This window comes from Lygodium microphyllum, chromosome 28 (assembly GCF_053477565.2).
Source record: "Lygodium microphyllum isolate KBCC chromosome 28, Lygodium_microphyllum_v1.1.10, whole genome shotgun sequence".
Classification (NCBI taxonomy): Eukaryota; Viridiplantae; Streptophyta; class Polypodiopsida; order Schizaeales; family Lygodiaceae; genus Lygodium; species Lygodium microphyllum.
The window spans coordinates 95,985,238-96,057,326 of NC_141162.1; the positions used below are offsets into that span (position 1 = coordinate 95,985,238).

General features: G+C 40.0%; 1 protein-coding gene across 3 annotated transcripts; it reads left to right on the forward strand.

The window, feature by feature from the left end:
• Window positions 1–34,839: 34,839 nt before the first annotated feature.
• LOC148011777 (uncharacterized) lies at window positions 34,840–37,632 on the forward strand. 3 transcript variants are annotated; one of them, XM_087670313.1, is made up of 4 exons: window positions 34,840–35,195; window positions 35,272–35,539; window positions 36,015–36,144; window positions 36,618–37,632. In XM_087670313.1, exons 2-4 carry the CDS (start codon window positions 35,437–35,439, stop codon window positions 37,537–37,539), a joined length of 1,155 nt encoding a protein of 384 aa, XP_087526439.1. In that variant the 5' UTR covers window positions 34,840–35,195; window positions 35,272–35,436; the 3' UTR covers window positions 37,540–37,632. The 3 variants fall into 3 exon arrangements, 2 of the variants coding, with proteins under 2 accessions (XP_087526439.1, XP_087526440.1); XM_087670314.1 differs by having other exon boundaries at window positions 35,436–35,539; XR_015689330.1 differs by lacking the exon at window positions 36,015–36,144 and having other exon boundaries at window positions 34,840–35,539; window positions 36,618–36,746.
• Window positions 37,633–72,089: the final 34,457 nt, after the last annotated feature.

Sequence of the window (72,089 nt, forward strand, 5' to 3'; positions counted from 1 at the left end):
ACATTTGGACAGTTTCTGGGGAAGTGCTATCCACCACACCACTTACAACTGAATCTAGAGGGTCCACCCTCTTCAGGGCGTCGAATCCCTATCAAATTTTGTTGCTTCTTCAAGAAATTAACGTCGACGGCTATTTTTCGATATTGTTCGGAAATCATGTTGGTATAATGTTTCATCATGTCCTTAACTTCGACAAGGACATTAGATACACTCGACTCATAGCCTCGATCGTTGACCCATCGTTCCATTGGCCTAACAATCTGATTTGGCATTGGTTGTTGACCCACAGGAACAATGTTAGAATTCAAAACTTGGCGTCCAACATTTGATGGAGCCAACTAACTTGCCATAGGCATAGTCACACTAGGAGGAGCTGGTAATAAAGGTACATTCGAAACCACACTCCCTCTTCCATTAGGGTTAGTCATAGGCATCCCTGGACTTCCATTCGTCAATGATGGATTGCCGCCAGGTACTAAACCCCCATTAATATTCATTCGAGAGGAGTAGGCCGTTTGTAATCGTTCTTCTACTCCCTCTGCCCGTGTAATAGCGGTGTCTATATCTGCCAAGGCCACACTGCTCAATTGTACTTGGATATTAAAGTCCAACCCATGCAAAAAGTATTGCAATTGGGCAGCCGGCAGAATGGGAATGTAAGTTTGTAACTTACGGAATACTTCCTTCAGCTTCTTGGCATAAGCTTTCACATTCTCATGAGGGTCTTGGCACGTTACATTCAAGACCCACAACCAATATTGGCCACCTCTTTCAGGGGCATATTCCGCTCGGAAAGCTGCATAGAATTGATCAATGGTGATTATGGTTCCAGACTCTATGCTGTGATACCATACCGCAGCCCTTCCTTTTAACGTCATATTGAAGAACATCATGAGATGTCCCTCATCTTGGATGCGATAGTTGAACATCAATCTTTGAAATTCACAAATGTGAAATTCTGCATCCTCTTCCGCTAACCCATTAAAAATGGGCAAGGGAACTCCTAAAGCTTGTAAATCCGGCGTCCCTGTAGGAATCGCAATAGGCTATGCCATGGCGACCATCAGATTAGCAATAGGAGCTTGAATGGGTGAATTCACCCCCCACTTGAAGTGGGTAGACTTGGTGGAGGAAAGGAAGAACTTACGCTTCCTCCTGCACCTAACGGACTATGTGGAGCAGTTGGGTGACTAAAACCACTGCTTCTTATACGTACTCGGCTACTCCTTTGAGGAGAATAACGGCTTACGATCTCTAACCGCCACCTAGCCCTCTCAGCACGTTCTATTTTTTGGATTTCGGCTTGACGGTCCTTATTAGAGGACATAAACCAACTTCCTTTTGGTCCCTAGAAACCCTAGATCCAAAAACCACCACTTATAAGCGGCTCCCGGCAGACGCACCACTGATGGGACCTAAAATGGGCCGGCACTGGCTATAGCACTAGCCGGACCTCATGCTCATGACACACAAACACCCTCACGACCTCGCGGACCAGGAGCGTCAATCTAATGCTAAAGGACAAGCTAATCTAAAGCTTAATTCATGCGTTTATAGTTTATAGTCCAACATTTTCCTAAAACTCCTCAAAGGGAGAATCCTTATACATTGGCAATGCCACGATCACACACATATAGAAGCACTCCATCGACTAATAGTCGGAGCCCCATTGTAGCTCTCCTACATCTCAGGGATTGGCCCTTTGATGCGATGCTAAACATATAACACAAACGAGCATAAACTCCTCTCAAGGTACCAATATTTTATGTTCCAGGATGTACCATTCCTCACTACAATTTTCTCTTAGGACCCAATGGCTAACCTATAGCTTAGGACATCCTCTCACGCTCATCGTTGGTCTCAACCTAAGAAAGACATGTGCCATGTATCTATGAGGTTTTTCTGATACCTTTTAATTCTTATGCTTAATGCAAATTGTCTATGGCTATGTGCTCAGACAAAAGAAAGATCAGCATTGTGAATGGTGCATAAAGCATTCTTTCCATGAATTTCACTAATGCGTGCTGCATTGAAAGGAGGCACCGAGCCATATGCTCATCCTACCATCCTCTTTATTTAAATTGGTTCCTATATGCCAAGTGCAATGCATAAATCAAATATTTTCTTTATCTTTTAGTGTTTCAGCCCCTCTTCATCCAACTCTTAGCATTTTGCATCATTGATCAGTTAGATAGGGTTTCTATACATTTTTCCCTTTTAAAAGAACGATAAATACGCACAAAACATAGAATCAGGGACAAATCGAGGCCAACCTCATGCTTTGCCATTTTTATACATTGCACAAACATAGATATAATTTTTCCTAATTTTTCTCAGCCCATTTTCCATTTTTTCCTAATTTTAAATCTATTTTTTCCATTTTTGGGTATTTTCTCTATTTTTTAATAAAAAATGACTGAAAATGAAAGTTGATTGTGGCCTGTGGCCCGTAGGTTCATTGACAGCAAAAACTCAGATTTAGTTGGTGTGCATTATCATACTTCTCATTTATATAGCAAAAAATCCAATTTTACCCTTAAAACACGTGTTTTCATGTATTTTAACACTAATTCCGTCCATGTAGCCTTATATTTTCTGATTTTCGGAGCATAAACTGATCAAACTCATGGCAAACAATATCATAATGAACTTTCATCCCATATGAACAAGGTTTCATAAAGCAAATATCATAAAAAGATCATTTTTCTTTACAAAAATAGCATTACCGCTTATTTACAGGTCTCGATTTCTTGGTCTTGATTTATGCTCAACATCTTCAAGAACAACACTCTTCATGTCTTCATCCATGCGGAAGCAATCCGGTCTCATCCGGACAAGCTTTCCTCCACCATTCTTCATTGTCTTCTTCCACACAAGAACAGCCCCTTAAGGGAGAGAGAGGGAGGAGAGAGAAAGACTAGAATTGGCTCTCTTCATTCAGGCCACCATTGGACGGGTGAAGACAAGCGATAAGATTGGCCAAGAAGGAGAAGATCAGCCCCAAGATCGGTTGTATGGGGTACTCACAGCTTATCATCTCCATCTCCATCCATGGAGGCGCCAAAAAAATGGTATGAAGATGGCGCCCTCTTCCTCCATTCTCTCTCCACGTTTTTTCATGCTTCTTGATAAAAAAATTGAAGGGGGGGGATGGGGGGTAAAATGTCCCAAAGGGCACCCCTTTTGGTCTTCTCCAATGTCCACCTTTTCATATCTTGCCCCATTTCTGGCCATTTCCCCGTCCAGGCTCCAAATCGAGTGCTGTAAATTTCTGCGCATCCGGCTTGATATCCCGCATCGGCTAGCAACTCCTAAAAATCTACACGGAGTCTAAAAAATTATAAAAAATCAACAAGTGTCGCTCAGGCGCCTTTAAAGCACTTGACGCTTAAAATCATCCTAGCTGGAGTCGCCGCCTTCGACGTTGAATATTTTTTCCTTGATATTCGTAATTTTTAGCTATTTTTAAGCACTTCTCAACATCAAAAATCCGCTCTCAAAGATGGAGAGCTTCTCCACCCCACGGTCCCTCACCCTCACACACTCACTCCCTCACACTCTCACACTCCCTCTCTCAAGCACAAGCTCAAGCAAGCAAGAAGAAGAAGAAGAAGAAGAAGAAGAAGAAGAAGAAGAAGAAGAGAGCCACTTTTTCACTTTTCAACTTTATATAAAAAACCCTAAATTCCTTTTGGGCGGTCATCCTCTTATCCCCTTTTTTACATGGCTGGCCGTGGCCTAGGCCCTTTTTCCCATTGCCCTTCTATCTTCCTAGCTTCCTTCCTACCGCCCATCTACCTTTACAAATTGCACGGGTGAGAGCTCGACGCTCCTTAAATTAAATCACAATGCGCTTGCGCTCTGACTTGCACTTTTCCTTGTTCGCCTTTTCCCTTATTTAGGACTTTTCTATGCTTCTCGTGTTTCTAGATTTTTCTTGGCACGCCTTCGTCTTCCGTTTCACTTTGCATTGGCCTTTGTCTTTTGCTTTAGCTTTTCCAGATTTTCCACCTTATTTGTTTGATGGTTAACATTTGTCTCTAGCATATCAAGGCACAAGCATTTTATTTGTTTCACCTCAATTTACATTAAAGAAAAATGTTGAATTGAAGTACCATATTGACTTTTGTTAAAAAGTAATTTAGGTTCGGGCCTCCCTTCCTCTCTTACCTTGGCATTTTATAAAGAAACACAATTAAATTAACATAGTCCCTGATATTGTTGCACTAGCATATATTAGAATATGCTTGTGAACACTCACCAATTATCTAGGTTTTTGGAAATATGAATACCAATTCATGACCAATATATGGTAACTAGTTTTTTGTAGATATGATTGGATGAAAATGCGAATGTGTGTGGATGGTCCATTAGGAATAGCTTGTCTTTGATTGAACAAGCAAACTATTAATATATAGATATGACAATTAGAATGTATCCACAACTAAATACTATGTGTTGAGGTAGGTGTATGTATATATATATATATATATATATATATAGAGAGAGAGAGAGAGAGAGAGAGAGGAGTTTTCAAGACATCCATTGAAGGGTTTTTTTGCTCATCATTAGTCATCTAGTGGAGTGGTTGATGCAACCAAAAGCCTCTATTCCTCCTCTCCTTTAGTCCTTCTTGATGGTTGCAATTATGGCTACATATATAGAAGCCTTCAATTTTTGCTCATGAGAAAGTAGTGAGAATGACGGTGTAGATACCACTATTTAGTCTCAAACCTTGGGTGAATAATTCTTCAAAGAATTCTTTGAAAAGCTCACCCATCCCATGCTGAGGACACTCCATGGTTTTTGGAAAAAGGAATGGAATTGTTAATTTGTGATTAAAGTCCAAAGGCATATCTACCATCTTATCCTAGGTCTCGACCCATTTTGCAACTTCTAGGACCACTTGCCATGCATATACAAGTATTTTAACTACTTTGAGACTTTGAATACTTATTCTTTGGCTCAAACATGAGAACATTTGCCTAGTAGAAGACATCTAAGTTAAGTTTCTTCATCTTCACTTTCAAAAGCCATGCTTTAATGAATTGCCCATGCATGTGAGGACTCTATTCTCTTTGAACATGCAAAAAAAAAAAACGCATGTGCTTTTCGTGCAAGTGTAGGAACATCAATTCCCCCCCCTCCCCCCCTTCTTTTCTATGGAAAGTTGCAAACTCTCTTTGAAATCTTGCCCAACTACTTGCACTAAATTTTGGCACTATTGTTAAAAAAATTATCATAGAAGTGAGAATCACCCCAATGGGCATCCCAAATACCTAAATCCTTGCTCCAATTCCACTACTTTGAAGATTGGCTCCCTTAGCCACTTTGCTAACTCTTTCAATCCTAGGAAAATAAACTTGTTTTTTCTCACACTAGTCACCACCCTAGAGAGTTCTGAAAAACTTTCATACATTTTCATCAATACATCTACTACTGATTGCTTCTCTACTTGCACAATGTTGGAGTTATTGCTGCCAAATAATTGGGAGACCAAGTGTTTTCTTTTTGGTATAGGAAGTCTGTTGGTTACTCCATGTTGCACTTTCAAATCCAAATTCCTAAGCAACAGGTCGGTGATTATGGAAAAGAGTAGTGGGGCAATGGGACACCCTTTCCCATCAATCTCTTTACCTCAGATGGAGTTAAGCATAGACCATTTACAAATACATCCTAAAGAGATTGAAATATCTCTACAAAAATACCATGATTCCTCTTCCATCATCTATGGTAGTGATGAGCTTTTGCTGCTTCTTTTGCTCCATCAATTTATAAAATTAATTACTTGGAGCCTCACCCATAAGATACCATTGCCCTTCAACTAAATTTTTGCAACTTCAACTTTATGTTTTTGCAGATCCTCAATTGAATGCTCCACTTCTTTGAGAAGCTAATAAAACATCCCATCATCAAAACACTTAGTAAGAGACATAATAATATACTCCCTACATTCTACTAACATACAACCCTCTTTGAAGTCTATCTTGATCTTTGTCATACATCTTGGCAATGTCAATGATGATAGCTATGGATCTCATCTAGTTCTAGATTAGGTTAGCCATTGGATTATTGGTTTGTTTCCAAGAATCCTTCAATTATTGTTTGAATCCTTCCCTTTCTAGAGAGGAGGTTCTGAACCTAAATAGAGACTGGCTTCCATCTCTTTCTCCAACTAAATTGATCCTTCTTAGATGGACTTCCTAGGCACCTCACATTCCAAGAGATCATAGAGAGCCAACTTATCAACATTGTATCTTTGTTTGAGCCTCCATAATCCTGAATAGAAAAATATTCTTGTCAACGAAACATTTGCAAGTAAGCTGTTAAAGGGAAAGACTTTCCTTCTCACCTCCATTAAATGCCAAAGACTTTGGTGGTTGACTTTCTTTATTTCCATCTTGCTTTAACTTTGGCATCTCTAGGGTTGACTGATAATTGGGTTCCTCCTTTTGAGGGTTGTTTGCTTTCATAGATTTAGCCTTCTCAATCTATGAGGTTTTTACTTTTTTCTTCTTTTGTGACTATGTTGCATGAAGTTCTTCCTTATCTTCAATCTTTTCTCCTTGGGTTCTTCTTAGCTCCATGCCTTTTTGGGCATTCCTTTGCAAAGCACCCACGTTCTTTGCATATGAATCATGTAACCAAGAAGAGAGAGAATTCTACATTGACTAGTGACTCAATCCCATTAGAATCATAAAGCTAGAGCATCTCAAGGATCTTCTTCTTTGTATCCCAAATTATGAAAGGCCGCTTGCTCCACTAGCTAATGTTGTTTGTAAGAACATAGAGCTCTCTACCTAAAGCTTCTACTAGCACATTAACTTCTCCATCTAGCAAGGGAGGAAGTCCATGAAAACTAGCCCATATGGGGCATTCAATTTGCAATACCTCCTCAGGAATAAAATCGGCATTCCGTGAGACCAAGTAAAAAAGGTTCCCTTTCAGCCAAAAAACTGAACCCAAAACCCAATTTATTTTTTCTTTAGATGAAAGCAAGACCAAAAAGAAACCTATTGACAAGCACAACAATGTCAGCACTAGTTTGACCCAAAGGTGAACCAAAACCATCTAGCAAACTCATCCTCAAGGGGGACCTTCCCTTAAAATACATGTACATGTCACATAGAGAATACTTAGCATAGCTTTACCGAATGCACGGCAACAAGAATACTACTCATGCACACATCACTTGCTTTCCAAATTCCATGGTGACTCTCTTATTCTCACTGAAAGATTTCTAGTCATCCCACACCTTATTCTCTAGCTCTTCCATGTTCCTGCTAGCAATGACAATATTAGCATAATCCATCTCCATCCTATCATATTTCTTCTATTGCTTTATGTTTGTGCTCTATGTTACATAATCTCTTACTCCTCAAGCACCCCCTTAAACATGCTACATGCATGAAAGAGGGATTGTATAAGTCACATGTCAGTAGGAAATGTTGCTTTTAGTGCACTTATTATAGCCACCCTAGTTAATAGACTATGTGCCATGATCATCTACTAAGAACTCCCCTTTTCAAGTTTCCACATACTCATGAGGTTTGATGCCATTCATTTAAGGAAAAAGCTATTACAATTTCATGAGTTTCTATTTTGCTAATGGATGGGTGTGCTTCTAGTTTGTAAGGGGCTCAAATAACTTTTGATAACTGTTTGTGATGTATTGATGCTAGGTATATTCCACACTTGGAGGGGAATTTTAGGGTAATTTCAAGATTTAGAGCCATGTCATTGAGTTGAATTGAATGAGACTCTTCTTTGTTTTAATGTGACAATGAAATATTCTGGATACATACAAACGTATACATAATAAGTGTGTATCCACATTGTCTTATTTGAGATTGTCTACATGGTTTATGGTTAAGCCTATTGATTGTGGTGTGTATTACTTAGCATGAATACGTTGGATATTATATACAAAAAAAATGTAGTTTAATGTGCATAAACATTATACTATTCATAGCTTCATAAATTTTTCGAGTAAACATGGCTATATTAGGCACTATATACAAATTCATCTCACTTTACCATATAGAGACTTATTTTACAAGGTATAGCTTCACATTTATCTAGTAAAATGAAAAACCTAGTTCCAATTTTAAAAACCCTAGTTACCAACTAGAAAAATTTCAGCATTTACTAGATACAAGTCTATTTACCATCTAGTTCAGTGTCTAAAGTTCCTTGTGCTTAGTCATGGCCGGAAGAGACTTATAACAGCCCATACTATTGGCTTTACATACATAAAAATTTGCTAGAGACACAGTTTCTGTAGCATAAGGAGGTTCAATCTTTTTACATGACGCACTACCATAGCCTCCTTTTATAGTAGTGTAGCTCGAAAACCCTTGAATTCTCGGGCATTAGGAGGCACAAGATAATCACGCAGTGGATCTCTGTTTCGATGATGGTTAACACACACAGTAAGAAATTGGATAGCTCATTAATTATCCTTGCTTCAGATTCGAGCATAGGAAGAACCATCATCAAGAGATTTTGTTTCCAAGCGGGCTTCATAAATGTAAGGTTATCCAAGAATGATAGGGTAGCTACAAGAGTCTTGAACAAAAAAGTGAAAATTGTATTTTATGTCTCCAATAGTTACTTGCACATTAGGACATGCAGCATATAACTCTCCAGAAGAGTTGTTTCTAGCTCTCATTCACCATCCTGGATCAATATCTATGGGCCATTCGCCACTTTCATAGAGACTCCTTGCCATGACGTTTATCTCCGAGCCATGGTCTAAGAGTGCAATACATGGTGTTTCTTTTTCTCCAATTTTGACGATTGTATCTGTTGTTGCTCTTGCCCAATGCGTATGGGAGTAGTGACTGCTTGGAATGAATCGAGCCTCTTCCTCCTCATGCATGTGCTGTAGACAGCCTTCTTTTTGAGAGGTGGGCTGCCTAACTGGTTTGGACCAGTCGACCATTACATTTTCAGCTTTCACTTCTTTAATTTTTGCATTCATGTTTTCTTTATCTTCAGCTTCAATTGCTATAATTAATTCTTGAGCTGCTTCAAGATGAATTCCTTGTGAAGTCAGCTTCTTTTCATCTTGCACAAAAACTCGAAGAACTTGCAAAAAAGCATGCACTATTTTTTCAGCTTCATCACCAACATATTGTCTTTTCCTTTTGATTACATTAATAATTACATCATGGAATTCACCTTAGGCGACCAATGTCGTAGGACATAGGGTTGAAGGTCACCACAGGGGTTTGGCAAAATAACGGCTCCATGCATGTTGCGGTACACAAAAGAAGAGCATTTTCTCAACATACAAATGAAAAAAAACAGAGACATTTTGACCATTAAATTGTTTTAATTCACACCCAACTTCTTTTAGGGCCTTAATAGCTGTGGAATCAATATTCTCTTCTTCTTGCCTTTGTTGTTGTTGTTGAGTCTACACACCAATGGCTGTAGAGTATCTCCTGAAGAATCCCCCATCTTGGAGTTCTCTTACATCGACCTTCACGTCGGGTTCACCAATGTCGCAGCGCGTAGGGTTGAAGGTCACCACAGGGGTTTGTCAAGAGAAGAATGTATGGGGGTTTAAGAGCTTAGACTCTAGAGATGGTAGAGATAAGAGAAGGGTTGAAGGTTTCAAGCCAAGTTCTTGAAGATAAGTGACAGCAGGGTGAAGGTAGATTGAAGGAGAGGAGTAGACAGATGAGAAGGGGTTCGAAGAGATTGAAGATGTAGAAGAATACTTCCAAAAAGAATTAGAAAATATAGAAGAATACTAACAGAGATGAAGGATGTCAGTTTCTTTTAGCATTATGAGAAAATATAACTCTAATAGACAAAAACGTGTACAAAATAATACCTTCCTCTATGCTACTCAGATTGCCAATCTGATCCTTCCAATGGCTCCAAAAGGGGGTTAAATGCCAGGACACCTAGCTAGAATCCTGCCAGATCACTCCTTCTTTATCTTCCACTTTCGGAGTGCTGTTCATTGCCTGAAAACAACGATCGCGTTGTCGTATTGCTGCGCATTCGAGGTGTGAAAACCACCCAAAAATTATGTGTGTGATTTGATACTTTGTATATACTCAGTTGTTGTGTTTACATTTATTTTCTGCGCATGAGTGAACATGATGAGATGCTTTCAGCCTATGTTGATACATGTTGCTGCAAAAAGGTTTGGAATCATTGCTTGCCAAAATCCATCAGCACTATTGCTCGTAGACTCAGCAAAAAGAGGAGCCATTGACTGTTGGACGGATTCACGGTTTAAGCTTAATGACTGAGGCTGCTTCATCATGTGGTTTTGGGTTTTCTACAGAGCGAAAGAGGATGGCCCTGTCCTTCTGGGTTTGTGGCATCCATGGGAGCACGGTGGCCATGGCCATGAGCACACACAGGTGCATGCATATGTGACTACACACGCATTGGAGGAGAAGGAAGAAGCTAAGGCTTATCATTGAATTTGAAGAACAGATGAGATGCGGACCATTGAAGGTGAAGAACTGATGAGTTGTGGTTTAATGCTGATCCTTGAATGTAAAAAAAAAAAGGTGATTTTCAAACTACAATTGTTAGAGATATGCAGTATAGCCAAGAGCTTTTGTATAAGCTAAAACTTCTACAAGCTCTAGAATAGATAATTTGAATTTGAACCAACAATAATGATATGTGAGCTACGAAGGCTAAAGAGGGGATTTTTGAAAGGCTAAAGAAGGAGGGAAAAGGAGAGACGTGCTTTGAGGGGAAAAAGGAGAAGCTTTTGGAGCTATTTTGAGAAGGAGGTATTTTGGGGGGAAGGGAGGCTCCTCAATCGAATGGGGTGTAAGGGCCATATTACTGGATGGGGATCGGAAAGCAAAGGGGGGAACCAGACCAGAAAAAGTGGCAGAGGGAAAAAGCTAAAAAACTATACGACATGAAAGAGAAAGGACTCAGAGATGGCCAGGCAGGTTCTGCAGATGGTCCAATTCATCTAACAAGAAACTCAAGGAGGAAGGAGTGCCGATAAATTTATAATAGCAAAGCTGACGATGAGGGTAATGTGAGGAGAACCGACAAGCTTGCTTTGACTGAGAAGCGCCAAAGTTGATGAAGGAGGGATGAAGCCAAACGGACAAAGAAGATGACGGAAAGTGACACAGGAATATCGAGAACTGAAGATAAGAAGACTCCAGAGTGACGGGAAAAGACGAAGACTTGCAGAAAAAGGGGCAGATGCAGCTGCATATGAAGGACGCGTGACATACAAAACGGAGAGAGAAGCTGAAGAAGGACAAAGAAAAAAAACAACGACGACGAAGAGCTGGGTCTCCTACGTAGACACCCTTTTTTACAGCGGTTGATTGCGTCTCCATCGGTGCCGTATTGATACATGTTATCTATCATCCACATGCCACATATGAAGATTTCTAACTGTTCAGTCAGCCTCATAACGCAACTATGCTTCCCTTTTTTATGTCATGCCACGAGTTGTGGAATCCGTGTAAGGTGATGATGGACTGAGATCGTCGAGACGAAGGAGACGATGAAAGTGACATAAGACGAAGATGCAGAACAAAGAAGAAGTCAAGACAGAAGGTGGTGAGCTCTCTTGAAGCAACGGCAGAAAGATGACACCGAGGAACAAGTGAGGAAAGGGAGAGGAAAAACGTCTACCACCGAGTTCAATGAAGACACCACCGCCCCTTTCTTCGGCTTCCTGGGAGCTGCATTAGCTCTCGTTTTCTCGTTTTCTCCTAGCAACAGCACAACAGCCCAAGCTCTTTATGGGTATGATATTGATACTTATTTTGCGAAGGCTCTTGCTTTGTACGGATTGACAGTGGGCATTATCCTTTTATCTTGTGCGGGCCAATCAAGAGAATAAGTGAACATCCATCTGTTTGTAGATGTATTCACAGGACTGGGTCGGTTAGTTCACATAGTTCCTTTTTGTAATAATAGTGGCAAATTTTCATGTTGACGACTACACTTTCTCATTCTTATCTTCAAGAGGCTAATTAACATAATTGGCTTGTTAGTTGCATGTTTTAAGCTTCAGTGCTGTGAAGCCAAGATGTGAAGCAGTGTATCATCTGAATGACAGATTATGGACATGGTTATGGAAGATTTTCTATTTAAAAGATTTAGATAAAAGGAGAATATCAGAAATATCTTAGAGGAGCAGGCATATAGAAACAAAACATCTATAAAGGACCAGCAGATTGACATATTATATAATTCTTCAAATGAACATGAAGAAATGGACGTTTTTGTCAAGATGTTTACTGGAGATGCTCTCAATCAGATGTAGCTGATTATATGTCTCATATTATCTGAAATTGAGTTTTCAAATTGAATCTGATCTCGCTAGATTGATCTTCTATCTTGAAATTTGTCAAGGTCTTCTGTAGACACGACTTTGCTTTCGAAAACCCTTCGACATCTTTGGTGAACCCGACGTGAAAGCGTCGCAGAAATTTCAGGATGGGAGACACTTCAGCCTCTATTTCAGCTTCCTCTACAACTCGAGCTGCCTCTACTTCAGCTCCATCAATGACTGCTGCGTCAAGTACTTCAACGGAGGATCTAAAACAGATTTTGCAGAATATGTCCATGTATATGCAGCTCCAAAATCAGCAAACACAAATGTATATGCAGCAGCAACAACAATTGCATCAACAACAGTTGTCTCAGCAAAGGCAACTCTATTCGGAGCAGGAGAATGCAAACAACGCAACTAAGGCTATTGAAGCAGTTGAGAGTGAGAAGAAGCTATTTGACGGGCGTAATGTTTCAGCATATTTAAAGACATATGAGATCAAGATGGGGTTTTTTGGAGTTCCTGCTGGACTTATGAGTAAGTACTTCCTTCGTCTTGTCACACCTGCTTTGAGGACAAAGGTGACTGATTTATTTATTCAAAATACACATTGGCAAGATTTTAAGAAGGCTCTTAAAGAAGAATATTTCCTTGAGGACTTTGGTATGGCTACTCGATGGTCATTCTGAGAGTGGGTCTACATGCCAAACAAAGGTCTTGCTGCTTCGGAGTTGATTCGAGAATTTGAAGAAAGGTATAGTCAGCTTGATGCCATTGAACAAAGAGCATTGGATGTTGAAAAAGTTGAGCTTTTCTTGCAAGCTGCAGATCCTGCTCTTCAAGAAGAATTGGGTGAGCTTCTTGAAGATCGCACGAAGCCTATGGGTCTTAAAACTGATTGGCAGGATGCTCAGGATGCAGTCTCGACATTGACCAAGAGGAGGATATGGAAGACTCGCCTACAGAATAGTTCCATGACACCTACATCATCAACTGCTCCTATGCCTACTTCTATCCCTGTTATTTCTTCTCCTCCTCAGCCAGTTTCTTGGCCTATGCCAGTGCCTACTATTTCTACTCCACCTCTTCCTCCTGTTCCACGACCGATGCCTACACCTTCTGCTCCAAAACCATCTGCTCCATCGGTGCCTACTTCTCTTGATGACATAATCAAAGGTATCACAGATTTGACACTTGAGTCAGTTAAAGCGGAGTTGGTGGGTAAGTTGAAGGAGCAGTTTACTTCGACTATGCCTACTACTTCTTCAGTGCTCCTACTGCACCTAGGAGTGCTCCTAGTGCTCTTAGGAGAGATCGGAGATGTATTTGGTGTGATAGTACGGAGCATCAGCATTGCAGGGATTGTGACTCTTTCCAGGATGCAAGGAGGCAAAATTTGGTATATTGGGGGTAAGATGGTAAGATTTGGTTGACTGAGACAGGAGCTCCACTTGCTACCAACTTTGGTAAAGGTGGAATGAAGAAGTTAGTGGAGGACATGGCTGCGCGTACTTCTTATGTGGCAGTTAGAGGTGATGCTTCTGCATATGGAGTACAGATTGAGAAGGGATCGGAGACTCAGTCCGCACTATGGACTTATGCTATGGAGACTGCAAACAAGGGAAAAATTCAGCAAACTGTTTTGACTAGCGCAGGCTCTAGCATCAGATCAGAGACAGGATGGGACTCGCCTGTTGACAGGTATTCTATTTATGCTTATTTGGCTAAATCTCATGGTGCAGATGTATTTGTTGAGGAGAAGCGCAAGAGGGATGAAGAAAATCCAAGTGCAGCTAAGAAGACTAGAGGGGGTGAGTTTGTTACTCCACCTACTACAGGACCGTCTTCAAGACCAGGGCCAGATCGACAGATGGAGGATGCTCAAAAGAGGGAAAAGAGGCAAGAGCCTAGAGAGAGAAAGCAGCCAGGATTCAGATTGATGTCCGATATTGAGACATCTACAGACATGAAGAAAATCTTTAATGATAAGATACTTGGCAGTGAGGTGACTTTCACTATTTCCGAGATTTTGGGCATCTCAAAAAGAGAGTTTCAGGATCAGTTTCAGGAGGTCCTGAAGAGGAAAAGACATGCATTGGCTACCACTGATACACAGGGAGTTTTGATTGGAGAGTTGGATGATGATGATGATGAGGTTATGGTTGATAATGCTTCTGTTTTGCCGCAGGTAGAGAAGAGGGTTCAGCCTATGCATTATGCTGAAATTGATGAGCCTGTTTTGATACCGCGTAGTCACTTTTCGCGGAGCCATTGGGCTAGGGCAACTACAGAGACGATGGTAAAGGTTGGAGAAAAACAAGTGCCATATGTTGCATTGGTTGATCATGGTTCAGAGATTAATCTCATAGTACGTGGAGTTTATGAGAGTAATAGATGGCCTATGGATGTAGAGCATGGGTGGCGTATGAGAGCCGCCAATAACACTGCAGGTGATTTATATGCTGCTTGCCCTAGTGTCAGGGTTTCTATTGGTGATGTAGAGGAGGATTTTCATTTCTTTGTGCAGGATTCATGCTCTTATCCCATAATTCTTGGACAGCCATTCATTACAGAGATGCGCATGGAAACAAAGGTCATGGATGATGGATCTGCTTATGCACGGATTCGCAGTAAAGATGGTATGAGAGCAGTTCAGTTTATGACTGTATGTGTGAACCATGTTAGAAACAGGGATACTCTCAGAGATGCACCCTTACCCACAGTGAGGGATTCGGGTTTTCATTAGGTACCGCTGTTTCGCGAGACGACGGTGGTACAGAGGAGAGGAGATTGGAGTTCTCGCCTCCTGGCAGTAGTGTTTTCTCCTCCGGTTATGTTGGGATTTCAGCAAACAGTTCAATGAGCTATCAGAAGACTTCTAGATTGTCTAGAGCTGCCAGGCAGTATATATGCAGGAAGGAGAAAAATTTGAAAAATGCAGGAATTTTGGAGGATGATGAGCACATAGATGGTATGTATGACAGTGTGATTTGTGCAGATACAATGACAGAGATGGGAGATATGCTGAAAACTGATATGCTGAATTGTCATGGTAATGTATTAGTGCAGTCCCTGGACATGTTTCATGAAATTGCAGATTTTATGTCACAGATTGAGTCAGAGGCTGAGGAAACTCAGCAAAGAGTGTTGAGTGCTGAAGAAATTCAGCAAAAAGAGTTTCTAGCTGGTTATGATCAGCTTTCAGAGAGACAGAGGGCTGAAAATTTTCAGCCAACAGAGTTTACTGCTGAAATATTTCAGCATTCAGAGTTTGGGGCTGTTCCTATGCAGTCCATAGAGCAGAGGGCTGAGAATATTCAGCCATTGGAGTGCAGAATTGCTGATTTACAGCAAGATTTATGTAATGCAGAAGGGCATAATGAAGCCAGGGTTGACACGAAATACAAGACTGTGGATAAGAAGGTGGATTTTATAGGCAAGATTATGGAGTATTGTTCTACCACTTCAGAGATACAGAGATTCATTGAAGCTTGTGTGTTTTATATGATTTGGATACCTCATTTTGCACACATAGCAGATTGTTTTTATCAACTGTTTCGAAAGGGGCAGAAACTATTTTGGGATGAGAGCCACACTAGAACCATGCGGAAAATGAGGAAGTTATTGCAGATTTTTTGGAAGATGATGAAAAGATGGTTTGGGCCGTACATAGTCAAACATGTCTTTGATAATGCAACATATGAGCTGACTGAATTGGATGGGACAGTGCTTAGAGTGCCTATTGCTGGAAAAAGAATCAAGATTTTCAAGAAGAGAGATGATGAGGATTATGCATTGGAAGAATTTTCAAGAGAAGAGCAATGACAAGAAACTCCAATGGAAGAGACAGATGATATGGCTGGATATCTTGTTGATCTACCGGAAATGCATAACGAAGAGATTGATTTGTTTGTGGATCTTGATGATAATGATCATGGGTAGTTGGCCCATCCGGAGGATGCGCAGGATTAGAGGGGGTGGATGTCGTATTGCTGCGCATTCGAGGTGTGAAAACCACCCAAAAATTGTGTGTGTGATTTGATACTTTGTATATACTCAGTTGTTGTGTTTACATTTATTTTCTGCGCATGAGTGAACATGATGAGATGCTTTCAGCCTATGTTGATACATGTTGCTGCAAAAAGGTTTGGAATCATTGCTTGCCAAAATCCATCAGCACTATTGCTTGTAGACTCAGCAAAAAGAGGAGCCATTGACTGTTGGACGGATTCACGGTTTAAGCTTAATGACTGAGGCTGCTTCATCATGTGGTTTTGGGTTTTCTACAGAGCGAAAGAGGATGGCCCTATCCTTCTGGGTTTGTGGCATCCATGGGAGCACGGTGGCCATGGCCATGAGCACACACAGGTGCATGCATATGTGACTACACACGCATTGGAGGAGAAGGAAGAAGCTAAGGCTTATCATTGAATTTGAAGAACAGATGAGATGCAGACCATTGAAGGTGAAGAACTGATGAGTTGTGGTTTAATGCTGATCCTTGAATGTAAAAAAAAAAAGGTGATTTTCAAACTACAATTGTTAGAGATATGCAGTATAGCCAAGAGCTTTTGTATAAGCTAAAACTTCTACAAGCTCTAGAATAGATAATTTGAATTTGAACCAACAATAATGATATGTGAGCTACGAAGGCTAAAGAGGGGATTTTTGAAAGGCTAAAGAAGGAGGGAAAAGGAGAGACGTGCTTTGAGGGGAAAAAGGAGAAGCTTTTGGAGCTATTTTGAGAAGGAGGTATTTTGGGGGGAAGGGAGGCTCCTCAATCGAATGGGGTGTAAGGGCCATATTACTGGATGGGGATCGGAAAGCAAAGGGGGGAACCAGACCAGAAAAAGTGGCAGAGGGAAAAAGCTAAAAAACTATATGACATGAAAGAGAAAGGACTCAGAGATGGCCAGGCAGGTTCTGCAGATGGTCCAATTCATCTAACAAGAAACTCAAGGAGGAAGGAGTGCCGATAAATTTATAATAGCAAAGCTGACGATGAGGGTAATGTGAGGAGAACCGACAAGCTTGCTTTGACTGAGAAGCGCCAAAGTTGATGAAGGAGGGATGAAGCCAAACGGACAAAGAAGATGACGGAAAGTGACACAGGAATATCGAGAACTGAAGATAAGAAGACTCCAGAGTAACGGGAAAAGACGAAGACTTGCAGAAAAAGGGGCAGATGCAGTTGCATATGAAGGACGCGTGACATACAAAACGGAGAGAGAAGCTGAAGAAGGACAAAGAAAAAAAACAACGACGACGAAGAGCTGGGTCTCCTACGTAGACACCCTTTTTTACAGCGGTTGATTGCGTCTCCATCGGTGCCGTATTGATACATGTTATCTATCATCCACATGCCACATATGAAGATTTCTAAATGTTCAGTCAGCCTCATAACGCAACTATGCTTCCCTTTTTTATGTCATGCCACGAGTTGTGGAATCCGTGTAAGGTGATGATGGACTGAGATCGTCGAGACGAAGGAGACGATGAAAGTGACATAAGACGAAGATGCAGAACAAAGAAGAAGTCAAGACAGAAGGTGGTGAGCTCTCTTGAAGCAACGACAGAAAGATGACACCGAGGAACAAGTGAGGAAAGGGAGAGGAAAAACGTCTACCACCGAGTTCAATGAAGACACCACCGCCCCTTTCTTCGGCTTCCTGGGAGCTGCATTAGCTCTCGTTTTCTCGTTTTCTCCTAGCAACAGCACAACAGCCCAAGCTCTTTATGGGTATGATATTGATACTTATTTTGCGAAGGCTCTTGCTTTGTACGGATTGACAGTGGGCATTATCCTTTTATCTTGTGCGGGCCAATCAAGAGAATAAGTGAACATCCATCTATTTGTAGATGTATTCACAGGACTGGGTCGGTTAGTTCACATAGTTCCTTTTTGTAATAATAGCGGCAAATTTTCATGTTGACGACTACACTTTCTCATTCTTATCTTCAAGAGGCTAATTAACATAATTGGCTTGTTAGTTGCATGTTTTAAGCTTCAGTGCTGTGAAGCCAAGATGTGAAGCAGTGTATCATCTGAATGACAGATTATGGACATGGTTATGGAAGATTTTCTATTTAAAAGTTTTAGATAAAAGGAGAATATCAGAAAGATCTTAGAGGAGCAGGCATATAGAAACAAAACATCTATAAAGGACCAGCAGATTGACATATTATATAATGCTTCAACTGAACATGAAGAAATGGACGTTTTTGTCAAGATGTTTACTGGAGATGCTCTCAATCAGATGTAGCTGATTGTATGTCTCATATTATCTGAAATTGAGTTTTCAAATTGAATCTAATCTCGCTAGATTGATCTTCTATCTTGAAATTTGTCAAGGTCTTCTGTAGACGCGACTTTGCTTTCGAAAACCCTTCGACAGCGTGTCATGCCATTTCGATAATCTCTCTTTTTACATAAAATCCTCTCAAATTAGTTGAAAGCTACATGCTTTCTTTTACATGTCATCCTTATCTAGAATACTAAAAATTTATTAAAATCTAATATTTTTGAACCATAGACACTAACACTAATGTCTAAAATGGCATTGGCTATCTAAATCTAAAAGAAAGCCACACTCTAGATTGTTTTACACGGTGTGCGCGTAGTGGCGTGATAGCACTTTAACAGGTCCAAGAGCTTTAATAATTCTCTAAATATTTGATGCATAGTCACTAATAGATAAATTGCAACACTTGACATTGTTTAACTTAGACTTTAACCATAACTTTCTAGCCTTAGTATTTGTAACAAATAGTTTGACCATGTTATTCCATGCTTCTACAAGACTGTTTGCATCATGTATATACCCAATAATATTGTCTTAAAAATTGATGGAAAGCCAATATATAAATTTCCAAGCACCCTGGTTCCATTCCTTAAATGCCTTGGTCCCCTTAGGTGTTGCATTTTCCTCTAGTAACTCTAGAGCCTTAGCATTATCTCCTTCAATGTAGTCCTTATAACCTTTACCCATAAGAATTTTGAACTTCCAAGAATGAAAGTTATGCTTGTCAAGCTTGTCACTATTCCTCTGATTAAATCCCATAGAGATTATGCATCAGATCTTACAAATCTACTTTTATCAACAACGTACTATTTCAAGTAAACCATTACCCGTACTATATTCAGTAGTACACAAGCTTACCCTCAGTGATACCTATGATGTTTGACTATATCAAAATACTATTTATCATATCCAATACCTGCAACGTATTTTTGAAATGACGAGGTTTGTAGAGTTTGTGTACCTTATCAAATTTGCAAACAAATAACCTCCTACCTAAAACCTATTTGTGAAATGACGAGGTTTATAGAGTTTGTGTACCTTATCATATTCACACACGAATAGTCATTTACTCTCAAAACAAGGTCGAAATGCACTCGAAATGTACTATTATCCATATGATATTCAATACACAAGCATACCTTAAGCAACATCTATAATAACTTATAGTATCTAAATACTATCTTCCACATACAATACTTACAAGCTATTTGTGAAATGACAAGGTTTGGAGAGTCTGCATACCTTATCAGATTTGTAGATGAACAAACTCTTACTTACAACCCTTTTGTGAAATGATAAGGTTTGTAGAGTTCGTGTACCTTACTAGATTCACACACTAATACCCTTTTACTCCCAAAAAAAGGCTGAAACACACTTGAAATATGAATTCATCCACATATGCTCAAATTGGATCAGAGGTCTATAGTACTCCCTCAAGCACTCCAAGCTCACAAAGATGGTTTGTCAATCAAAGATCATATAAAGAAAGATCTCCATAGGTCTACTCCATTAGTAGAGTTTTATTGTAGAATCTTGTGCTTATAGTTCACAGTTCCTTGCTTGAATGCCACTCTAATACCATGAAAAGATGGGGGGAGAGAAAGGGAGGATGAGCTCTTGTAAGACACAAAGCACATAGAGAGAATGCACACAAGATAGGAAGTTGAAACCCTTGTCTTTCTTCTTCTTCACTATATGAGTCTACCAAGAATAAGATAAAAAGAATTGAAATATCTTTCATTGTCAACAATTTACACATAAAGTATCTCACTGAAGTGATAGGTTCCTTTTTCCCTTTAAGTATCTTCACACACACAAAGTATTCTACTAAAGTGAGATACATTTTGATCTTTAAGTCTCTTTGCACAAATCCTCTACTTTATTTATGCATACATAGGATATGACATAGCCTATTTCTCAACACTCTGCCCTTAAGCTCAAAATGAGCTTGCAGATATAATACCCAAGTGCACTTCTAAAATACTCAAACTTATCTTCACCTAATGCTTTGGTAAAGACATCCACAAGTTGGTTATTGGTTTTGACATGTACCAAGTCTTTCTCTCCATTCATGACATTCTCTTAGATGAAATGGTAATGCACTTCAATAGGCTTTGTCCTTGGAGCATGGTAGAATGTGTTCTTTGCCAAATAATGCATTAGGATCGAAAACACTTTTAAAAAGATAGTTTTGTTAATCATGAGATTAAGAAAATTACCAAAGAGAGTTTTCCACGTGTGCAAGAATATGATATTCTTATCTCCTCTTTCTTATAGATATTAGAGTCCATTTTGTGATTCTCTCCTTCTATTTACCCAAAATTTCCAAAGTCTGACATGTTTTGGTAGTCCCAAAGTCTTTATTTACTTACAAAATCTCACAAGAGACATGATAAAAACGGGATGAAGTTAGTAATGGATTTTTTGAAAGTCAAGAGATCTTTCAATATTCTTTTTGGCACCCAATAATTGTCATTAGTATTCTTGATGTTCCTTTTTAGTTTATTCAACTCTCTCTTTGTGCTACTTTCTTTGCAAGTTGATTCTTTTTATGGCATCCATAAGGTGCTCTTTTGATTTAATAAACTCTTGCATAGGGAGAGTAGACTAAAGTTGGGAGACCAAAACCTTTAGTATAAATGATTGGGTGACCATGCTATTCTCTTATAAGGGCTCTCAGAAGATGAAAAGAAGAAAACAAGAAAATATAAAAAATCACTGGAAGGGATGTATCATTGCCTTCAAAATTATGCTTGAAGGGTGGTTTGTCAAAGTCCAATATGTTTACATGGCCAAGGATATGCACTTGCCTCCAAATGAACATGTTTTCTAGCAAACACATTGTGAATCTTTAGTTAAACAATGTATGTAATATTTCTTTTGTTTAAGCAAATAGTGGTAATGAATTCTTGGTTGTAGACATATTTCTATCAACAAGTATTGAATGGCAACTTAGAAAAAGCCTAAGTGAAACTTTTCATGTGATTCATAAGGTAATCACAAACATTATCTACACTGATCAAACCATGGGTTTTTAAAGTGAGGGCAAGGGAATATATCACAATATATTAAGAGGAGTCACAGTGGGTCTTTTTGGAATCAACCAATCACACTATTTCGTTAGAAGCCAAAGGTGCTTCATGTCAGAGAGAGGAAAAGAATCATGATACAATGCGAGTGAAGACTAGTAATATTTTTGAGGTGCTATCATTGCACTGTTTCATGATAAACTCAATGGAAGAGGGAATTGAGAGGAAGATACAACCCGATCACAAGAATTTGAATCCAAAAATGTCATTTACACCATTGTGTGATAGCAAAAATAGTCCATGTAAGCTAGGCCCCATCTTATATGGTTGGGATAATCCATGACATGTAGCAACATGAGGGTTTTTAACAGTTCTCCATGTGTGATCCATGTGTCAGACATACAAGCCTTCTTTTGGCCACATATCAAGTCGGTCCAATGGTGTATAAAAGTCCATGGCAAGTTTCTCGTACACTTTTTATTGAAAATTTCATCTTTATTATCTTACTCTCTTAGTATCATTTTCATGTTTTTCTAACTTTTATCTCTTTGCATCTTGATCTCAAGCCCTTCAATCACTTCTTTCCAAAATATGGAGTGAGAAGGGTCATTTGTCAGGTTTGAATTCTTATTTTCGTGCCATACCTTGATTGCACTATGCATTTCCCTGCATTTGCCTTATTGTTGTATTATTTTGTGTTTTCTCTACCTCTTCGCTAAGATACAACATAAAGATGAACTTCTGATGTGGTCAGGTACTATTATTCATGCTATATCTTGGATCTTGAGATGTCTAATCCCAGAAGTGTTCAAGGCTCCCCAAATGTGGACACATATATGAGGAAAAGAAAAATTTTGTCTATAGGGTTAAGGGCTTGGAAAGTCTACTTGTAAGAAATCGTATATATAGCGTGCATTCAAAGGATATTAAGAAATAACATTTTTTTACATGCTACGAGGCCTTAAAATGACCACTTTTACTTTTTACTTTGTGTTGCATCATCTCTTGCTCCTAAAATTCCATTAGCTTCTTCTCCATGCTTAGTAGCAAGTGTGGGAATGCCTAAGAAATCCCTAGGTAAAGGTAAGTCACCATTGAGGGTTCTTGGACTGTCTCAAATCACAGGGGTTACTCCTTAAAAAAGGCTCCTAAACTTTCTTCTTCAAAATGGTATGGAGTTATCTTATTATGTGACTGCAAAGGATATTTTCAACCTTGATTGGGATCTTGATCATGTGTTGCACTCTTGCAAAAAGTTTTGTGTGGAGGACCGTGTTGAGTTTGAAAGTTTAGCATTGCTTGTGGTTGAAAAGGATACAAAGGAATATACCTATTTGTTGGGACCTCACCTTTATAGAAGTCCCTATTCACATGAAAGTGTGGAACTCATTCTCTTGACAGGTTTTGTACAATAGATGTGGTTTGTTATGCTCATTCTAGGAAATGCAAGCTTATGCCAAATTCAAGTGCATTTATTGTGTATATTCTTATTAAATATCCTATTAAATTGAATGAACAATGATTGGAGGCAGTAAAGTCTTCTAGCTTTTTCTTACAAGATGAGAAGGGTACGAAGACATGTATGGATCCTCAACACAAAGCATCTATTCATGTTGCTCAATTCAAAGGTGAGACTAGCAGAAAGCCATCCAAATGTAGATACTCTCTCTAACTCTGCTTCTTGCTATATTGTTCCTTCTCTTTCAACTTTTCCTATCAAAGATAAGGAATACATACTACTATTAGACATCCAAAGACTCTTTAATCTCATAGAGGATTATTGTTTAGCAATTATTGTAGAGGCTTTTGATACTCCAAATTGCAAGGTTGATGGCAAGAACGAATCCAATGAAGGGTTACTTAAACTGGACATAGAAATTGCAGATGATAAGTTTATTAATGTAGGGGATACCCTTTCTCTTTGTTTCAATAAGGTAAGAGATGCTAAGAAAGAGTTGAGGATTACTAATGAGAAGTTTAATTGCCTTCAAGATTGAGTTGGAATTTTCAATTTTAGAAGAGAATATTCACAGTATATTAAAGAATTGCAAGACACCAATGAGACATCATCCTCAATTAATCTATGGAATTAAACTAAACTAGAGCACGATGAACACCAAGTGGTAATATTATCTCTAATTTGTAAGATATATTGATAGATTTGAGTTTGAGTTTCATTTGATATTTTTCTTTTTCACAATTGGAGATTGCAGATTTTGATCATTTCTTAGGACATGACAAAGGGTCGAGAGTTGGTTATAGTTCATTAAAAGACATTGCACTTGGGAATTATTTGGATAGGATTGATCCTCATGATTTTCGAGTATTCCATAACACCTCAAAGGAAGCAACATGGCCTACATTGTGTACTAAGACACTTACAAGGATACTTAGTTTCTCTGGGTTACAATATAATGCCCACAAGGTGATGTTTCTAGAGAAGACAGTAGCAATTAGGCTCGGGGGGTTCACTATAGATGTTGTATGGTATCATGTGAGTGTAAGGGAGAGGGGTTTTTGGAAGGGGACACTTAAGCATATACATTAGAGGTAGACCCTCTTAATTTGCTATATGGAACTTAAATTTAAGGAGGGGATAGAGGGAAAGAAGAAGGGGGGGATGCATTTGATCACCTCTCTCCATAGATTGGTTTCTCCATGGCATACAAGAGACCTTGACAAGTAAGGTTAAAACCCTAAACCCTCACAGAGTAGGGTTATTGAATTAATCATAGTGTGGGAGGGGGGATGAGTTGGTACTCTCCCATGGTTTTGGTAGAGAGATTCAACTCCACTTCTTCCAAAGAGAGCTTGGTCTCCACTTGGTGTAGTCATTTTAAGTATACAAGGGTTCAATTCCCCTACTCTCTCTCCTCATGTGGTAAGGTGGAACCGGCAGTCAAAAACATTGCGACACATACTTTGATGGTATCCAAGTGCCACTACATAAATCACTTTGTGATATGACCATTTTGATACTTTTAATTTCTTGGGATAATTCCAACTTTTAAAAAGAAAGTTAGTATATGTTCTATGAAGACTTACATTTAAGAAAGGGGATACATAAAAAGTCATACATGTATATATCTTATAAGCTGAAATAGGGGGATATATTAGTCTTATAAGCTTCATAAATAGGGGTTTTTTTAGAAGTCCTTGCATGTAGGTGACATGTCTTCTTTATTATGAGTGAACCCCCTGTGCAATTAGGATATTTGGTTACAATCTTGGCTACTCTACTTCTAGAGTAGAATACTTCTTGGTCCTCTTGTCTTATGCTTTTTTTTGTAGCAAATCAAATAGATATAAATTTCATAGTTGGCGTAGTCTCATTATGTTTAATCTTCACAAGCTACTTATTGGTACTCTCTACTTGTCCATTAGCTTGGGGGTTGTAAGGCATGGTCTTATTATGTTTAATTTTCAGAGATTCCATCAAAGTCTCAATTACTTATTTTAAAAATGCATCCCATAGTTAGATGCAAGCTCCTTAGGTGGACCAAAATGGCAAAAAAATTACTCCAAAATAAAACTAGTCGTTTCCTTGGCATTATCATTCATCGTAGCACACACATCAGACCACTTCATGAAATAGTACATTGCTATAATGATATAATGCTTTCGTGTAGTTGACAAAGGATGTATGGGTCTAACAAAATCAATGTCCCACTTCTCAAATGGTAGTGTAGCCATGATAGGAGTTAGTGGGCACTTCTTATTCTGTCTATTATCATATCTCTGACATGTATCACATCTCTTGACATACATAAATGCATCTCGAAAAATGGATGGGCACCAATATCGAGCTCTCAAAACTTTTTGTGTAGTTAATCATCCAGCAAAGTGCCCTCCACAAGTAGAGTCATGACACTCTTCCAAGATAAATGAAACCTCATCACGCATAACACATCGGTGATAAACATCATTGATCCCCTGCTGATATAGTATTCCTAAAATCAAGAAAATTTTCAAGGTTTGCTACGTAATTTTTCTCTTTTTAGCCTTCAATAAAGCAGCTTCATCCTCTCCTATGGATATATAGTGCATTATAACAACATACCAAGATGGAATAGAGGCCGTATCAATTTTAAATAGACCCTTGATGTCACTACATGTAGCCAAGACTTTCTTTGACTCCCCAAAATCCACAATACATTCAATGTTGTCCTCTAACTTTGGTGGCTTACTCCTAATTTCATAGTCAAATTCTTGCAAAAGTGATCTGTCACTTCACTAGGCAGTTAGGCAGTTGTAACTTATTCAACAATAGCCTCGATCTTTTTGCCTTTATATAAAATACTAAAAGACCATTCCAAGGCATGGTTTCTCCATGTAGGTATAATTAATCTCAAACACTCCCAATTTGCAACTAGCAAATGCAATCAGATAGTACCACTTTTTCTCCTGAATTTGGGCTAAACAATAATTGATACTATAGATTGTTGTATCCATTGAAAATATATAGAATATCTCATCACTTTTAGGTACTTTTAGGACTAGTGTTTTTTTCAATTCTTGATTCATATCCTCAAAGGATACTTGACACAGATCACTCCAAACAAATAGATAGTTAAAGGGCAATAGATTTGTCAATAGCAATGTCCTCTCAGGCAGTGCATTAATAATTTGTTGATAATATTTGACTGATGATAGAAAACTATGTACTTCTTTAGAAGTATGTGGCAGACTCATAAGAATGATAACCTTTATCTTTTCAGGATTTTTGATCACAATACTAGCCGAGCTAACTACATGGCCCAACAGTAATCCACGGGCCACCCCAAAGACACATTTCCTTGGGTTAATAGCAATGCAAAACTACCTATACCACCCAAAACATTTTATTAAAATAGTCATCCATTTCTCCCTTATGGTGGCTAGCCCCAGATCATTAATAAAGACTTTCAGCTCTACTGGCGAAATATCACAGAAAGTTTTATTAGCCATATGTTAGTGAGAACCTGACGCATTGCATAGTCTAAAAGCCATAACATGATACACAAAGATACCAAATATAGTTATAAATGTTGTTTTCAACTCATCTTTCTCTATGATAGTCATTTGATTATAACAAGCAAAGCAATCCATAAATGAATAGATATCCCTATCGGCTAACTGATATAGAATCTAATCAATGAATGGCAATGGATAGTAATCCTTAACATACTGGTTGTTTATTGAGCTCTCTAAAATTTAGGTAAAGAAAAATTCAATTATTTTTCTTTTTCTTGATTATTACTAGTGAACACCACTCCGGGTGTTGTATATGAAACATCAAGCCAGCCTTATACAATTTTTGTAGCTCCTCAACTATCCCTTAGCTAAAAAGGCATACGTCTCACTTTTTGTCAAACAAGACAGCTACCTTCCTTTAGGGAAATTAGTATGCACAACTAGACTAGGAGGAATACCTCTCAGCTTATCATAGCACTAGGCAAAAATATCACAAAATTCTTGGATCAAGGACTTGTGGTCCTTCATCTCTTCCAAACTAAGCACAGATCCTAATTTAATCACTCATGGCTTATCCAACGTACCGAGATCTAGCTCAATCACATCCACATCTTTGATTCTATCTTGAGCTTCTATTGCTAATTCAGAGTCACTTAGTAGACATATTTTGTAGTGGAATCCTCTCTTGATTCATCGATTGATGAAGTGTCATTGCCAGTAGGATCCTCTAATGCATCTAATTCTATGAAAGATAAAGGTATTCTCTCGTTTTGAGGAGATTGAGATATGCATCCACTATTACGCATCTAGCACCTCTACCAAAAATCAGAGGACTAGTGGGTATATCGACTTGATAGTTGGATTGCAAGATCCATGGCCTTCCTAATAGTACTTGATAGCTTGGCTGCCTTGCAAAGCTAATAACCCTAAAGTACAAAATGCATTCCACAATAGCAATAGTTATGTGGAATTTGGTAATGCAACCTTTCAGTTGTCTTAAACTATCATTAGTCATCCAAAGAATTATGGAGGTATCCTTTTGGAATTCTAGTCCCATCCAAAGAATTATGGAGGTATCCTTTTGGAATTCTAGTCCCATCATTTCCATCAATTTTGAACTCATAATATGACAAAGGATCCTGTATCCACAATGAGATGATCCATTAATATGCCCTTAATATTGCTACCACCCTTGGACAATGCTTTTTAGCATGTTCGAACCAGTCATCCCCCACATGGGCTATTCCCAAGGGCCCAATGATATACCGAGTGCAAAGAATCCTCTTAAACTCTTTATGAACTCCTAGAGATAGCTTCATTAGTTGTAGGAGGTTTACATTAGACTTTATCCTACCAAAGAGAAATGGCTAAATCAAATTCATGATAATTAGCAATGCTTCTCTTCTCCTACCAGACCATTCTTTCTCTTGGTCTACTGAGATGAATAGGCTTAGGTGTCTCTTTCTTGGCTTTTACATTATTCTTTGGCAGCTTCTTATTGGAGTTAACTTTGCCACCAGCATCTTTTTTAGAGGATTAGCTTCCACATCAGGATTAAGGACTTGTGTCCTCTTATCATCCTATTTAGGGTTTTCCTCAATAGGTTTTATATTAACTCTATCACCTTCTTTAACATTTTTTCCTCTTGTAATGCCTCATAAACTAGAAGCCTCAATGGTGTGGACATGCATGGCTTTGTGATAAGGCTAAACAACTATAATTGGGCATCCTTTCTATGATAGCTTTTCCTCTCTGCAATACTTTTTTTGATCTCTCATCGTGCAATAGTGGCTACTTACTCCCTTATTGAAGAGAGCTAATCTTACTCTAACAAGTACTAGCTAGATGGTTGGACTTTCCACATGTATCACATTTGACATTAGGAAAGTTTCTCAGAAAGTGTTGGCCACCACACCACTTATAGCTAAATCTTGATGGACAGAATACTATACTTAGAAGAATATCTCCTAATGATCTTGGCTCATCGTCTAGCCCTTTTAGCTCTTTTTTATTGTTGAATACTGGCTTGAGGTGTCTATCAATAAATAACAGATCTATCTCAATGCTCTTTGGCATACAATGAAAAATTGGCCCCTATTAACCATATTCAAAAACTACCATTTATTAGTGGCTCTCGACAAATGCACCACATGTTGTTGAGACCTAAAACACGCCCGACACTGGCTTTAGGGCAGTCGGGCCTCCCATGCTCACCAGAATACGCTCATGGCCTCATGGTGAGGAGTGTTGGGTGGCTATATACTACTCTAAATAAATAGTGCATTTGTATCGATTGTAGTCCAATGATTTTTCCCTTCCCAACTCCAACAAAGGGAGTATCCAAACACATAGGTGATCAACACCTTGATTCATATATAAAAAGAGCTTCCCACATCAAAATGTTGTGGCTCTTACAGCTCTCCTACACCTTGGAGATTGGCCCTAGGATCACCATCTTACACATAGAACATGAATGTAATAGATTCCTATCATAATATAAATGTAATGATTCAAGAGACTGTATATAATCCTCACTTAATCCCTTTCCCAAGTTATCGCACTATCCTACAATAAAGGGAAAATCTTACACTCTCAATGTAATTGGTCATCACCTAGACATACAATTGCAATGCATCTAGGAATTTGTCTCGTGATACCATATTTAGATTGCATATGCAAAGTGTATGGCACACTATGCTCAAACGACTTAACTAAACCTGACTAATGAGAAGTGCAAAAACATTCTTTTCATGATTTCTTTCTACTAGCATTGTGTGGCGTTGCTAAGGAACAGCACTGGACTAACTTGTGCTACTAAACCTCTTAAAATGTGTATGACCATGGTCTATATACTAAGATATGTAAAGAAATCAACAACTTAATCAAATATCTTTTCATTTTAGTCCTATACCCCCTACCATTCAAATTTAGATTGCTTGTATAGATGTATTGAGATTTTACGATAATTTTCCACAGAAACAAGTCCTATGATACATAATTTAACACATAGATAAAGATAGCCAAACTAAGAGGATAAACCAGACCATTGAAGATATTCTAAGGTCTTATTGCGGCAAAGAATTGAAATAGTGGATTGAACAATTACCTTTGGTGGAGTTTTCTTATAACACTGCCTTTCAACAAATAATTAAGATGTTGCCATTTCAAGCCTTGTATGGGCAAGAATGTCATACACCTCTAAACTTATCAGATCCCACTCTCAAGGTAGAGGCTTCTAAGGCTATGCTTGAAGAGATGGACCAATGAATCCAATTGATCCGACATGACATCCAAGCTACTCAAGATTGGCAAAAGTCCTATGCAGATCTTGAAAGCAATCAAACATAGGCTAATATGAAACCAACATCAATCAAGATCTTGCTATCATACATCCATTTGTAGCCTTCCATGGCTCCCAAAATGCATTCAAAGTAAGCACCAATGCTCAAAATCCGAGCTCAAATGGCTCTACAATTCAGCATACTTATTTCTGGTGGATTATATGAGGACTTGTACTTGGTTAAGCAAGCTTTCAGTTCAATTTAACCCTTAATTTGTTAAGCTCCTCAATCCAATCTTTTGCTCCTGCACTCCCACTCTAATATCATTTAAAAAAATCGAAATGGATGTGCAACAGAAGGGATAATGGCACAAGATATGAGGCTTAAGCTATCGTCTTCTTCTTCATCTTCATTTTTCTCTATCTTCCATTGTCAATTGTCTACACACAAAGTATCCCACTAAAGTGATAGATACCTTTTGACCTTTAGGTCTCTTCACAGTACACAATCTCTACTTTATTTATGCATGCATAAGATATGACTTAGTCTATGTATTATTTCTCAACACAAGAGAGAGTACAACATATATAATATACAAGCGGTCCATAGTGTGAACATGTTAAGTAGAAAGATGACTAGATAGATATCTTATCGATTGGTTAGGTTGACTAATTGATGTATAATTGTGAAGTATCACTAGAATGGTATCACGATGCAAGTACCAACCACGTCACTGATATGAATGCAAAAATGGTCATCCAAGTACATGAGTGTTAGCTCATGTTGAGCTTGACATCTCAGTAATTACAACAAGTTTTCAAAACCTTAAGCATCTCTTATATATATATATATATATATATATATATATATATATATATATATATATATATATATATATAAGGATAAGGATTTACCATTTAGAGAGACTAGCCATCATCGTTGGGATTTGAACACCACTTGATTCAAAGCTTCCAAAATAGCAATCAAAGTTAGCACTCTAATCATTTGATATGTGGACTAAAGATTAGGGTTCGTTCTTCCTTTACATCCTAACAATGCACCTTTCCAAGTAACCTTATCATGCAATGGCTACTAGAATAAACTAGTTTTGTAACTCTTTTGCACTTGTTTGGGTCTCTATATTCCTAGAACAAAGGTAGAACCATGATTTCTCTTTCAAATGAAACAAAGGATAGACAAATGGTACAATTTCCTAGGGTCTAAATCTATCTCTAGTCAGTAACTTCCTAAGAGCCACCTTCCACTACAAAAAATTAAGCTTGTTAAAAGGGGTTGCATTCCATAATTGGGCCACTATTAAATACATAGCTTCTTCAAAGATATGCTGATCAAATTCAAGCCAATTAATTATTGATTAAGTAGTGTTTTTAAGATTTAATTAGGTGCACTCGCTAACTCTTCCATTTAAACATTCATTTGTGTGCTATTGGTCAATGGGAAACAAATCAAGTTCTTATTGAAGAAGTCATAAAGCCTGATCAATGGTGTGGACATGCATGGCTTTGTGATAAGGCTAAACAACTATAATTGGGCATCTTTTCAATGATAGCTTTTCCTCTCTGCAATATTTGTTTTGATCTCTCATCTTGCAATCGTGGCTACTTACTCCCTTATTGAAGAGAGCTAATCTTACTCCAGCATGTACTAGCTAGATTTCCACATGTATCACATTTGACATTAGGAAAGTTTCTCAGAAAGTGTTGGCCACCACACCACTTATAGCTAAATCTTGATGGACAGACTACTATACTTAGAAGAATATCTCCTAATGATCTTGGCTCGCCATCTAGCCCTTTTAGCTCTTTTTTATTGTTGAATATTGGCTTGAGGTGTCTACCAATAAATAACAGATCTATCTCAATGCTCTTTGGCATACAATGAAAAATTGGCCCCTATTAACCATATTTAGAAACTACCATTTATTAGTGGCTCTTGACAAGTGCACCACATGTTGTTGAGACCTAAAATAGGCCTGACACTGGCTTTAGGGCAGTCGGTCCTCTTATCATGCAATGGCTACTAGAATAAACTAGTTTTGTAACTCTTTTGCACTTGTCTAGGTCTCTATATTCCAAAATAGCAATCAAAGTTAGCACTCTAATCATTTGATATGTGAACTAAAGATCAGGGTTCATCCTTCCTTTACATCCTAACAATGCACCTTTCCAAGTAACCTTATCATGCAATGGCTACTAGAATAAACTAGTTTTGTAACTCTTTTGCACTTGTCTGGGTCTCTATATTCCTAGAACAAAGGTAGAACCATGATTTCTCTTTCAAATGAAACAAAGGATAGACAAATGGTACAATTGCCTAGGGTCTAAATCTATCTCTAGTCAGTAACTTCCTAAGAGCCACCTTCCACTACCAAAAATTAAGCTTGTTAAAAGGGGTTGCATTCCATAATTGGGCCACTATTAAATACATAGCTTCTTCAAAGATATGCTGATCAAATTTAAGCCAATTAATTATTGATTAAGTAGTGTTTTTAAGATTTAATTAGGTGCACTCTCTAACTCTTCCATTTAAACATTCATTTGTGTGGTATTGGTCAATGGGAAACAAATCAAGTTCTTATTGAAGAAGTCATAAAGCCTTATGTGGCCCTTTTATTCACTATATGTTTAAATCACGTGGGTACTTTATAAAGTTCATTTTGTGTTCAAAAATGAAAAACATAACTAGTCAATAGAATGTGATGCTAAGTCTTGAATTGATGAAGGCTCCATCATTGCTTGCAAATTTCCATGATATAGAGATACTATGAAACATGTCAACTTGTGGAAAATTTATGAATACTCAGTGTACACATGTGTAATCTAGGAGTATAATAACATCCAAGGCTACTGAAGAGTATAGTAAAATGAACTCAAATATTTTCTAATCATCACATGATGAATACATTGGTTATACATTTGGTTGACGAGCTACTTTGCATTCTTTATGAGGTTGGTTAAAGAATCATTTTTAATATGAGCTTTTCATTTTAATGTGCAGTTTCCTTACATTAAAGGCCATGTGAACAATTCACTTGAATTAAATAAACAATCTGATCTTATGATATTCAATTTTAAGGGCTTTTATGTGAGAGAGAGAGAGAGAGAGAGAGAGAGAGAGAGAGAGAGAGAGAGAGAGAGAGAGAGAGAGAGAGAGAGAGAGAGAGAGAGAGAGAGAGAGAGAGAGAGAGAGAGAGAGAGAGAGAGAGATCTTTCACATCACACTTTTAACGTACTTAAAGTCCTAATGTTGGCACCTTTGTTCAACTGTGATGACCATTCTTCAAATATTGTGACCATTAAACCAAAATTTTGCTATACCTCCTTTGCAAGATAGAAATAATATTAAACTTTTGTAGAGAGATCTATTATGAGATAGTGATTGATAGTGTAAAGAGGTTGAGAACCTAGCCCCTATATCACACTCACAACCATGCAAGTTTAATAAAACGTGCAATATATATCACCTTCATAGAGTAGCCTTATATTGTGGTCCCTTTATTCTTGAGATCTCACTTGTTGGACTCAAAATATCCAAGTCTTTTCTAGACTTTGGTTGTTCTACATTACACATTGCTTATTGGAATTATCAAATCATACAATCTATCACTATTAATTTTCCCTAAGTTGAATTCATTGTTAATGAGGTCCTATTTGAACTTCCGAGCTCTTTTTATGCTTTCATATAATCAAAACATGTTGCATACTCATAGTAAGGATGAAGAAAGGATTAAAAAAAGTATGTTTAGTATGCTAGGGTGTGAAATAATTTGCATGTAAGTGTAGCTAGTTTTAAAAGGGGGATTTTCTATTGCACTTTAAAAAGAACCTAGCAAGTTACTTTAGGAACAAGGGGGCATTCAATTACCTTATAGCATATGAGAAGAGGGTTTCTTTAAATATATGTTGAATGCACATGATAGGTAGGGTTTGTTATAGGTGCACCCCTTGAGAATAAACCACGACCATTGAGCAGAGCCCTAAGCTCAGAGCACCCAATCCGCTAATCCCACTGCATGTACTTAGTTTAGCAAACAAGTTATGGCGGAGGCTTGAGTTTTGATGGGAAACCTTACCTTTGAGAGTTAATCTATGGGCTATCGAAATGTTTGATAGTGATGTGCTTGTATAGAAGGCCAAAAAACATGCATGACGGTTGGAAAACATCATGGTGCTGCAGTATCACAATCAAAGAAATGGAGGGGTTAAAGGAAAGCAAAAGAAAACAAGAAAGGATTTAAAAATGCAAGGAAGGGCTCTCTTTTTTTGACTTCTCTTGATTAGTAAATAAATAATCAATTTGGGGGGACTTGTTTTCCTAAAGTTTGGCCAGAGGCTGCTGTCGTTCCGTAACTAACGGGAATCGTTCCTGTTTTGGGAATATTGTTTAAAAAAATGGGGTTTTCTCTCTGTATTTATATTAATTATAGCCACCAATGATTTGGTACGTGAGATTTATGGCAAGGTCTGCGGTCTATGCGATCTGCCGTCAAATTATATACGCAAATATAATATGGTTGATTTCGACATAATCCAAAGTTATTTATATGATGGGCAATCAACTACACTGAATAAATAACTCAATTATTAATTTAATGAGCAGACGTCAAACCATCGCAACTCACTCGATCGATTCGTTGCCTTAAACTAAGCAATGAAAAAATAATTTAATACGATGGCGATCAATCGATTTAATATAATGTCGGAGGCTTGATTGTAAGTATTAACTACATAAGGAACGCCAGGTTACGTGAGGAGATAGCCTGAGATAATTACGGCTCTCTCTCTCTCTCATGATATCAGCTTGATTGTACGTATTAAATATATAATTAAGGAACGCGATGAGATAACCTGAGATAATTACGACTCTCTCTCTCTCTCTCTCTCTCTCTCTCTCAGGATATCAGCTTGATTGTAAGTATTATATAAGGAACGCGAGGGGCTTGGACTCGATAGCCTGAGATAATTACGACTCTCTCTCTCTCTCTCTCTCTCTCTCTCTCTCATGATCATATCAGCTTGATTGTAAGTACTATGTAAGGAACGCGAGGGGCTTGGACCGGCTAGCCTGAGATAATTACTACTCTCTCTCTCTCTCTCTCTCTCTCTCTCTCTCTCTCGATCATATCAGCTTGATTGTAAGTACTATGTAAGGAACGCGAGGGGCTTGGACTGGCTAGCCTGAGATAATTACGTCTTCCTCTCTCTCTCTCTCTCATCAATTATATCACCTATTTCCTGATCCTATCATCGCAGCTCTCGAATGATAACTAATCCAATCCCAATTACGTTGTCCAATCCGGCTCATCAAGAATTTGGCGCAGGTGATTAACTTGATCTTCTTCTCTGATATCATCAGTCTGTGATCAATTAATGCAAATTCTGGACCTTGATAATTAGCTGAGACGCGACTATCGGTGAAATCAAGTGATCCGCACTCTCGAATCATCAGACGACATTGTTAATTACGGACTCCTACTCAGTACCAATCAATCCTAATCAAGGGTGCACTCATTATCAGTCCTAATTAAGGCACCTGATCCTCAATTCTCGTCAATCTAAAGGATGCTGAAGAAAGGGCTTTGGTCCCCGGACGAAGACGAACGGCTGAAGCAATGCATTGCCCTGTACAACAATGGCAGCTGGAGCGACATTGCTCGCAAAGCAGGTACTGCAGTAAATCGATCATCGATAATTATAGATGTTAATTTTACCAGCTTTGTTGCATTTTGGAATATTGTCATGCATCGGATCTAATCATCAATGCTCAATTACTGTTCAAACACTGCAGCTAATCAAGGGTGTTCATTAATTACCCTTGCGTGCAGCATCTATTCTACATCAGCTTCATTTGCATAGATAGTGGATAATTTCAATCAATTCTCAAATTGTTGGTTTTGCTATGATTGGATCATAGCTTGTTTTCAATTGGCATCCAACTATTTGACTAAAGTGCAACCAATAAGTATGACATTAGTTATCGGCCTCCATTGTGTAGAAAAACAAGAAATCATGAATGATTAATACGAAGAATCAGCCTAAGATTGGATTCCAACTCATCACTATTATGTTGATTAACCAATATAGCATGACTTTCTTTCACTACTTGCTAATGTTTATTAACCAAGTTTGTAATGAGATAGGGTTAGAGCGTTGTGGCAAGAGTTGTCGACGACGGTGGATGAACCACTTGAGACCCAACTTGAAAAGAGGCCAATTCACCCCATCAGAACTAGAACTCGTACTCCAATTGCACCAGACCTTAGGCAACAGGTACAATGATCAAAGCATAATTGCATTTTTATGGATTAGCCCACAATAGCATCGTAATGGAAATGAAATTACTAACGGACATGAAATTACTACTTAGTTTTAACTACTCACACAATGTGTAGCTTTCGCTACGATTGCACATTATTATCATTAGTAGTCTTGTTGACCAATCACTTGCACATCATGTGTTATAGTATGTGACCAATCACTTGGACATCATTAATAAACTACTTATGGAGGGATTTTGATTAACTTGATTTAAGAAGTATGCTACAATCAATAATCAATTTCTAAGTTAAATATGGATTAAAGATAGTTGTGATTACTAGCTAAACATCATGATAGTGATTTATAAGCCCCGTAATAAGTTGTGCATCAAGAGACCTTATAAAGGACTTATCAACATGCTAGGAGGATCAATGTAGTGTAAGTTACTCATTGCGCAAGCCATGTTTAACTATCTTTTCTTTCAGGTGGTCTGAAATAGCTTCTCATCTTCAAGGTAGAACGGACAATGATGTGAAAAACTTGTGGAACACCCAAATCAAGAGAGTACTTATGAAGAAGAAGAGGAAGGAGTATCAAATGATTGGTTGTACAAGATCACAAGGCAATATGACCTCTGGCATTGAGAAATCCGGAAATTTAGAACAAGGAGCTACTAATTTGCATGTTCTGGGCCCTCAAGTCATAGAAGACAAAATAACCTATCATAAAAAGATCCCGTCTTCGTTTCTCTTCCCTTTTGACCTTGACATTGTAGACATGCCCTTAATTGGCTTGCATATTAGAAGCTTGAATGAAAAACCTCAAGACCAAAATATCATAGGCCAAAATTCAATTAATAAGCAACAAAAACATATTAAAGTCAAGGCTACACATACCAATGTTGGACACATTGCTAATTTATCACCACACTCAAAGGGAACATTTGACAACTCTATATGCAATGACAATACTAGTTTACCATGTAGTTTATCAGGATCATTGCAAGAGAATGTTGATACGCTTTCAACAATAAGTAGATGTACAAGCCAATCTAGTATTATAAGCACCAATGCTAGTCATCCCCAAGATGAGTTACATCATGAAACTATTGACGGGATCCAATGCGAATATCAAGACAAGCATACTAACTCACCTTTCCCTAGTGGTCACCATCTTGATATGCAAGAAGATCTTCCATTCATTGTTGAAAACTACAATGAAGAATGGTTGGTACACAATTTACTCCCACTACTGTCAATGAAAGATGGAGATATTGACCAATTGGTTAATGACCATAGCATATACTTTGCTACTGATCACCCACTCCAAAATGCTCCCCCAATTTTGATTGAAAGTCTTGAATATTTGTATGTGGATGAGAATCCTTTTTTACAACAAATTCCATAATTGAGATCACATATATTTGTTACTCATGCAACTGCATGAGTTGAATGTTGTAAATAACCCTATTATGTCAACCACTTATATTAAACAAATTAATTTTTCACATAGATTGGAGACTCTCTCTCTCACTCTCATTGTTAATAGAGGATAATGTCACATGGTTCATACATTTTCAATGGAAACTAATTCCCCATGGGTAGTCGTAAGGTTATCAATGGCAAGTAACAAAAATATAGGTGTTTTGAAATGACGTTTGTGCATACTCATAGTAATGCAACTATGAATAAAAGAACAATCTATTGCTAGAAATGCATTGTATATTGGAATAGGATTCTCTTTCTCTCTCTCTCTCTCTCTCATAACTTTCAATTAGATGACTGCTTGACATGGTCCATGCATGTACAAAAGAACTCAACATATTTGAGTCCCTTTTGAGCACATGATGTTTATCTTGATAATATTTGTAAGGATTTAAATATAGCTCATGTGTAGTTGTAAGGTAGCAAATAGCAAGTCAACAAGAAGATACTAAATTTTCATGAAATAGGGTTTGTGCATACTTGTAATGTTATCACTCTTGATCCAAAAGTCAAAAAGATATTTAATAGATGAATGCTTAAAGTTAGTTAGGGATTATCACTCTCACACACACACACACACACACACACACACACACACACACACACACACACACACACACACACACACACACACACACACACACACACACACACACACACACACACACACACACACACACACACACACACACACACACACACACACACACACACACACACACACACACACACACACACACACACACACACACACACACACACACACACACACACACACACACACACACACACACACACACACACACACACACACACACACACACACACACACACACACACACACACACACACACACACTTGATGATGGCATTTGGCTCTTGTTATGCATGTAAAACATTGTATGCAACTTAGTTCTTTGGGTATACAAATTAGACATTACAATGCCCAAATTGAACACCATAGAGGCAAATGTCAGAGGTGACTTTATAGGCCTCTTTAACTACACATGCATATTTATGTGTAAACACATGGCGTTAATTTACATTGAAATGTTTAAAGAAATGTGTAAATAAATGCTAATGAATAGGTTGTTCTTCCAAGCACATAAATATACTTTTACATGCACCCTTTTTTATCAACTATGGCTGTGCTATTTTCAACTTTGCATAGAGTATAGTTGCAAACCTTTTGGTACATTACATGTTTCTCATAAGGAGATTCCTCTAGATTTCTCAAAAAATATGCAAAAATAGCATGTTTTCAAGAATTAGTGAAAAATCAATGTGTTCTTTTTCAAAAATTAGTAAATTTCAAGTGTTTAAGGAATATTATTATGAACTTCAAAGTGTGATTGGGAAATCCTTGCTTTTCTAGCTTTTCCATTACTATAAATGAGCATACCTCAATATTAATAAATTTAATATGTGAATATAACTATATATTTTAATTATGTAGGAGTAAACTGTAAACATCATAGATGCTGTAGTACTTTAAGTTATAATGGTTTCAATAATAGAAAATTTTAAATATCTTAATGAGCTAGATAATCATACATCTATATAAGCAAAATTAATTCATTTTTTCCTTTAAGCTTCAAGTTTTTCAAAAATATTATAGTTATACTCATTAATGAGCACTCTACATATGAAATTACCTAATACCAACATAGCATAAGTCTTCCTAGAGTCTATCCATTTATAAGATGATGATATTATATGTGTAGATACATCACTTCAAGATATGCCATGAATTTTTCAACCTTTTGTATCTCTATTACACACAATCATGCTATCTTTACAAACTTTCTATACTCGAATAACTTGCTAGAGATAAACTCATAGAATACCATAGGGATTAGCTTCATAAGAATATCCAAAAATAAAAATTAGCTTTATTAGACAATGAAAGGCTTATGATGATGAATAAGTGACTTGTATTATAACACATGAAAAATTAGATCTTAATGGCATAAAGATTGACTTAACAATTAAAAGACCATACATAGTGCATAAATTATCAATCTAAGAGAAATAAAAAAATAAGTGGCATGATAATACACATTAATTAGATACAAAAATCTCACATATAAACTATTTCATGATCAAATATCTCTTTTCCCTTGTTTTCTCCTATTTGTCGTTTCTCCTCTATGTGTCATTGGATGCTAACACAATATTTTCAGTTGTCTTCTATTATCTTAGCCTCAATTTCTTTGTCCTCATTCAGTAACTTCAAAACACCTTAAAGATACATCTTATCAAACATAGTTGAACATCATATTTTTACCTATTAATATAATTTTTTTGTTTTTTCATTTCACAAAGGGTTGTAATACCAATAGACATTTAAAAACCAAGTGTTTAGTTGAGTATATGATAATATATAATACTAAGTACCACTATGGATGATGATAGTGCACTTGCTTATATTTCATAAAGTTTAGGAATCATTTGGCCCCATATATATATGCACACACACACACACACACACACACACACACACACACACACACACACACACACACACACACACACACACACACACACACACACACACACACACACACACACACACACACACACACACACACACACACACACTCACTCACTCACTCACTCATATATCAAGTGGTAATTTTTTTTTCGAAGAGTTGACCATAGTCTTAATTCCATCTTTATGCTTTTTTCCTTTGTATAGCATACTAAGGGATGTGAGCTTCGAACCATATTGTATGTGCCTCATGCTAGAAAACCATTATAAGCATCTTAAAGTACACAAAGGACAAGCGTGTGGCCCATATAGTATTGTACATACATTTGTTAGAATATCAAGCTCTCGTTACTCTTCAGTCAATCTATCTTTATGTGTGTGACCGAGATACAGTTGTACACGTGTGTGACATTCAATAAGTCGGTGTAGTTAGTGACTTAACCACAATTAGTCTTGGTTAGTCAAACCTATGTGTGTAAGTCATTTTCAGTTAGTATGATGGAAGAATAATGGAAGAAGAACAACAATGAGTTGAGGCTCATCTTCCGATCCACTATGTCTCTCTCCCTCTCTTTCAACATGGTATCAAAGCTTGAATGCCTAAAGCTTGAAGGCTTGGCAGTGGTTTGACATCAAGACATCAAATCTGAAGAAAACGTCATCAAAGGAGACTGTGCCTGCAACTTGTTTTTTTGTAGAAGCTATATCTTACTACATAAATATTTTTTGGAGAAACGGCCCACGATACTTGCTTGTTCAATGTGGTCTACAACGTTGCAGAAGAAAGTTTTTCAAATTCCTCACAGATTTTGAGATATTCAACACAGACCTGTGCAAACTAGTTGTTTACTGCAGTAAATAGCAAGTGATTCCAGGGCACTAGTGGCTTTCATCCTAAAAATGTATATGCCCTTATTATCATGCATTTGAGCATGATATTGGAGTGTTAAATGCTCAATCTTTGAGCTTATTTGTAGGCTGGAAATGGTAAACTGGTTGTTGTCCTGAATTTGGAAACAATATACCTATAGGGTTGAAGTATATGTGATGCTTATTTGCTAGTGACAAATACTTGAATCATACCACTTGAGTGATAGATTCTTTTTGGGATATTGTGAGTGTTGAAAGACCAAATTTTGGACTGATTTGTTACTGGTTATACCATGGTATTGAGTGGTTATTGTCTACAGGAAGGATACTTATCATCTTCACTTGATATATATGCAATATATTCTAACTAGTTGGACATGTATCAACTCTTGCATAGAGTGGCAACTACCATAGAATGTTTTGCTACTACCATAGAATGTTTTGAACTGATTTGATCATGGTTTATGCTCAGTTGATTGTGTTTTTTCATTGTTGGAATACAGTTTACAACATATAGGTTGTCAGGAAAACTGTCCAGAATTACAAGAAACTGTCTTGAATAGCATGAGACTGGTCTTGAATTGTAGGAAAAGGAGTAAGATACTTACATGTTTTATATATCATTGAATACCTAAGCTACAACTATGGCAAATGCTCAAGGCATTGACAATATCACTCAAATTGTGGGAGAAAAGCTAGACAACAAAAATTTTGCTTTATGGAAGTTTCGTATGAAGAATTTTTTGGTTGGCAGAGGTTATTGGGACGTATGTACAGGTGATGAGGCTAAACTTGAAATGCATAAAAGGAATTCGACAAATGATCAAAAAAGGGCTCATAAGCTATGGACTGAGAGAGTATGCAAGGTGTTACATTGGTTTTTCTTATGTACATCAAATGCTATGGTTATACAAATTATTGGATGCAGTTTTCCAAAGGATGCATGGGACACACTCATGAAGAATTATGGAAATGTAACACATGCAAGAAAGATTCAACTAAATCAACAGTTCAATAACATGTCTAGGAATGGCAGAAGCATTTAGGCCTACACTACAGAGATCAAGAACATAGCAGATTAGCTTGCCACCATTGGATCTTTAATGTCAAAGGATGATATGATTGCAGTGACATTGAATGGACTTGGCAAAGAGTATAATGCATTTGATACGTCTATTTTTATGAGAGCTGAATCCCCTGATTGGGATGAGCTAATTGCTTTGCTGCTGCATGAGGAAGTTAAGCTTGGGCTGAATATAAGTTCTAGTATGTCTCAAAGTAGAGACATTGTTCTTTACTCTAGCCAGTGTGGTAGAGGCGGTAGAGGCCGTGGCTCTTTTTGAGGTCGAGGAGACACTTGAAAATGCTTATAGATAGCATCAATAGAATGCATGGCATGTCACAAATACACATGGCCAGTGTGGATCTCGCAGCTTTAGAGGCAGGGGGAGATCACCCCATGGTAGAGGTGGTGGATCTAGTTCATGGCAGTCAAATGATCAATCAAACAGAGATAAGGAGTGTCATTATTGCAACAAATATGGACACATTGCAAAGGATTGTTACAAGAAGCAGGGAAATATGAATGCAAAGGGCAAACAACATGGGCACTATGCATCTTCTAGCGGTGCTCGTGATGAGCAGGTTGACAGATTATTTGCCATGCACTATGTGTCTAAAAATATATCTAGGCAGAACAGAGATGAGAGATGGTGTATTGATTCAGGGGCTTCAAATCATATGACACCCCATGGAGAATGCTTTGATGAGATGGTTGCAGGTCCACATGGTTATGTGTGTACTAGGGATGACACCAACATGACATTCATACACAGGAATTGTTTTGTTGTTGATGCTTGATTGCAAGAAAAAGAGTCTCCATGTTGTACTACATGTACCTACAATAACCAAGAATATTTTGTCAGTTGGATAGATGGCAAAATAGAATCTGCAAGTGAGATTTAATAGAGATGGATGCTTTATTGAAGAATATCGTAATGACTACAAACTGATTGCTAGAGGCCGAAGAGATGGCATAATGTTTACTCTTGATGCGTCAATTCCAGAATTGAAAGTAGCCATGTTTGCACATGATGATGGTGCTATAACGGGATGTTGAGATATGGCATAAGCCAATTGGCCATGTGAATGTATAAAAGCTAAAATCTATGCAGCAAAAGGAGAGTGTGCTTTGAATGCCTAAGTTCAAGTATCATGACTTTGGACATGTATGTGATGCATGTCAGTTTGGAAAGCAGACACGGTTTCCATTTATGAGACATGTACAGAATAGCTCATGCCCTTGCAATTGGTACATTCAAATGTATGGGGTACGTCTCATAATGCTTCGTTTGGTGGTGCTCATTACAATGTATCCTTCATTGATTATTTCAGCAGGTACACCTGGCTTTACATACTGAAACATAAGGATGATGTGTTTGATGCATTCAAGGATTTCAAGAAGCATGTTGAAAATGAGTTGTAAAGTTTCATGTCTTAGATCAGATGGAGGTGGAGAATATGTCTCTAATTACTTTGACAGGTACGTTGCTAAACATGGGATCAAAAGACTGCTAACTTGCAACTATACAACGCAACAAAATGGTGTAGTAGAAAGAAAAAATTGGGTATTGATGGAATCGACAAGAGCTATGATGAATGAGAAGAGTTTGCCAAATAGTTATTGGGTTGAAGCAATAGTGACTGTTGTCTATGTGCTGATAGAACCCCTACAACAAGGATTCATGATGTAACTCCATATGAGAGGTTGTATGGTCATAAGCCTAACATTTCACACTTGAAGGTATTTGGCAGCATTACATATGTGCATGTTCCTAATGAAAAGAGAAAGAAATTGAATCCTAAAGCTGTCAAGAGTTTGTTCCTTGGTTATGCACAAGACCGGAAAGCTTGCAAGTGTTATGTACCATCTACACATGAGACATTGATTAGCAGAGATGTTGTTTTGATGAGATGGCATCATGGTATGGTAATCTGGTTGTAGTGGCTACTAATGGATTAGCCAACACTAGTAATGATAAAAATACACCTATAGTGAGTACATCTATGAGTGGTCCTGAGGGGGAGATTGGATAAGGGAAAAGAAAAGATGCTTGAGGATGTGATAGGTCCACTTATAGCAGATTACGAGTCATCTAACAGCGATAGTTTGGATAGTGAGTTGGGCATTCTATCTGTTATGACACCTGGAGCAAGGCAGAGTCATTATGTACCGCCTCTCATGATCTCATTATGTACCGTCTGGAGCAAGGCAGAGTCATTATGTACCTTGGTGAACTAAGATCTGTTATGACGCCTGGAGCAATCTTAGATCTGTTATGATGCCTGGAGCAAGGCAGAGTCATTATGTACCTTGGTGAACTAAAGTATTTTCTTGGGATTGCGATAGTCTCTATGCCTCAAGGTATATGGCTACTATATAGAAGAAGTATGCTCATGACATATTACAGAAGTATGGTATGGCTGAATGCAAGCCTGTAGAAAATGCATGTTCGTCTGATTGCCACTTGATTCAACTCCACCTTAATTGTTTGCTATGTTGAGAAAACTTATTTTCCATTAGCTAACTCAACTATCAGCCTAGGTGCATGCATTGTGTTTATGCATAGTTTTCTAGCACACCTTGGTGATATGAATGAATGTGTGCTTCCACAATCAATCAAAATATTTTTAAAGGGTTTACTATTATAGGTTGATGGCATTTGAATCAGTGAAAACTATCGCTTTGGTCCCTTCTTGTTGAGAGAGGCGTGAACTCTTGCTCTCTCTATGTCGGTTTCCAAAGTGGCACTACAACATATAGACCCGATAGCGATGTTTAAAGTGACGGAATTATTCATGGAAAAAAATTTCGCATTTGCGTCACTAATTGGGTTAGCGATACAAATAGTGACGCAAATAGCGACAATTGCAGAGTAAATTTCCGACGCAAATAGCGATGGTTACAAAGGGAAAAAAAAATAGGTGGCACAGCATGCAGCCTTGCCACCCTTCTAGCTATATGCACTAAATATTCTTGCATAAATCATTTGCCAATGTCACCCACACCTAATGTCTAAAAATTGTGTATCATATTATTAAAAAAATTTTGAATCCTTTGATTGCAAAAGTAAGATATAATCAATTCGAAAAGGTATTTCGCAAGGAGCTTTTTCATCACTTGCTTAGGCCTGAGAAGAAAAAGAGCTTGTGATTGCAAAAGCTAGATATAATCAATTCAAAAAAGTATTACTCAAGGAGCTTTTTTATCACTTGTTAGGCCCAAGAAGAAGAGCTTCACTTCAAGCTTTCATTATAGTCAGGGCCCTGACATATGAATAACTCCCATTGATCTTCTGCTCACTCCAACTTATTCCAAACTTGTTCAAGTCTTTTTGGGGGAGCATTTGGACATCTATAAGAGTTATACCATGGTGTTGGAGCCAGAAACACTTATATAGGGAGTGGTAGTGTCTCTAAGCTCTACTTCTTCCTTTTTGTTTTTACCTACATCTAAGTCATCTTTTATCTCTTCTTTCTTGTCTTCACCCTCAATCTCAATGGATGGAGGTTTTTAAGATCAAAAGAATCAAGCTCATCCTCCCCCTTCTCAAACTCCATTTCTTGAGCTCAGACTAGTTACTGTACTCCAAGTAGATCCATGAAACAAACGAATTTCTCTTTATCAAGTGATTTGGTAAAGATATCGGCTACCTAGTCTTCTGTCTTCACATGAAGTAGATCAATCTGTCCTATAAGTACCATTTCTCTAATGAAATTGTTGAGATATCGAGCTCCACTCGTGATACGCCAGGGTGACCGTTGTGTATTTATGTCACCGACTTGTCAGTTTTGCAGACGTGGTTGGTACACCGCCCATGAATAATAGCTACATGATAGCTATCCTTATCTACTCTAGTTTGTGGCTCAGTTAGTATGCCACCTTAGTTAGTTGAGTTTGGTTTGAGATCCATATATAGGGTTCTTCTATTTCTTTGTACTAGACTTCTTTTTGGCTTACACAACTAAGAAGAGGAAAACTGTTTTTAGCCTCCACCTCTGTGTGTATTCCCCCATTGTGCAAGCAAGAAAGCTACAAGTGAGACTCCTTCATTCTCTCCCACAATCTTGACATGGTATCAGAGCCTTGTTTGTGGTAAGGAGCTCAAGAAAGCAAGCCAAGCTTGCGGTGTTCTGGTAAGAGGAGCAGTGTTGCTTTCATTTTCTATTTTGGGAGCAGATCTCTGCAAGCAGTACAGCTGAAAATTGCAAGAGTACATTGTCTCAGGTTGAGACGCCCTTCGCGGTGAAGCAAGAGGCCAGTATATGCTGCAGGAGAGGGATTTAGCCCTTGGCGACCCTGTTTTTTTGATTTGAGGCCATTTCGGGGCCTGTTTTGGAGGCGAAAGTTTTCTGCACGCACTCAAGAAAACGCCCAGTTTTATGCTATGCGACCACTGTTCTACAGGTCGGTGAAAAGTTACCACAGAAATTGCATCGTATGCTTGTGTGTAGAGACATTGGGAGTTACAGAATCATCCTTGGTTCCTGTTTATGCAAAATCATCACTAGGAAGTGACTGTGTGGTCAAATACCACTTTCACCAGTTTTGCAGATTTGCCCTTGTGAGGGTGAAGCTGTGTTTTTTGCAGTGACAAAATTTTTTGCAGTGTTTTGTAATGGCGTCTGATTCTCTTTCACAGATTGTAACTGAAAAGCTTGACAAGAACAACTTCCAAGCATGGAAGTTTAGAATGACGAATTTCCTTATGGAAAAAGGATATTGGGAATTTGTGGCAAGAAATGAAGAAGAACCAGTTCTTCCTGATGTTCCCAGTCAACAGCAAATGCAGGCATTCAAAGCATGGCATGAGAGAGCCAGGAAAGTTATGTACTGGCTGTCTATCAGTATCTCAGACTCTATGATTGTGCATATTCAGGATGCAAGTACGCTAAAGGAGGCATGGGATACTTTGTAAAAAATGTATAGCACAAATACGCAAGCCAGGAAAATGCAGCTCAAGCAAGAGTTGCATAATGTGCAAAGAGAAAGTATGAGCATCAATGACTACCACATGAATGTGAAGAAGATTACAGATGTACTTGCTTCCATTGGGTCGCTAGTGGAAGATGATGATTTAGTTTCTGTGACCTTAAATGGTCTAAGAAAGGATTATGCACAGTTTCGGACATCCATTTCAGTTCGTGAAAGATTTCCTGATTTTGAGGAGTTGATCGCTCTTCTAATTTTTGAGGAGCAGAGAAATGGTGGTGCATCTTCTTCAAGAGGAACTTCAAAAGAAGATGTCTTCTACTAAAATGCTGGAAGAGGTAGTGGCAGAGGTAGAGGAGGCCGATTTGGAGGCCGTGGTAGAAATCAGAATATGCAACAAACTCAAGAAAACCAGTCCTATGGAGGAGGACGTGGTAACTCTAGAGGCAGGGGAGCCAAAGAGGTCGTGGTGGATGGCAAAGAGGCCAAAATGCAAACAGTAATGTTGAATGCTACTACTGTGGTAAAATGGGTCATACGGCTAAAGACTGCTATAAAAAGCAGAATGACATCATGAATGGAAAACTGCAACAAGGGAATTATGCATCTTCTAGTAGACAGGGTAATGACAGAAATGAGCATTTGTTTATGGTGCAGCACATGAACAATTCTGTGACAAGTGCAGAAGAAAGCAATGATGTATGGTATGTTGACTCAGGTGCATCAAACCACATGACAGGTCATGCAGAATGGATGGAGGATGCAAGGAAAATGGAAAAACCAGGATTTGTGGAGACTGGTGATGATACTGCACATCCTATTATGCAGATTGGAAAAATTCCTTTGTCTATGCAGGATGGGAAAAAGAAATACTTGTCCGATGTATTTCATGTCCCGAATATCACCAAGAATCTGGTTTCTGTTGGTCAAATGGTTGAGCAGGGCTTGCAGGTCAGATTTAATCCTCATGGATGCTTTGTTGAGAATATAAAAAATAAAGATCGCTTGATAGTAAAAGGAAAGAAGAAGGACAGAATGTTTACATTGGATGCAGATATGTCTGAATTGAGTGCAGCAATGTTTGCACATGGGACCGGTGTAGTTGCAGATATTGATATCTGGCATAAACGCATTGGTCATGTTAATGTACAATGACTTAAATCAATGCATGCCCAAAATATTGTTGCAGGATTGCCCAAATTCAAGGTTGCAGAAATGCATAAGGTATGTGAAGCCTGTCAGTTTGGAAAACAAGCAAGGAAACCATTTCCTAGACATGTTCAAGAGAGTGAGAAGCCATTGGAATTAATCCACTCTGATGTGTGGACTACTAAAGCTGCATCTCTTGGAGTCTGTCATTATTTTGTCACTTTTATTGATGACTATAGCAGAAAAGTTTGGGTGTATTTTATGAAAAAGAAAAGTGAAGTTTTTGGGCATTTCAAAACTCTTAAAGCTATGGTTGAAAAAGAAACAGGCCTGCAGATAAAATGCCTAAGGTCAGATGGAGGGGGAGAGTACCTCTCAAATGAGTTTGCAAGGTTCCTGTAGGAGCATGGCATAAAGCAGCAATATTCATGCAGTCATACCCCACAACAAAATGGAATTGCAGAAAGGAAAAATGGGCATATTGGAGAGGTATCTCGTGCCATGCTCAATGAAAAAGACTTGCCAGATTTTTATTGGGCTGAAGCAGTTGCTACAGCAGTCTACATAATGAACAGGACTCCCACTGCAGCAATACATGGAATGACTCCAGAGGAAAGGTATACTGGTAGGAAACCACATATTTCTCATTTGAAAATTTTTTGTTGCATTGCCTATGTACATGTGCAAGATGAGTTGAGATCCAAGTTGGATCCAAAAGCTGAGAAGTGCATCTTTATTGGTTACTCTCAGCAAAAAGGGTATAGATGCTATAACCCTTCTACTCGTAAGTTTACAGTGAGTAGAGATGTTGTTTTTGATGAGATGAGTAGCTGGTATAAACCAGTAAATGTGATTGATCATGTAGATGCACAAAATGGTAATGCTGCACAGAATTCACAGCAGCAGTCACAAAATATTAGTGGACTTGGAGCGTCCTCTAGCAGTGGTTCACATTCTTCGCCATGGACAGGCAGATTGAGATCAAGAGATTCTTCTCAAAGCAATGCAGATAGTGGTATGCAGGTATCACGAAAAGGAAAAGAGAAGGTTGATCAGCCCATGTTTGATGTGAATGCAGGTCACTCTTATGTGGATGGTGAATCCAGTGGCTCAGAACAGAGCATTGATGATGAGTTGGATATTCCTTCTATTGTTACACCTGGAGTAAGGAAGACTGGGGATGTTTTGAGAGCACCTGGGAGTGAACCTACTTTGCGTAGGTCTACGAGAGCTAGGTATCCTGTGGATAGGCTGAAATATGATGGATTTACAGCCATTCACTATGCATATATGGTTAAAGTGATACAGGAACCAGAACCCACTTCTTTTGAGGAAGCCATGGGAAAAGAAAAATGGGAGAAAGCCATGGATGAAGAAATGGATGCCTTGGAAGCAAATGCTACATGGGAATCAGTAACTTTGCCTAAAGGTAAAAATGCAATTGGCTGTAAGTGGGTTTATAAGGTGAAGCACAATGGAGATGGTTCTGTGAACAGATACAAGGCAAGATTAGTAGTCAAGGGGTATGCACAAACATATGGCATTGACTATGAAGAAACATTCAGTCCAGTTGCAAGGATGGCAACTGTAAGAGCAGTCATTACTAGGGCTGCATCAAAGGGATGGTCTTTACATCAGATGGATGCAAAGAATGCCTTCTTGCATGGTGATTTGCAAGAAGAGGTCTATATGGAGCAGCCACCAGGTTATGTGCATGCTGTTCATCCTGAATTTGTTATCAGGTTGAAGAAAGCCTTGTATGGCTTGAAGCAAGCACCTAGAGCATGGTCTGACAAGATAGGACAATATCTTGTCAATATTGGCTTTCAGATTTTCAAGGCAGATTTCTCACTTTATGTGAGAAAAACAGAGAAAGGTATTATGCTACTTGTCATTTATGTTGATGATTTGATTATGACAGGTGACAGTGATGAAGATATCCTTCATGTGAAAATGCTATTGAAGTAGAAGTTTGAGATGAAGGATTTGGGAGAGCTGCATTATTTCTTGGGCATTGAGGTGATTAGATCACCAAGTGGGATACAGCTCTTGCAGAGGCAGTATGGATTGGACATGCTATCCAAATATGGGATGACAGGCTGTAAGCCTATTTCAGTTCCTTTGGAGCAGAATGTGAAGCTGAGCACAGATGCAGGTGAGCTTCTAGAAGACCCTACTATGTACAGACGTATAATAGGAAGTTTGATTTATATGACTATTACCAGGCCAGATTTGAGCTATGCTATTGGATTGGTAAGTCAGTTTATGCAGGCTCCAAGGAAACCACATTTGGATGTGGCTAGACGCATACTCAGGTATGTGAAGTCCACATTGCAGTATGGACTATTTTATGAGACTGGGGTTCAGATACAGTTGCATGGATACACTGATGCTGATTGGGCTGGTAGTATTTCTGATAGACGATCTACCAGTGGATATGTGTTCTCTTTTGGGAGTGCTGCAGTCACTTGGAGCAGCAAGAAATAGCCTACAGTTGCCTTGTCGAGCACAGAGGCTGAGTACAGGGGTGCAGCAATGGCTGCATGTGAGGTAGCTTGGTTGCATAAGCTACTTTATGATATGCATCAGTCTACAGATGGGCCAGTTGTCATTTATTGTGACAACATGAGTAGTATACACTTGGCAAATAACCCAGTCTATCATGCTATAACAAAGCACATTGAGGTGCATTATCACTATGTGCGAGAGAGGGTTTTACTAGCTCTTATTGATCTAGTTTATGTCAGCACAGAGGATCAGGTAGCTGACATATTCATGAAGGCATTGGGCGCAGAGAAGCTGCGCAAGTTCAGAGACCTGCTTGGTGTGCAAGAATTGGGATTGAGCTCGAGGGGGAGTGTTGAGATATCGAGCTTCACTCGTGATACGCCAGGGTGACCGTTGTGTATTTATGTCACTGACTTGTCAGTTGTTTGTAGACGCGGTTGGTACACTGCCCATGAATAATAGCTACATGATAGCTATCCTTATCTATTCTAGTTCGTGGCTCAGTTAGTATGCCACCTTAGTTAGTTGAGTTTGGTTTGAGACCCATATATAGGGTTCTTCTATTTCTTTGTACTAGACTTCTTTTTGGCTTACACAACTAAGAAGAGGAAAATAGTTTTCAGCCTCCACCTCTGTGTGTATTCCCCCATTATGCAAGCAAGAAAGCTACAAGTGAGACTCCTTCCTTCTCTCCCACAATCTTGACAGAAATTGTAATGAATCTCTATGTGTTTGGATCTAGCATGATAGACGGGGTTGCTAGCTAGCATCCATATACACCTCACGTTGTGTACATAACCCTCACGCTACTCCATATATACCTCTTGAAGCAAGTCACCATTAAGGAGTGCATTTTTGACATCCATTTTTCATAATTTTCAGCCCTTAGAAGCCACTAATTCCATCTTGGCAACCGAGCTGAAAGTCTCCTCATAATCTAGGCCATATTGCTGTGAATATCCCTTTGCAACGAGCCGGGCTTTATACCTTTCCAAGGAACCATCTGACTTGCATTTCTCTTTATAAATCCATTTTCTTAAAGACATCGAGTACCTCATCCTTGTACTTCCGAATGTATAGCCATGTGTATCAATTGAAGTCATCTATCCAACCGACACTAGATTCTTGCAAATTTTGTTCTGCCATCTGTCTAATTGACAATAGATTCTTGGTAATAGAAGGTACATGTAGTACATCATGTAGGCTCTTCTTTCTATCATCATAGCTGCAGCAGTCTACCTTCCTACTGGTGGGCTATCTTGCACTCGTGCCCAAAATCTTTCCATCCCTTTCAACTCCAAGTCTTGCATGACTTCCCAAACAATGTCCTTATGAAAAGATATTTTCGGGATGAGAAGCTCGTATCCACATTGCATTCTCCTTATCTCCCGAACGGTGATAGTGCCCAGTTTCCATCTCCTCTTCTTCTCTAGTGGCCGTTGTGCTCTATGGGGAGCACCTGTTGCTGCACAAGAGGAGGCTCCACCTCTTGTACTCCAGGTGGCGGGCTTTGGCATGAGGCCTTCCCATGGCTGAGAAACGGGGACATGCTTGCTTGGTGCCTGCCACCCAAGCTCGAGGAGGGCAAGATGGAGAAGAGATAGAGATTGGGGGTTCCCTCCTTCTCCTTTGTAGTTGTCCCCTCTCTTTTAGTGGATGTGGTGGCAACGGTAGTGGCAATGGTAGCTTCTCTCTCTCTATCTCTCGCTCCCTCTCTCTCAATCTCCCTTGTGTTCATCTGTCTCCCTTCTTCTCTCTATACATCTCTTCATTAGCAAAAAGAAAAAGAGATGTAAAGAAAAGAGAAAAACAAAGAGAGAAGAGATAATACATTTACCTCAAAGCTTGAAGAAGAATCCTTTCGCGCTTCTCTCCTTCTTCTTTTTCTCCTTCACGGGTTCCCTCATTCTTCTTTGTAGTTGTTCCCTCTATTTTTGTGGTGGATTGGCAGTGGCAGTGACCTCTCTCTCTCTCTCTCTCTCTCTCTCTCAATCTCCCTTGCGTACATTGATCTCTGTCACTTCTTCTCTCTATACACTCTTCATCAACAAAAAGAAAGAGAGAAGTAAAGAAAAGAGAAAAATAAAGAGAGAAGAGATAATACACTTACCTCAAAGCTTGAAGCGGAATCCTTTCGCACTTCTCTCCTTCTTCTTCTCCTTCACGGGTTCCCTCCTTCTTCTTTGTAGTTATCCCCTCTTGGAGCCCCAAGAGGAACACCAAGGAAAAGGGAATTATCTTGCAAGAAAATCTATCTTGTAATATCAACAAGCTTTTTTATTAGGGTTTATATGATCACAATGAAGAAAAGAACACCAGGCACAACAAATCTTCATGCATCATCATGTAGATCTCCCACGGATTTGATAGAATTAACCATATTCTTCAATATCTTCACAAAATCCATCAATAGAACAAAGAAAGCAAAGGAATACACCATCTTTGAATGGAAATACATCACATAGTATTCATCTTCAATGTCTTCATAGTCTTCTCTCTCAATCTCTTATATATAATCACTCTGTTTTAGTAGAATTGGCTATCTCTGACTCTCTCTCTCTCTCTCCATCAATAATACATCATATCCTCACTACAATCTCTCATAATAACTCTTAATAATCCTTCTTAGGTCGTGGATACACCTTCCAAGAGGTGTGTCTGATATGAAGAGGCACCAGAGCCACTACAGTGTCCTTTCGTAGCTCACCACTGTCACTTCACTCCAGTCTTTACTTGAGTCTTCAATAGCTACTTCTTTGACTTCTTTTAGCTCTTTTGCACTTTTATTCACCGCTTTCCAAGGCTAGAAAACATTCCCAAGCTACACTCTCATCCATCAGAATACATACAGAAGCATACAGAAGGTCTACAGAAGGTCTACAGAAGCTCATCATAAAGTTACAGAAGATCAACAGAAAGCATCAGAATCATATAACTCATACCAAAACCATTCCAAACCATCAAAAATCACTCAATAAGCTTTCAAAAAATCTCAAACCCTTTTAATCAATACTCCATCCCTCCTTACAAAGAGAAAACAGAACAAAACAGAAGCTCAACAGAACCAATCAGGACCAATCAGAACATATCAAAACATCATCAGAACTTCACATCTCTACTAATAAACATCATGAGCTTAATAAAACGATTCCAACCTATCCAAAACACTCTCAAACCACTTCCAAACCAATCAATCATCTCATAAAATCAACCATTCAACTCTCAAAAACAACAAAAATCAGCCAAAAAATAGGTCATTTCAACACTCAACATATCCCCACACTTAATAAGGAAGCGTCCTCGCGACCCAGGAAAAAGGGAATACAAGTTCTTTCAAAAGCTCAACTTTGATCTTCAATACATCTTCAAAAATAGTCCATCCAACCACGACCCCAACTTATAACCTGTATCTGATATAAAAAATACAACGAAATGAAAACCCTTTATACATTAACACTTCTTATCAAACTGGAAATCACAACAAACTTGTAAAGGATATAAGAGGTTTCTTCTTCTTCTGCATCATCAGCATCTTCAACTATCCAACCAGCAACACCATCACCACAATTCTCCAAAATATAGCTCGTACGAAAGTAAATTGAATAGGCAACCACCACGATATTATCACATAAATTAACCCACAACACAAACACTACACACAACACAACCATCTGAATGACTCCTCCAAAAAGAGAGATTTATCATTAAAAATAATCCACCATACATGGCAAATGTATCAAAGAAGATGATCCCTCTTGAAAGATTGGTGATTTCGAAAACGATCCATGGACAAGGATTTATCTACAAATGTCTTGGGAGGATTCTGAAAAAACTAAAGGTAGCACATCCTTTCCAACAGGACAAGGTATCTGACAGGCAAACAGAGGGCATGAAAGTACAATACATCCAGTTGCTGGGAATCAATGCTCACATTGACATTCATGCACAACTTTGGAATAGGCTTTGAATCATTATGAGAATGCCTATGCATATACGCCAGGTACCAAGTAAAATGAGCAGTTAAGCGCACAGAAGGATCTGCAGACTGAGAATACTGCTGAGCAAAATGCAGATAATTCTGATAAGCTTGACTAGCACTTATCCATTCTCCTGGGATCAATGGACAATTGATTTGAGGTCCAGTAAGGGAATCATTTGAACTCCAGCCTCTTCTTCGAAGAATCTTCTGATCAAATCTTGGATACCCACTAACCAACTGAGGAGGATTAGGAATAGAAGTGTTAGGAGACGGAAGAGGGACTAATGAAAGAGGATGAAGTGATGGATAGGCAAAATCATAAAATGAAGAATGGATTAAAGATGGATTTGCTGAAAATTGAGGAGATTCTATTAAGAAAGGTGTTAAAAGATAAGGAGGAAAAGTTGATAGAATATCAGGGGATGGGGAAGGACAAGGATCAGGAGGTAGAAAAACTCTATCTTCAATAAAAGAACAATGGGTAAAATCAGGAATTTGAGGAGATCCTTGAGGTTTAAAAAGAAGGGGTAAAATGACTTTTGGGTTAGATTGAAAAAGGGAAATATAAGCATCATACCTATGAGTCATTTGTTGATAATGAGTTAGGCATGGTAAGGATGGACCTAAAGCTCATCTACGATGATAGGCTTCAAAGAAAGAAGTATCAAATGGGGGTTGATTGGAGAGATAGGCTAAAAGGTCCACCCTCAGTTGGTTAGTGTTTTGGGCATGAGCTGAAGCTTTGACTTGACGGTGATTCAAAATGACAGAATCAACCATAGTGTGCCATGAAAACTCAGGACACTCAGCCACCTTTGAAAAATATCCCTGGAGCATCTCATCAATCCTCAACTCCAAATGTCGGACATACAAAGAAGCTTGCAATACCACATCTCCGACATACCAAGCTAGATCTTACTCATCTGGAATCAGTAAATCACCCCTCAAATACATATAGGACAGAAGCATCGTATCTGGAGTGACAGAGTCTTCAAAAACCATCCTCACAACTTCTATCAGCAAATCTAATGACCAGGCTCCACTCCATCCATCCTCTGGAATAGGTAAATCCATCGTGGAAAGCTTGATATAGAAGGCCAACTTTTGTTGTTGATAATGGACAAAAAAGGAATGATATGGTGGAACATATTCTTGATACTGCTCAAAAGAAGACCATAGCAAATCCATAGAAGATTGCAATCTTTCCACCTTGGCGTGGAATAAGGGACATAAGGTAGCTTGTCTTTGAAGAGCTGCCAAGTCTGCAGGGGATAAAAGAGAAACTGGTTGCACAGGACTCTGTGTATTAGATCGAGACTGAGCCAACTGATCTTTGAGTTGCTGGATTTGAGCATTGCTCTGGTCTAAGATAGCTTTGGTGGATTTCAACGTCTTCTCTGCTTGGGCAACTATCACCTCCTTCATCTCTTGACTCTCCTTCTGTAACTTATCCCTCTCCCCTGTTATAGCAACCACTTGAGACCTAGCTTCTGCCAACTCAGCTTTCAACTTAGAAATTTCAGCTTTCTGAGTATCCACAAGCTTAGTCTGCTGCTCCATTTGCATGCAAAGGTTAGAGAATTTCTCCTGAGCAAAGACTAACTCAGTAGTGGTCTTATTCAGTTCCTCCTTAGACTGCTGAACTTCATCATAAAATGAAGAATATAATTGCTGGATACGTGCAGTCATCGAAAGTTCAATAGAACTCTGGATATCCTTGCACAGGAACGGAATAGCATCTCTTGTTACCAGGCGGTGAACAGAAGGAATAGTAAGGTCTAGCATCCCATCTCTATGGGCTCTGAAAAGATTTGGCGTCTGAAGGAAAGCAGGCAAGCTGCTGCAAGACTGGGCAGGAATCATCACTGGAACTGGAGGAATAGGCACTGAATCAGCCACCCTCTTGAGGCGTTTTCTCTGAATGACAAGGGGAGGAGGAGAATCATCATCCGCAATTATCACTTCATCATCTTCATTATGAGGCAGAGGAGGAACTTCTGGAGGACCAACTGGAGGTAAAGGAACTTCCTTTGTAGGGGCAACATGTAGCAAGAAGATATAGAGGAAGGACCCAAATGTAACATTAGTCACATTTCCTCGAGTAGCTTGGATAAAATGGTGATCCATCTTGGAGAGGAGGTAGGTACTCCAATCAATGGTTATGCCTTTCAAATTCATTCATGAAGCTGTAAACACCTCCTTGGAAAGATAATGAGATGGGGATTTTGTAGGCATGAACCTGTCCTGAAGGAATTGGCATATCTATTTCCATAAGGGATTGGAAATCATGGAGACACCCACTCCTGACGTGGTAATGACCTTCTTCGGATCAAGAACATCTTGAGTCTGCTTCTGCAACAGCTTCAAAATATCGTCATTGTTAAACAACTGTCTGGCAGTATGGACAAACTCCCTACGATATGGCAGACCAAGAGCCTTGCCTAGACTCTTCGGTGTCAAAAGAACAGAAGTGCCACGGGCTGGACCAGACCTCTTGCTGTAAGAGGTTAGAAACTCGTCATAAAGGGAAGGATCATCTAGAACCAATGGAAAAGAAAGGCTCACGAACTTGGACAAGCCTGCTTTACCAACAACATCCAAATCCAGTAACAAATAATAATCATGGACAGCCAAAGAAACATACTGAATCGGGGGAGGAGTACGAGAGGGCACCATTCAGATGGTGACACACACACCACAAACACAAACAAACAAAGAGAATGCCTGCAAAGCAACAGACAAAAACCAAGGATAAGATATCAACCAAGGTGGTAAAACGTGACTCGACCAACTATCCCCAAGCAAACCACAGCCTAGAAAAAAATTCGATATGACCTCTAGACATATGCGACCAAAAGCTTCATGCTATGCAACATGCAAACACCCAAATCCCCGTATCAAGCAATAAAGAGAAAAAACTACACACCGTACCCTTAACCGTATCACAGAAACTGAACCAAAACATAACAATAATCCACACATATCATGACCACAACTTTGATAATCAGGTTTGACTATGGAGACAACTCCGAAGACTTCGCGTACCCATCCCACGAAACGAGTTCATTAAAAAGGGGAAATAAGTGCAGTGAGGGGGAATTAATTTAATGAAAGGTTCATTTTATGAATTATTATTAACAATGGGTAAATTTTATTAAGTGATCCTTAACAAGAAAACGGCGGTTCCTTCTTAAAATTTTAATTACCAATTATTAGGTTAAAGCGATGCTTTAATTCGAATCTCGGACTTCAATATCCAGACTGGGTCTCTAAATACAAATTCATTTATTAAAAATTAAGGGGATGTGGAGCACTTTTTTGCCAGCGCGTGCTCTTGTGACGGTTGGTTCATTTTAATTAAAAATATTAAAGTGCCTCTTAAGCACACTTAGTGCGTGCTAAGTGAACGGTTGGTTAATTTTATTATAAAATGGTGTGTTTAGCGCGAGCGCGCGTGCCATGGTGGTGTTTAGGGTTCATTTTAAAAATTAAATGTGAATGCAATGAATGTCAACAATCCAAAAAGAACCAAGGTATCTAGATTTTTCTAGAATTTTCAATTTGTGTTTTGAATTAAAGAGGATTTTGTATGAATTTAGCATTTAATGAAGTATTTTTACCATAAAATAATAATGGAATAAAATGACACATCATTTTCAACTTACAAAATCTTCCAAAAGTAAGTAAAAAAGTTAATGGAATTTTTTTGCAGTTAAATTGAATTTTTTACCATTTTTAATAAATTATTTTCATTTTTTGGGTATTTTGAAAAGAATTTTTAATTTTAAAATGGTCTAATTTTTTTTCAAAAATGTTCAGTTTAGAAAAATATGGCAAGTTACTGCAAAAATATTGAGAATTTTTCAAGATTTTTCTATAATTTTTTAAATTTTAAGTGTTTTTAAATGTTTTTTTTTTTAATTTTCAATGTATTTTAAAGGTTTTCGGGTATTGGAATTAAACATCCGGGAATATACCCAGGAATAGACTGCGTGTCAGCTGCATGTGAACAGCTGACTGCACACCACCTCACGGACTAGCGAACGCGCGTCCCCACGCGGGAACAACCGCTAATAGTCTCCCGCACACGAAAACGCACAATGACAAACAGCCACGCGGGTACACACCTCTGTGCGGGTGATAGTGGATTGAGAATGGTGGTTGCGGGTTTCTGCGTGGTTTGGTCAGGTGCTGTTGGTTGCGTCCGGTGGTTTCTGCGGGTTTGCAGGGGGGGGGGGGGGGTTCTGCGGGTCTGCGGGTGGGATGGGGGGCTTAAGAAGGGGTTAGGTGGGTTATGGGGTTGGTGGGGTTGGATTTGGGCTTAGATGGGGTGAAAGGGGGCTTGGAGGGGGGTGGTGGGGTTGTATGATTGTGGAGGGGAAGGGGGGCTTGCAGAGGGGTGGGGGGTTGCGTAGTGTGACTGTGGAGGGGAAGGGGGGCTTGGGGGGGGGGGGGGGGGGGCGGGGAAGGGGGCTTGTGTGGGGGTTGGTGGGTTGTGCACGTGGAGGGACTGCGGGGAATGGGACGAACTGCGGGCGTACAGGACAGCGCAAGGCGTCGTGGCGGGGAGGCCAACGGGGCGGCGTCCAGGGCGGCACGGCATGCAGGGAGGGCGACGGCGTCAGAGGCCACGGGGTGGCGGCGGATAGGCGGACAGGGCTGGCGGGGGCACGGACAAAGGCGGTGAACAGGGCGGGCGCTACACGACATGGGGCGCGACGAATAGGCGGCGGACAGGAGCTGCACGGCGGGCACCAGAGGCGGGGCAGGGTGCAGCAGCGCCAGGCGAGGAGAAGAGGGAGGCGGCCACAGGGACTCAGGGAAGAAGAGGGAGGGGGCCCCCACAGGGCGTGGTGTCCAGGCGAGGGTAAGAGGAGAGGAGGGAGGGAGGAAATTAAAGGAGAGGAGGAGGGGAGGGAGAGAAGGAGGAGGGGAGGATGAAGATGGAGGGGGAAGAAGGCATGCAGGGGGAGGGAGATGGAGAGAGGGAGGGAGGTGGTTGGGGGGGGGAAGGGGTTGGGGAGAGAGAAAGGTGGGGTTGGGGGGGATAGGGAAGGGTGCCCCGGGGGGGTTTGGATAGGGGTGTGGGTGGTAGTGCCCATGGGGGTGGGGGTGGGGGTAGGGTGAAAGGGTGTGGGGGGGTGGAAAGGGTGCCCATGGGGGGGTGCCCATGGGAGAAGGGTGCCCAAGGGGGGGTAGGGAGGTGCCCGCCATAAAAGAAAGGCGTGCCCCCGTCCTGCGCGCGTGCACGGGGCGGGGTAAAAAATTTTTCCGTGACAGGATCAAAATAGTGCCGGGATGGCGGTATGTGGAGACGCGTGGAATCGAAAACGGGCACGTTCACGTGCGGGACGAGTCGCGTGAAAACACAAAAAAATAAAGAAAAATGAATATCTCCCAAGCCGGACGTCAAAATGAAATGTCGTAAAAACAAAAACTGGGCAGGACAGCTGGAGAAAGTCAGAGAAAATGTGCAACGGGAGTTCCGGGGGGGGGGGGGGGGGGATAAAGGGTGTTCACGTGCAAAAAACATGAAAAATTGGTCCAAAAACGCAATTAAAAATTAATATCCGAAGATTTGTTCATCAGAACGAGGTGCAAGAAGAAGGAAAAATGTGCAAAAAGATGTGCCCGACAATCCTATCACATCAAAACATGGTTCTAACTGAGATAAGATGTGTTTACATGGAAAAAAACCAAAAAACAGACTTGAAAATGGGATTGGAAATTAATATTGGACGAACCGCTGGCCGGAATGACATGTAGTAAAAAGGAAAAATGTTCGCAGGAAGGGGGGTACATGGTTGTTATAACAAAATGCAGTTCTGACGGAAGTAAGAGGGGTTCACATGCGAAAAACACCAAAAATACGTCTAAAAACACATTGAAAAATTAATAATTAAAAATCCAGAAGGTGAAAGAGGGTGGAGAAAAAAGGAAAAAGGTGGGGGAAGGCACGCGGGACACGGCTGTCAAATCAAACTGGAATTCTGATGGAAACAGGGCAGGTTCACATGAAAAAATGTCAAAAAGACGGACGAAAAAGTCTTGAGAAACCGCAAAAATTAATATTGGACAAACCGTGCATCAGAATGACACGGAGTAAAAAGTAAAAATTTCAGGGAGAAAGTTTTTGTTAGGGCTATAATCTAAAATCATAGTTCCGAAGCAAGAAAAGCGTGTTCACATGGAAAAACGGCTAATGTGCGCAAAATGCTTCAAAAATTAATAACTCGAGAATTGTGCACCGGAACAGGGGTGGGTAAAAAGGAAAAATGGTCAGTTCAAAGGGACGAACAGGGTTGTAAAGTCAGATTGGAAGTCCGCTGAATGTAGGGTGCGTTCACATAAAAACACAACAAAATAAGGGAAAAAGAGAAATGGAGGAGGAACAGCCCCAAGGGAGGGGTGACCGTGGACGGGTGGGTGGGAAGGGACCCCATCAGGGTAAAAGCAAGTCATGACATAGAGGCATTAACAGGTGGAGGTATATGCAAAGGGGTATGCAATGTAGATGCGCAGGGACGCGTCCCCACACTTAAAACGTTAATGGATAGGGTGAACCGAGCAACAGGGACCTAGGACTACACAACAGACCAATCGCTAACATCCCCACACTTAAAACATGAACGCCACTGAGAAACAAAAGGTGTAGGGTTAGAAAAACTTAGCCCATATGGTAGAGAATCAAGGTTGATTGTCAATGGCATGTCTGGTATTGTTGTCGGCTTTGCAGGAGGTACCAAGGTTCTTCACAGCACACGTCCTTTGTGGCAGGGACCACGGGGTAGCACCTAGGGAGGTAGCTGGTTGAAGGAATCGCAGAAAATTCGTCGATGGCGAGGGATATTACACTCAACTCACAGTCACTCAAATGGAATGAAAGAACTGTCACTCGCCCCATGACTAATATCACTCGAGGAATAATGATTGAAACCCATATCTCGTACCCGGTTTAGAAATCGACAAGGGGGGTGGTGCAGAGGGAGTATGCCAGGGTGCACAGTTGATGGTGTATTAGTGCGTCCAACCCGTCTGGCATAGGTGCAAGGAGGAAGGCAAGGGAGCCTGACAGTACAGTGTACAGAATAGGGTGACGTGTCCTGTACTGATGGCAGAGACCCATCCCATGGGTGCATAGGGAAACGGGAACATACCTGACTCCAAGTGTCGTAACGTCCCTCAATCTCGCCTCTCAATAAGTGATTGAGGAAACACCAGTCACACTTAGCCCACCCTCTGTCTCACGCTTTGTTGATAGATATAGGAGGGCAGCCCTTCCTTGAAACCTATTAATGTTATCCTCACGGTCACTTGTGCAAAGGTTGTATGCCTTGTGCGCATTTGGTGGTGCAACTGTGCATCCCGCCCTGTGTCAGCATACGGTGCGAGAAGGAAGGCCAGGGAGCCTTATGGTGCAGTGCACAGAAACAGATCGTGCTTTGTGCATTAAGAGACCCGTCCCGTGCATGCAACATTCCATTCACACTGCTCACCTCTCATTTGATTTGAAGGGAAAGACTGGTCTCTCGCCCCACCCTCTGTCTCGCGCTTTGTTGATAGTTACAGAGGGCAACCCATACTCACTTCCCCATTCGGTTAGGATGAAGCTCGCATCACTCGATTTTTTGTCGATGAAGATTGCGTCGTCAGTTGTTGAAGAGGCATACCCAGGGAGGTAGCCATCAAATCGAACGTGGGGTTAGATAGGACATGTCGTCTGCTAGAGGACAGTAAGACACTCTGCAGAGAGACCCAGGACACAGCGTACCAAGGGAGGCAGCTTCGGAACTGGATCCTGGGGATATCAATTGATGAATCCACTTTTTCGACTACTGGGTGTTGCCACCTTTTCCACAGCCAGCTTCCCATCCAAGGGTTTTAAACACCTTTTCTTGGAGCGAGGCCTGCTATGACAGGGAGTTTCTTCCTTTTCTCCCATAACAGTTTTTTTTTTCATTTTTCTTATCTTGTTGTTTTTTTTTTTTTTTTCCCTATTCCCGAGGGTGTCTCCACCTTTTCTCGAAGAATAGGTTGGCATGACAGGGACCGAAGTCCTTTTCTCCCATGATCGATATGTTTTTTTTTTTTGGTTTTTTTTTTAAATTAAGCAAGGGAATGGTAGAAATACCATTTGTCAGAACCCACCTCACCATTGTCGCTGGTGGAAAATAGAGGATAATAGATCAAGGCTAGAAGGTGGGGCTGAGGGGACAGAGGGTTGCGTCCACCTCATCAGAAGTGGCTGAAGAACAGCTATCAGAAGTAGCATCATAAGAGTGATAGTGCCACGCCAATGAGGGAAAGGATCAGGTGACCGTGATTGTCAAGATCCCCAAGGAGGGAAGTACTTCTTCAGGCGATATCCATTGATCAGGAAGGGATCATCAGAGGCATCAACGGTCTGCACTTGGACAAAGCCATCAGGGTTGACAGCAAGTACCTTATATGGGCCCATCCACCGCTGTTGAAGCTTGCCAGGAAACTTGCCAAATCGTGAATGATAGGCTAGGACCAAATCACCCTCCCTAAAACTCCTTGTGCTTGATGAAGTTGTCATGGTAAGCCTTGCGTCGAGCTTGCGTGGCTTCCATACACTGTAGAGCCATCCTGCGAGTTTCATCCAAACATTCCAGGTGCAGGAGACGGCGTTGCAGTGAATCATTATCCCCCAAATGCTATTTGATAGCCACTCTCAAAGAGGGTAATTCTAGTTCAACAAGGAAAATAGCTTCTGTACCATACACCAGCTGGAAGGGTGTCTGTCTTGTTGCTGCTTTATGGGAGGTTCTGTATGCCCAGAGGGCCTCTGTAAGTCCATCATCCCAATCACGACGATGTGCAGCAATCGTCCTCGTCAAGATCGAGCAGAGGATGCAATTCATGACTTCGACTTGGCCATTGGCTCTGGGGTAATAAGGACTGGACTTGCGATGGTGGATCTTATACAGCTCTGTCAACTCTTCCATGACTTTATTAATGAAATGAGTGCCTCTGTCACTTACCAGCTCTAAGGGACTGCCAAAACGGGTGATGATATTCTCGTACATGAACAGGGCCACGCTGTTACCATCGTCCCGCTTTAGGGCTTTAGCTTCACACCACTTTGTGACATAATCCGTACATACGAGGATGTATCGGTTCTGCTTCCTTTTGGTGGGAGGATCGATTGGACCTACGAAGTCGATGCCCCACTTCTCAAACCGCTTTAAAGGAAGGATAGGTTGCAGTGGCATGGCACTTGTCTTGGTAGGTTTCCTTATTCTCTGACAAGCATCACACCTTTTACAGTAATCATAGGCATCCTTATGAATGGTAGGCCACCAGTATCTTGCTAGCAGAGCCTTCCTGGCAGTGGCTTCTCCTGCAAAGTGGCCTCCACATGGCTCATCATGGCAAGCCTTCAAAACAATCCTAATCTCATCTCCTGCAACACATCTTCTGAGCACTTCATCTTTTCCTTTCTTGTACAGTGCGCCGCCTAGCATGGTGTAGGGGGCTGATTCTAACATAAGCTTCTTCCTTTCCCGACTAGAGATACCAGGAGGGTACTGTTGGGTTGCCAACAGATTGGCAATGTCGGCATACCAGGGGGTTACAGTTTCTACTAGGAATAGGGAAGCATCAGGGAGGTCTGGATCATCCTGCTCCTCGTCTGCAATTTGTGGGATACGCGACAGATGATCAGCCAAAACATGGGAACGATCAGGTTTAGTAATTACCTCAAAGTCAAACTCCTGGAATAGAAGGAGCCATCTCATAATTCGTCCTTTCACATCTGCTTTGTTCATCAGGAAGGATAGGGCCTCGTGATCCACATAAAATTTAAAGTGGATAGATAGCAGATAGTGGCCGAACTTCTCTAGGGTAAACAACATTGCCAAGCACTCCAGCTCTGTCACTGTGTAGTTCCATTCCCTATCAGTGACTTTTCGGCTTGCGTAATAGATCGGTTGATCTAATTTCAAGGAGCCCTTCTAGCATAGAACTACGCCTAAGCCTTCAATAGATGCATCAGTGTGTACATGGAACTCTTTCGTCCAATCAGGAGGCTGCAGAATGGGTGCCTCAATCAGACACTACTACGGAGTGTTGAAGGCTTTGTCACATTCTTCCATCCAAGTATCAAAAGCTTGTGCAAGGAGGTTGCCTTTGTTGCAAAATGAGCTATGAACCTTCTGTAGTAACCCACATGGCCTAGGAATCCCCTCAATTGTTTGAGGTTGGTGGGTGCTGTTAGAGTTGTGATCTTTTCGATCTTTGTAGGGTCTGTTGATATCCCTTGTGCAGAGACAATGTGGCCCAACAGAACTCCAGAAGAGACCCCAAAGATGCATTTTTCGGGGTTGAGGGAAATCCCATACTCTCGGTATCGGTCAAAGCATTGTTCCAGGTGTCCCCAGTGTTCCCGGATCAAATTATAGACACAGAAGTCATCCAAATATACCTCAATAAAGTCGTGCAGATGATTTTGGAATGCGGTCATCATGACTCGTTGGAAGGTAGTAGGGGCATTGCAGAGACCAAACGGCATCACTCGATAAGCGTAGGTCCCCCATTTTGTGGTGAAGTTTATTTTAGATTGGTCTTCTTCTGATATTTGCACTTGGTTGTATCCACTGAATCCATCCAGAAGGGAATAAAGCTCATGTCCTGCCACTATGTCCAACAATTGGTCTGTGAAAGGGATAGGAAAGTGATCCTTCTTCGTCTTGGAATTCAACTTGCGAAAATCCACACATATACGAAGCTTGCCATTCTTCTTGGGTACAACCACGATGGGTGAGACCCATTCACTATTTGCCACTGGATAGATGAACTCGGCTTCCAGAAGCTTCAGCAGCTCTGCTTTCACCAATGTGGAATAGTTCGGGTTCATTCGCCTCTGTCGTTGCCGTACTAGCTTGGCATCAGGCTCCAAATCAATATGATGCTGACATATTGTGGGATCAATCCCCTTTAGGTCTTTGTAGGACCAAGTAAACACATCCAAATTCTTTTTCAACAAGTTGTACAAGGTTGACAACTCCTCTTCTGGGAGGCTGCTACCCACCTTCAAGTGGCGTTCAGTGCCATCTGCATCCACAAAAGTTAAATGCCTTTCACCTTCTACTTTACGAATGAAGGTACCACGGACCACTTCTGGGTACAGATCTGACTCCTTCAAGGGGGTGGTGTCCTCTTTTGATGTCCCACTAGAACCAACTTCTTCTTTTGGTGGAGACTTAGGTTGCCCCTTGAGATGTTGAAATGGGATTAGAGCCGTTTCGGGTTTGGTTTTACGATTAGTTACCTCTTGGCTTAAAGACTCATCTTTTGATGACGCGTCCAGGAATGTCACATAACATGGACCCTTTGATTTTTGTTGGGTTTGTGGGACTGGTGCTTGTTGGCACGGTGCATCATCATCATCTTTTCTTGGCAAGGGTGGTTGAGGACGACAAGAGCCACTGTTGAAAGACGGCTTGTTCTTCTTTAACCATTTCTTATAAAGATTTTGCATATGAGAATATCCATTTGCCAGACCAAATGGTACCATCGCCATTCTGTCCCACAGCATGATCTTGTCTACTTCTGATGCTTTTGGAACTTCTTCTTCATATGTATCCTCTTCAGGTGGGATAGACTCTTCCGTCTCACTTTCATAACCTTCTTCTTCCATATCATCTCCTCCCTCTCCTGTCTCTGTCTCTGTCTCTGTCTCTGTCTCTGTCTCTATCTCTGTCTCAGTCTCAGTCTCAGTCTCAGTCTCTGGCTCAGTCTCTGGCTCTATCTCTAACTCTGTAGGAGCTCTGTAAGAGAAGAATAGGTTCTCTGTTTCATCTTCTGCCTCTATCTCTGGCTCTGCTATGGCCATGTAACAGGGAGAGCAGTACATCCATGCTTCTATCTCACTGTCAGAAGTGATTTCGGAAATCGTTCCTGGTTCAGGTAGGAAGTATTCACCCATTGTCAAGGGCTTTGCATCTTTTGGAAGTTGGCGTATAGTATCCACTGTTAAGGAACGTGCCACTGTTTTCTTGGGCAGGATCTGTTTGACAGCATCTTCATCTGCTGATGTTCCATCTGTAGCCTCATTAGGGGAGTTAGAAGATAATTCCAAGGAGGTGGATCCATGTCCTTTTTGAGAACCATATAGCTTCAGCACCACTTTGTTAGGTCCTCTACCCAAGCTCAAGGTTCCTTTGAACCAATCCGTCCTTTCTTTGGCTTCAAAAAGCCATGTCTACCCAGTAAAAAAAAACAGAGGGTAGGATGTATCATAAGAGTTTGGCTTCACCACCAGATAGGTTAGCCAATAATCTTTTCTAGCCACTGTAGTCTTCACATATGGGAGAATACCCAAAGGCTTGATTCTGCTCTGATCCGCCAGTCTGATGAGCCATTGGGTGGGTTGCACACCTTGTAGGCCTAGATCCTTCATTGTCACATCCATCATAATGTTCACTGATGAACCACCATCAATCAGTGCATTTGCAATAAAGCAGCCTTCAATCCACACGCCAGTCTCTCTGGGGTTCCCGGATCTAGGAAGGCGTTAGCCACATCCGCTTCTTTTACAGGCTCTGGAGCTTTGTTGGACTTTGTTGCTGTTGAGGGAGGAATCCTTAATCCATGTCTTCTTGTTAGTATACTTTTAAACTGTTTTCGGCAACTGGGAGACAACATCAATAATTATCAAAATGTGAGGTTTGGTTTAAAGGTATCTAGATCTCTGACCAAATCGTATTCCTTAATAGGATCCATTGGCTTCTCTAACCGGTTAGGGAATGGGGTGACACCCATTTTCATTTTCCTTCTTTCTTCCAACAGGGGCATCATGGGGACTTCTTCTGCCACTTGTGGCACCTCCTCCTCTTCTATCTCCTGGACCTCTGGTCCTATCTCTGGAACTGTCTTTGTGACTCTCTCTGGCACTGTGGTGCTCTGTATGGCACTGTCAGGCTTTGTTCTGTTCTGTTCTTCTGGTGGAAGATTGAACTTCATTGTTCTGGCAGGAGGATTATTTTCTTTCTGGATAGGTGGTTTCTTCTTCTTTGCACGCGTGATGGCAACAACTTCCAATTCCACTAAATTGGAGGTAGGCTCTTGGGCCTTGGCCGGACTATTAGTAGCACTGTTTTTCACTGGGGCTGGGCTTGGACAATCTTTTACAGTGTGGCCTTCTCCTTTGCATCGACTGCATAAGGGCTTGTAATCCACTGACCTTCTGGGATTTGGACAATTTGGTGAAATTGTCATTTTTCTCCGCATTTGTAACACTCTACTTCTAATCTCTGACCACCGCCAGACTGTCTTCCTCTATAAATTTGGGATGGAAATCTTCTGGGTTCGAAATTAGGACCAAACTCTCTAGGCTTGGGTCCAATATCCTATGTTTTCATTTTAGATTCCAGCAAGTTGAATCTTGCATCCTCTTCCTTCCTTCTCCTATCATGCATCTCCTTCAGAGAGCAAATATCCTCTGTATGGTTCTTCCGCAAACAGTAGGAACAGAAATCTCCAAGGACTGTTGGCTTTCGCATACATTTAGTGGCTAAATGGCTTTCTTGATGACACTTACCACACCAAGTATTTGACCGCATCACATCTCTTCCTGCTCCTGCAACGTTGGATATGCTAGCGTTATTCACTTTCAGTGTCTGTAGCTGCTTTGTAATCACATCCATCAACTCCTTTTTGATATTTGCAACTGAATTGGATAAATAATCCTTCAAGCTTTCTCCTTCTGAGGTACTGGCAGTAGGGTTTTGAGGAATCTCTGTAATCACTGCATAAATAGGTTGGGCTGGCGCAGAGGGGTCTCTGTTCTGATTATGATTCAGAGCTCCTGTTTGAACTGTTGGTTGTTGGCTCCAGTTGGTAGGGTTCCACTGTTGCTGCTGATTTGGCATTAGGGAAATTGGTTGGGACCATTGTTGTTGTGGTTGAACCATCATTTGAGGCATTGATTGTGGTCACTGTGGATTTGGTGCACTGTACTGTGATACTGGGGGCATCTTTTGGTAGGGGTAAGGGACTGTCCCTGAGACTACATTTGGTGGGTACATCATTCTTGGCATCAGAGGAGGTAGGACTCCTCTTCCTGGATTCATCGCCAATCTAGCTTCCACTTCATCGTACAGTCTTGCACCTTCTGTTGCAGCTTGCAGTGTGGCTAGTCTTTGCAGCTCCACAAACTTACGGACTTCTGGTTGTAATCCTCTGAGAAACACCCCCTTCTGAATGCCATCATCTAGATTATGGTTAGTCCATCTCTTCAGGATGGATTCCATTCATGAGACATAAGCTTCTACTCTTTCTCCAGAGGATTGACTTAGGTTCATAAATTCCTCTCGCATCCGCTCTTCAAAACCTTCACGCCTGAATTTAGTGAGGAAGGCCAACTTCAGGTCGTCCCATGTGCCAAAAGTTCTTGCTGCTTGTCTCTTATACCATTGAAACGCCGCGCCCTTGAAAGTGGCGGGAAATATTTCTAACCAATGCTCAGGGGTTCTGGCATTGTTAGCCACACATGCTACCATAAACTTTGCTACATGAAGATCGGGGTCCTCATTGTACTCTCCCTTAAAAACTGGCAATGGAACTACATTCGTTGGCTTGTCATCAATATTTCCAGGACGGATCTGGCTTGGAAGTGGACCTCCAGTAGGAGGAGGAAGGGCTTGATGTGCCATTGGGACTTCTGTAAAGAGTTCTGCAAGGGCATCAAAGGCGGCTTCTGCTACGAGCTTGTTCTCGGCTTTGATTCTTGCCTTCTCTCTTCTCACGTACCTCTGGACTCGTTCTAATGCTTGCCTCTTTATTGTGTCATTCATCAGGGGGTTGGTGCCACTATGTTGTTAGTGCTCCACAGAGGGTTAACAAAAGGCTTCAGTCTCTGGAGGACTCTCTTGCCAACATTTCTTCTACTTTTTCCTTTTCAACGTCTCTGAATTTTGCTTTCATGCCACTGCACAGAGGAAGGTATTCGATTCTGAAGGTGTCAAAATGCATACATCTAAGCATTGTGGTGGTGCCATCATCATAGTAATGCCAGCTTCTAATGGTTTCAACAGTGTATGTTGTAAAGAACACTCTGTCTACCAACTTCCAGTGGGTTGCTAATTGGACAAACATAAGATTATCAAAACACCAAGCATCCCATGTATCTTGCTGTTGAGCATCCACGAACAAATTCCAACTCTTTTCCTTCTTGTCTTTGTGAACCTCTATAGACCAAGACTCCTGAAGCTTCTTCACAATATCCCACTTGATGATGTCTGAAAACTTCTCAATGAATGCCAAATCTTCCATTGATGGTCGTTCTCTCTGTTTTTGCTCTTCAATTTATTCCCAAACAGTTTGCCACCAAGATGCAAGTTTCTGCTGCTTCAACAGGAAGAGGAAACTGCCCACCACATAGAGCATGCATCATGATGGTAATGTGTTTTCGCCATTGTGGGATGAACTTATTGTGGAAAGTGGCTTTAATGATGATAAATTCCAACTCTTCAGTGTAAGAAGGAACTTTACAAATATCCATTGAATTCTTCTCTTCTTGGCAATGCCATTTCCTTCATTTTCAGCCTCTTCTGGTGCTTGTTGATGGCAAGTTTCCCCGGTTGCGCACCAAAAACATGGAGCCCCAAGAGGAACACCAAGGAAAAGGGAATTCTCTTGCAAGAAAATCTATCTTGTAACATCAACAATATTTTTTATTAGGATTTATATGATCACAATGAAGAAAAGAACACCAGTCACAACAAATCTTCATGCAGTATCATGTAGATCTCCCACGGATTTGATAGAATCAACCATATTCTTCAATATCTTCACAAAATCCATCAATAAAACAAAGAAATAAAAGGAATACACCATCTTTTAAAATACATCACATAGCATTCATCTTCAATGTCTTCATAGTATTTTCTCTCAATCTCTCATATACAATCACTCTGTTTTAGTAGAATTGGCTATCTTTGACTCTCTCTCTCTCTCTCTCTCTCCATCAATAATACATCATATCCTCACTAAAATCTCTCATAATAACTCTTAATAATCCTTCTTAGGTCGTGGATACACCTCCCAAGAGGTGTGTCTGATATGAAGAGGCACCAGAGCCACTACAGTGTCCTTTCGTAGCTCACCACTGTCACTTCACTCCAGTCTTTACTTGAGTCTTCAACAGCTACTTCTTTGACTTCTTTTAGCTCTTTTGCACTTGTATTCACCTCTTTCCAAGGCTAGAAAACTTTCCCAAGCTACACTCTCATCCATCAGAACACATACAGAAGCATACAGAAGGTCTATAGAAGCTCATCAGAAGCTCATCAAAGAGTTACAGAAGGTCAACAAAAAGCATCAGAACCACAACTCATACCAAAACCATTCCAAACCATAAAAAATCACTCAATAAGCTTTCAAAAAATCTCAAACCCTTTTAATCAATACTCCATCCCTCCTTACAGAGAGAAAACAGAACAAAATAGAAGCTCAACAGAACCAATCAGGACCAATCAGAACATATCAGAACATCATTAGAACTTCACATCTCTACTAATAAACATCATGAGCTTAATAAAACTATTCCAACCTATCCAAAACACTCTCAAACCACTTCATTTGGCCGTTTTCTGGGAGAGGCATGGCACATCAGAGAGCAGAGCACACAGCGAGTCCTAGTCAGAGAGGGGCCCACCCAGACGACTATTACACAGTTCTTTCAGACTGACAGAGTGAGAGCTATTGTACCAGCCTCCAGCCAGACCTCCGGGCTCGCACTACAGGAGGCTGAGGACCAGCGTACCCGACGCCGCACGAGGATCCGTGGGTTTCGAACCCCACAGCCACACCAACAGGAGATCTGGAGGATTCTTGATCTACATCGACAGCAGACTGAGATCCAACGACACTCGACACATTGGATCTCAGATCTCCAATTTACTGCTTCTCCACCGCCGATGTACCACATCCTGCATCCAGGAGGGATCACCTGCTATTAGCGACTTCGACGACTGCTACTACATCCCAGGATAGTATATCTCCCTGCATCTGTTACATATACACATCGCACCACTTTATCACAGCCGACAGTTGTTTCCCTATCACAGCCAACATTTGTTCCCCTTTTGTAGCCATTATCTGGAGTACCAGAGCTACATACACACATACACATACACGACACTTATCACACTCACAGCACCGTATTTTTAGTTTTTAGTTTTTAGCTTTTCATTCAGCACTTTTATTTTGGATAGCTGGACCTCATCAGTTGTATCACAGTTTGTCTCATAGGCCAGTTTTGGTCTTTAGAAGACGTTAATATAACTTTCTTTCTTTCTTTCTTTCTCCCCCTCCCTTCTTCTCTCTATTTCTCTCCCTCCTTCCCTGCCCACTCTCACTCAACTCATCTCATTGCAAAGACAATCAAAGATAGAAAATAAAAAGCTTAAGAAACAAAGATATTGAAAGAAATGTCACCCCACCTCTCTTTATCTCTCTC

Bases quoted from the DNA above. Each gene is read 5' to 3' on its own strand.
- LOC148011777 (XM_087670313.1), top strand. From the start codon at position 35,437: ATGCTGAAGAAAGGGCTTTGGTCCCCGGACGAAGACGAACGGCTGAAG. The intron at 35,540-36,014 runs GTACTGCAGTAA...GTAATGAGATAG, and splicing joins CGACATTGCTCGCAAAGCAG to GGTTAGAGCGTTGTGGCAAG. The intron at 36,145-36,617 runs GTACAATGATCA...CTTTTCTTTCAG, and splicing joins CACCAGACCTTAGGCAACAG to GTGGTCTGAAATAGCTTCTC.